The following is a 71,345-nucleotide window of genomic DNA, read 5'->3' as shown; positions in this document are numbered from 1 at the left end:
AGGATGTGCTTTTAATAAAAACAGCAAAACACGTTCAAGGGCGTCGGCTAAATGCTTTTAAAGTAATCATAATAAAAAAGGCAATTTAACCTTGACAGTATATTCTAAAATGGAGTAATCCAAATTGTAAGCGCACATTAGATTCGAAGTCGATCAAGTGGAGGTTCATATATATATATATATATATATATATATATATATAGTTTATACAACATTTTATTTGTTTCCAGCTTGACAAATAAGGCCTGTTGTTTGCAAGTTGTTAAATAACTAAGACAATCAAGATAATAATACGGTTTACTCATTTTATGCAATGAAATTGCTATAAAACAATCAATTTTTTTTCTTTAAAACCTGCTGGATTCGGCTGAAGACATCTGCAGTACTCTCATGTACAGAAGACTTGTTTCTTGAGTGCTAACAGTTTTCTATGGGGTTAAGGTGTGGAGATGTTTTTCACTAGTTTTAGAACTAGTTAGTGATATTTCCTGTCTGTTGTTTTTTTGCATTTGGAGAAGTAGAATACTATATATAAAATACTATATAATAATGACATATGTTGTCCATACACCGTACGTTTGGCCACCACTGTACAGGATTAATTCTTTTAAAAAAATGACTATTAAATTCCAGTTTATGTAGCAGTGTTATAATTTCAAAGTAAAAAAAAGAACGAATGAATAAACATACTATTCATCTTCGATTAGCTGAATAAATAAGTTGATGAGTTCCAATTTGCTTTGTGTTTGTGCTTCTGACATTCGGCTTCTTCTCCTTATCCCTTCTTAGTGAAAGCACAGTTCAACTGGCGTGATGCCCTCAACCTGGAGACTCTGCTGACGGAAGAGGAGATCATGATCCGAGACACATTCCGCACGTACTGTCAAGAAAAACTCATGCCACGTATCCTGATGGCCAACAGAAATGAAGGTGAAAGCATGAAGAATTATCTGCATAATTATCATATGAATATCTGCATTTAATCATCCAAAATGTCTTCTTTTTTTTAATCTAGTTTTCAATCGTGAGATTTTGAACGAGATGGGTGAGCTAGGAGTTCTGGGGCCAACCATTAAAGGTAGGGGAAAAAAGTCCAATATAAAATATACACTCCATAAAACAATAACATTTCATATAAAATCTCAGCAGCTTGTTGGAGGACGAAACTTTGTCCTCATAACCGCTCAAAAAAATGTCTCTCAGAAGTCTGTGTACCTCATATAAAATGTTATATTGTGTTTTAGCTCAACACTGTGTGCAACTTGCTTTAGTTTATCTCTAATTTCTGTGCTTTTTTTGTGGTCCAGGTTACGGATGTGCTGGAACGAGCTACGTGGCGTACGGACTGATTGCGCGTGAGGTTGAGAGAGTGGACAGCGGGTATCGCTCAGTGATGAGTGTGCAGTCTTCCCTGGTCATGCACCCAATCAATGCCTATGGCACAGAAGAGCAAAAGGAGAAATACCTCCCCAGACTGGGTAACACTGCAACGCCAAACACTGACTACAGCTGCACCAATCAAATTCAGATCACCTAGCACTGGACTGGTTTCAATTAGGGTTTGATCTCAATTGACGGTGCAGATCTTACACTGATTATAAGATGCTAATTACTATAAAGCCTCTGATGTTTCACATTATTTTACAACAGAAGCTTGTAGAAAGTAATTCAGAGTATCAATTTGCTTTATAATCAAACCTCTCAGCCAGGCTGTGGCATTTATATTGACTTTTTAGTTTATTTGTTTCTCAGAATAAAATTTAAGGTTTAAAAGCATACACTGTTAAAAAACATTTTAAAAAGTTGTATAAATAAATGCATGATGTTTGTGCATTTGTGGCTCAGGAGTAGGCTTCTTACTTTCTATGTGGAAGGCCCTGCTTCGATTTCTAGTCAGTGGCACAATCCCTACCACTGGATGTAGGGCATCCTTAGTTCCGGTCCCAAGCCTGGTTGCATCTCGTGAGGGCAAACCTGTGCCAAATTAAATGATTCAGGAAGGATGATCCACTGTGTCAACTGCTTAATTAGATCAGCCAAAATGACAACAACAATAAATGCATGATGTTTCCAAAATCAATAGTAATAGTGTTACATAATCAAATATTGCCAAAATGACCAAAATAATCATAAAGACCATCAAATATTAACGTAAAGCAAATAATTGTATTAAATAATGCAATATACTGTACTTTACAATATTAGCTTATTTTATTTTATTTCTATTTTTTTTGCCATAATAGAGTTTTCTTTGAAAAAGACTCAGGAGACTCAGGAACAGATATTACTATATTACTGTGTAGTTAAAAGTTTTTTATTTAGTTCCAACCCCCCATAACATATATACAAAAAATAAAAATAAAACACTCTATACAAAGAAAATTCAAACTCTTATTTACAGTATGTTTAACTTTATTGTCTCATGTGCAAAGCCAATTAAATGCATAATCCTTTTGGAATTGTATAAAAATTCGCAAGAGAGAGAGAGAGTGAGCTATATTTATTTGTTACAGTAATTCATAAACAACAAATTACAAAGACACAAATAAAATAATGATTAAGGTATATACACAGCAACAACCTGTGTAAATATTTATTAAAAACAAATGCTAAATGCTATGTAGGAAAATTAAGGTACAATACTGTGGAAAAAGTATTGAGACTTGAGCCACCTCTCATTTCTTCATATGAAATTAAATGCTATACATTAAATTAAAGAATTAGGAACAAATGTTTTACCGTGATAGGCTTTGAAGTACCTAAACATAGAATTTAAACAATTTAGACATTGGTTGTTTATGTAACAACTTCAGCAGCAACCTCATTTTTCCTCTCGTCTATTCCAACCATTCAGCATCACCAGTATATTAATCACCGCCCTGATCATCTGTCATCATTTGCACCTGTTTTTTATCGGTTCATGCCTTAAGTTAGATGTTTTTAATGCTTGAATGGTTCATAGATCACTGGGTGGCTTAGCAAACAAACATTCCTCTGAAACTGCTTAGTGTACAGGGACTGGACAGAAAATGAGAGCCAAAAACATGACAAAAAAGAGAGCCAAAAAGCTCCTTCAGGAAGCTTGTAAAACTATTTCTCAAGAACTACTTAAAAATACAAGGTCTGATTCTTTGTAAGCAAAATATGAAGAAATGAGGGCTGGCTCAAGTACACTACTGTACATTAAAACGACACCCATATTGTCTCATGTCATTAATTACCATACACATGAGTGACTGTGTGTTGACACGACAGCACGGGGAGAGATTTTGGGCTGCTTTGGTCTGACTGAGCCCAATCACGGCAGCGACCCTGGCAGCATGGAGACAAAAGCCAAGTATAATGCGTCCAGCCGAACCTTCACCCTCACAGGATCCAAAACATGGTGACTATAAAGTTTAACACTACCACTTGTACCATATTTAAACCCTGGTTTCATTGTTTGGTGCTATAAAAATTCAGTAGTGGGCAAAGTCTGCGGTGAGGCCTGTTAATAGGTTAAGTTTAACCGATATGTGATGAGTAACCCATCTGCAGTAAATTATCATTATACTGTGACTTTTTGTCAGATATAGGCAGAGGATCATATTACTGCCTAGCGCCCTACAGACACTAAGGACCAAAGCTTTTCGAGTGTAAGCTAGTTTTTCTAGCTGGCTTTCCAGAGTAATGTTTTTGGTAAAATGAAATCGGTGATTGATTAGTGAATGTAATTCTTTCCTAAGAAAAACACAATTTAAAACAGAGAGCTGTTTACTTGTGTCACAACATATAGGTCAGTGAACCACAAATATCCAGATAAACATGATGATGGTTATTCCATTTGTCCATGAGAGGGCAGTATTTTCTAACTGTTTTATGACTGATTTCCTTGTCTGAGCTCATGTGAGAACTGCGCTCCTGAAATGACCTTTATTGATGTGCTGAGGATTCAGTACAACACCGTAGTATATGTGTATAAATCTCTTTCTCTCTCTCTCCTCTCTCTCTCTCTTGCCAGGATCACAAACTCTCCTTTGGCTGATATTTGTGTGGTGTGGGCCAAGTGTGACGATGGTAAGATACGTGGTTTTATTCTGGAAAGAGGCATGAAAGGTCTCAGCACTCCCAAAATCGAGGGCAAGTTCTCGCTGCGTGCCTCCTCCACCGGCATGATCATCATGGACGACATAGAGGTGCCAGAGGAGAATCTGCTGCCCAACGTGTCTGGACTCGCGGTGAGCATACAACACTCTGGACGAGAGCTCTCTAGATGGTCTGTTCTACACATAAGATAAAATCTGCTTTACTGTGTATAGAAATTATTGAGTCTTGCTGCCGAACTTAAAAGAAATGCTTCTATATCTATTCATCAAATTTGTAGTCTAAGATTACAAGAATGTAGAGGAATTTCACATATTTATTTGTACTTAATAAATCATACTTCTAAGGGTTTTCTATGCTTCTATGAATAAATTGCTGTAAAGTCATTATATCTCATTTTTACCATTACAAAGGGTCCATTTGGCTGCTTGAACAACGCTCGCTACGGGATCGCCTGGGGAGCGCTAGGAGCAGCAGAGTTCTGCTTCCATGCAGCACGTCAGTACACAATGGACAGGTAGGACCATCACTGCAGTCTGGGTTTAACAAATTATGATCGTGTCGCTGTTCAGGTTTGATTTGTATAAACATCCTAAATTTCATGTGTTCATATTTACAAGGATCCAGTTTGGGGTTCCACTGGCCAGAAACCAGCTGATACAGAAGAAGATGGCGGACATGCTAACAGAGATAACGCTCGGCCTACACTCCTGTCTGCAGCTGGGCAGGCTCATCGACCAGAAAAAGTATGTCTATCTGTCAGATTTTTTTTAAAACAGTTTAACACTTTTTGAGGATGTGTAAATGAAAAGTACAACTTAAAGAGCATTAAACATAATTTCTCACTGAAATATTGAGATTCTGGTGCTAAAATATTGGTTGGCTCTTTGGATCTTTATTTCTATGAGAGTATTGTGGTTGTGGTTACATTAAGATCGCAGGAGAACATGCCGAACAACGAATGTTACGTAACTGTTAAGTAGGAGAATAATTTTACACAACCTGAAACATTTTTTTGTATTAGGTTTTGCACTTACAAGCAAAAAACTTGACCTGTTTTTTTTTTGCTCATTATTTTAGAGTAACATGCAGTGTTATTCTAATGAAAAATCCTGCATTATGACATTAGCTAGTTAGTAGAATAAACATTAGAAGCTGATCTGTTAGAGCAAAGTGTACACATGGGGAGATGAAAAAAGTGGACAGACTAAAGGAGTGTAATGCTGCATCGATCTCTTTACATCAAAGCAAGGGCCAAATCTCAGCGGCACTATTATCAGAAAGTAGTTAAACAGCATTGTGTGGAAAACAGTTAGTAAAAATAGATCACTATTTTAAAAGAAGTTTAAAGTCAACTCAAAATAAATCTTGCCATCATAGATAACATGTTAATTAAATAGATCATTAGATCTATATTCAACAATTTAAGTTTCTGTAGCTGGGTGTGTCTGATTTTTTTTTTTTTTTTTTTTACTGTGTCCTGTTTAATCCTCTAAAGAGCAAGTCCAGAGATGATCTCCATACTCAAAAGGAATAGCTGTGGTAAGGCCCTGGACATTGCCAGACAGGCACGAGACATGTTAGGTGGCAACGGCATCGCTGATGAGTACCACATCATCCGCCATGTCATGAACTTGGAGGCCGTCAACACGTATGAAGGTCAGTGGATATTTCTTGATTCCTTGATCACACCGTTAGGCATCTGCTAAGCTTCATGACAGTTCAATTCTTTGAAAAGCTCTTTAAATCCTATTCTACCATCACAGTAGGCTTGGATTATATTTAAAAAGTGGCTACTATATCTATGGATGCAGTGGATAAAAAGGTGGCATTGTTTACATGTTCACCTACACTGTGCAACAGTGAAAGCTTTCACTCATCTGTTTTAGTTATTACACACTAGTAAATTTTAAAACATAACGCTGTATCTGATATGCGAAACGAAAATGAACGTTGGGTTCTGGAATTAGCAAGAAATAGATTATGCATGTAAGCCTGTCCAGTTTCTACATTTAAACTAAAACTGTAAAGCAGTGGCTTTTTCTCCCAAACCCCAAGTGTTAAATGTAAACTGTTAAAAAAAAAAAAAAAAAAAGGAGTCAAAAAAAGTAACACATCTGTGTTGTTTTTTCTTATTTAACATTACATAAAACATACTACTTTGGTTTATATAATTGATGTGTTTGATTTTCCATTTCTGATTTTGCAGGTACTCATGATATCCATGCTCTGATCCTGGGCAGAGCCATCACAGGACTGCAGGCATTCTCTGTGGAGAAGTAAATCACTAATCCACTACCCAAAACAGTGCAGCATTAGTATTACGAGGGACGTTCAAGTCATACCGGGACTTTTGATTGCGCAGAACACAGTTACGAGAGTAAAAACTACGTTAATTTCTCTATATAATTCCGTGCTACATTAATGCACTTATCCCAGCATTTTACTAGTGCTTGGATACCATTAAGGTAGAAAGGTTTCTCAGTATGCCGAGCCACGATCAGATTACCTGATTCCTAAGGTGTGACGCCAGCTGATATGCTGGCGTCACACCTTAATTCACAAGAAATGTCATCACAAGTTCTGCATTGACTTAAACGCCCCTCGTACATTGAAGGTGTAGGAAAGAAGAAAATACTGTGTAGAATTGATGGTTAAAGTGAGAATAGGTGTTTTTCATTCTGTGTTAATTGTCTATTTAAGTAATTGGCTTTGTCAAACTGAACTTATTTTAAGTTTATCTTTATTTTAAATAGAAAAATATTTTTGTACTTGGAACATAAATCAATAACGACTTGATTCTGTATGTATAGTACACTGCCTGGACAAAAAAAAAGTTGCACACGCTAAAAGTTCATTAAGTCACCTTTAGCTTTAATTACAGCACAAAATGTGGTGGCTAGCTGATGTTTAAAAATGTTTCCTCATGCTTCCAGAACCACTCTTTCACAATATGAGTTATATGGCTTTCTTATGGCAACTTCACCAAGTGTTCAAGTGATCGCCTTTCATAATTTTTTCACATTTCCACAAAGTTGACGGTTCAGCACTATCCTTCCAGGTTGTGTTAAAGGATTCAAATCTCCTTCTTTGCTTGATGCAGCCCGATAATTTAACCTTTCTGAAATTGCAACTTTTTTCTTTGGCCAAGCAGTGTATAACACCAGTTTAAAAACAGTGAGGAAGACATGATCATTCTGAATACACAATAAATTCAGAAAGTTTTAAAATGTTATAATCTGTACGAATATTGAAAAACTGAATCCAGTGAACTTAAGCTAGAGTGTGCAGGTGTTTTGACACTAATTATGTTGTTGTTTTACAAAATAGATTATGCTGTTACAATGGTAGTTTATTAAATTAGCATATTTCAGTTAGTCAGGCACAGTTAAACTTATGTTAAAGTTATTTTTTTCAAATTCCTGTAAATTTTAGCCAATACTTGCAGTGCAGCTTACCATGGAATCCAGTAGTTTCTTAAGTTAAAGCTGATGTTGTATCACAATTGTTTGGTTTGTAAAGAAGAATTAAACATTGCTCTAAACAAAGTATTTTATTTTGGCTTTATTGAAAAAGCTATTTGTTTATTACACTAACTTTGGTAATCACTGACTCACTAAACTGGACAGTATGTCTGAATGAAATTCTAAACCTGTCCATTTCTAAATCATGTGTATATAAACACACAGAGGAGTGCTAAACTAAAAATTCCTAACCTTTCCTATTTTTCACAATTATTAAAATATTCAGAGAGCCTTCACCTTACTGGGTCATACACCGTCTATTTAGGATATAAATACTTAATCACGGTAGAGATGAGAACTTTATAGTTTATAATTTATATTAGAAGTTAGTTGAGCTGAGAGAAGAGGAAGTAGATGATTCGCTGTAGCGACTCCTGAAAGGGAACAGCCGAAAGACGAAGGAGATAAGATTAGAAGTTTATATTGAGCTTGAGGTACCCTTCATTCAAAGGGGACACGTGGACACAAAAAATGCAACAAAAGGACTAAATCTGGAACATATCACTGAGATATACTGAGATACCGAGAGGTTTCTCTCAAACTTTCGGCTATATAGTACATGTTAAATTCCCTCGTGATGAAACAGCCTTGTGTTTCTATGAAATTAGTTCATTTATACAGTACATACAATGTCTACTTGGTTAAGTGTCAGATAGGGCGAGATGAGAATTTCTGATTTCCTGGGATTTTCACACCACATTCACACAACTTAGCACTTAAGCTGAGTTGTTGCAAAAATAAAAACCAAGAGATTAAATTTTTTCATCACTGTGTTGTGAACTGATTCTGGCTAATTAGATGTTTTTTAGATCACCTCCCCATCATGGAGCGTTTACTTTTTCCTAAGCGTATTTGTACGCGTGTACTGCATGAACGATGGCTTGTAAACAAAGTGAAGTCCACTTGAATATTATGTATAAAAAAGGTTTAGGTGTATCTCTTAAGCCCATAAAATTTAAGAATTGCGTAAGGAATTATAATCTGATGCTAAAAAACAAATGGTAAAGCTTTTTTATATGTCTATCGGATTTATTTAAACTGACTGTAAATTATTGACTGTACTGTCAATTTGCTCTGCTAAATCATAATAAGAAAAGTAAAATGCTTAATTTTGCAGATTAAATTAATATGGTGTTGAGAGACCTTTATTTAATTTGGAATTGGATCACTGTTTTTCTATTAGTTTTTGAGATTACTTTTGTGATGACTGGGTGTACTGACAGAGAAAAATCTAATTTCCTGAAGGTGCATTGCTATGAGAGTTTGAGGATTTACATATTATCTTGTGCTCACTTTATGGATGTCTGACTGTCTATATTTGGAGAATAGCTTGTTGTGCTATAACAAAAAGTGATAAAAATCAAAAGGAAACAAACAGGTTATAGTCCATATAGATAGAACTTTAATAAAAACAAAGTTCAAAAGATATATACATTTTTACGAATAATACATTTTCCAAGTCTTCACTCACTCACCTGAAGAACATGTTTATTATAAATATAATATTTATGTTGCTCCACTGACGGAGTATTTGAATTTTTTTTTTTTAAGTATCACACTTTACACTCTTTGTAAGCTGGATGCTAAAAAATTACTCCAGTCATGCTACACCTCCTACCTTTGTAATAAGGTCTTTCTGTTATATTAACAAATTATACTATTATGTCCTGACTGTCATAGCACACGTCTGGTGCTGTGAAAGTATTATAGGAGCTATCTGGTGTGTGCGATGTGTATCTACTGGCCCGGGGTTTGCTGCAGACCCTTGTTAATGGCTGCCAGTGTCTGGCTGGCCCTCTGGAGCTCCATGCCGAGCTGACTGCTGCGCCCCAACACCTCTGTAAGCTCTGTGAGCTTCATTTCCATCTCTTGGCTGTGTTTCTCATAATACTCAAACATCTGCTCCTTCACCTGCTGGCACATCTCACTCACCTCCACCATCACACACAAACACAAACTTGAGGTGTCAAAATAAGCATATAGAAATCAGTCCTATTTGACTAGACACAGACTAACCCTCAACAAAAGGACTCTTGGTTAATTTGTAAGATGCTTTTACACAAAGCAATGTTACAAGCTAGAATGCATATTGGTAAATATACTTAAATTTTTAAATGGACTGGCATCCCGTATGGAATAATTCTCTCAATTCCCATCCAGATGTAGCCAGGACAGACAAGTGTTTACTGGAAAGTGTTGCCAGGAAAGGATCTGTCACTATTGCAGTCCTGACCAGAATAAAGTGCTTACTGAAGAGCAATGAATAAGCTTACACACTTGAGATTCTAAGGTTGCACAAGAACATTTATCTCAATAATTTAAAATCTCAAGTGGTTCTTGGCCTTCTTATGTGGCTTGTTTATTTATATGCTGCTTTTCTAAAAAAAGATTCTCCAAAGTCAGCTCAATCTTGAGCTCATTTTACTGTCTGTGTGGAATTATATTTCCCTGACAGCTTTGGTTTCCTACATAATCATTGTAGGTACACTGGGTACTCCAGTAGGTACACTGGGTACTCTAAATTGTTATCTATGTGTGAATAAATGTATGAGTGTGTGTGTACTTAGATTCCTACTTTGAATTGGCATCTCTGTGTCTGCTCTGGACATATTGCCACCCTATTCTGGATAAAGCAGCTACAGGAGATGAGTGAATAAATTGCTTTTGTTTGTTTTTTTGTCAACTCAAAGTATTCTCTTTCTAATCCAGCTTTGCATTCTTTCTGCCTCCAGTTCAAATTATGTCTTTGTCCTTTACTATAATATTTGACAAAGTATGACAAATGACGTTCCAGTAGCATAGTTATTGATTTGCATCTTCTATCTTAAGATCATTTGCTTTCTCCAGTACAATTAAATCTTTAAAGGCCAACTTGTCCTTCTAAATAAATGAGACTTTTTAAAAAAAAGTTATTGCAAATTAATGCACAAACCTCTTGACATATACATAATCCCTGAATATACTTCAGGGATCTTCAACTCATCGTAGAGGGCCAGGTTCCAGCACAGTTGTAATTCACCAACACCTTAACACATCTACTTAATCTGAATCAACTTTTTAAATTAACAGATTTGTTAAATCAGCTTTGTTTGCGCAGACGAATAACCAAATAATGTTGGACGCTGGCCCTCCAGGACTGAAGTATATAAAGAACCTTGATATACACCTTTGCCTTTCACTATGCCTGCCTGCCTTGAAGGACATGTATCTGAAACTAATAGACATGGTGGCCTAAAAATCTGGATCCATAGAGATGTCCTTTATATTTAATTTAAGATTTTTTTTATTATTATTATTATTTAGAGCTAAGATGTCTGATGATAAATGTGTGATGTGTGATGATAAAGATCTTTGTAGCATCCCATAATTGCTTGATGGTGGCAAAGATATTTCTTTCCTTAGCCTCAAACATGTAGATGTTATTTCATGGTGTTTTTTTACAGACTTTTGCAGACTCTACATAAAAGCCAATACCTTCTTCATTAACTTTTCCTCAAAGCTGTTCATAAGTTTCTGGTCCATTGCCCGACTCTGGTTGATCCTCTCTATAAGGTCTTGTGCTTTCTTCCCAATTGCATCTATTCTTGTGTTACTAGGGGTTGGGACGACAACCTCATCCACCTCACTTATTGGTGAACTTCTGTATGAGATATTTACGCCTGAATCCTCACTTTGAGCATTTTTTTTTTTTTAAAGAAAGAGACGAAGAAAAAGAAGGGAACATTTACCATGCAATGTTAAACATAAAAAATGAAAATATAATGGATAAAACACATCAGTAATTATAGAAAAATAATATATCATGCTTAAGATAAGATATAATATATGATATTTATTTGTTAAAAAACAACACATCATAATTTTCATATGAGTGGCATTCATGTCAACCCAGGACTGTATCATAAGTGAAGACGACAAAATGATTTACAGAAGACTTCAAGCACAGTATGGTGATGAGACTCAGCTGTAGTAAACATTTGAATGTTGCAAGTGTTTTAAAGAAGGCCATACATCCATGAACATCGATCCCAGCTAAGATGGCCCACTACAGTCGTTCACGTGAACAATCATTGAGTGATTCTTGAAAATTTGACAGATGAATAAACTCAAGTAAAGGAGTTCCTAACATAACTCCCAAATATAACAGCTTACTGAAAAAACTTGCTGAATGATGGTATTCAAAAAGGGATAAGTGCATTAGTATAGAAAGGGATTATATAGTTCTCTATTCATCCATCTAGGAAACTCTGTAGTCTAACTAGGGACTGTGGAGGTCAATGGTGATCATTGTATTTATTCCCATTTTTACAACCGTCGCAGGAATTCCAGTTAAGTAAAGAAATAAAGGTAGTTTTTACTCTCATAACTGTGTTTTGTGTGTATACCTGGTTTAACGTGAGTGTCTTTCATATTTATAGTTACAGTACATTCATTGCTGTGAAACATCCCCAGCACAAGTTATGTTACAGTAGATATAAAGAGAAATTAATCAGAAAAAAGGCAACTTTTACACATTTCTCTGTCATTACTGCTATGGAAATTTCTCAAAGTCAACATGGACTGAGAGTAAACACTGTCCCTGTGGTGCTCACAAGCACTAATCTACTCTGCACTTTTTCAGCATGATCACACTCACCTCTGCAGCTCATGGCCATCATCCAGGGTTGCAAATGACAGAGTTTCACCAGCTGAGTTACGATCTAAACTATGTCCATGACCCTCTTGTGAGACCTAGGACACAGTGAATATGAAAATCATTTGCCTTTCTCATGTTAACATACAGTGTGTTTTGGGGTTACATTTACACTGTCTGGCCAAAACTAAGTTGCCTCACAGAAGGATTAAATTATCTGCCTGAAGCAAGCAAAGAAAACAACTAAGGAAATTGCTGAAAATGTCAGAATTGGGTTAAAAACTTTCCAATGCATTATAAAACCTAGAAGAATAATGCTGAACTGTCAACTCTGCGAAAGAAATGTGGTCATAAACAATCTATTTGATTAGAGATCACTTGGTGACAATGCACCTAATTTTTAAAAATATTTTAACAGCATTTCCACATGCACAGTGTGACAAGAACTCAAAAGTTTAGGACTACACAGCCCTGTGTGTAGTCATTAAAAAAATCATTTGTTAGTGTGACTAAAAAGGAAAAAAAAAGCTTGAATTTGATAGGAAGCATAAAGATTGGACTTTGGAGCAATGGAAAAAGGTGATGTGGTCTAATGAGTTCAGACTGACTCTATTACAGATTGATGGTTGCATCAGGGTAGGAAGGGAAGGTCATGACGCGATGTATCCATCATGCATAGTGTCCACTGTACAAGCCTCTGGAGGCGGTGTTATGATCTGAGGTTTCTTCCACTGAGGCCAGGTCTAGGCCAGATTGTACTGAATGTACTGAATAACCAGGTTATCACATCAATGGAGTTTATCTTCCCTGATGGCACAGACATAATCCAATTAAAGTCTGTGACCTTTTTTTTTTGGCCAAGCAGTATGTTGCGTTTGTGTGTCTAATTTTTGGCAAATGTCTACCTTTGTTAAAACACGGTGATGAGCGACTTTAGGTGTTGACTGAGATGTCGCAGAACCAGGATGTCCAAAAAAGTGCTGAGCCATGCCTGTTAGACCCAGAGAAAAGGAAAGTAGCTCAATGAACACAATACACAGTTATACATAGTATAATTCACTAATACAGTTAAACTAGTAATATGCTTAGTCAGCTAAATTTAACTAGTTAACCTAGATATATATTATAAAAACAAAACGTGTGTGTGTGTATATATATATATATATATATATATATATGTGTGTGTGTGTGTGTGTGTGTTTTTATAATATATATCTAGGTTAACTAGTTAAATTATATATATATATATATATATATATATATATATATATATAGCTATTTTCATACCCCAAGGCACCAAACAGTAACTAAAGTTTCTAGCATTTTTAATAACCTGCAGACACACATGCTAACAATTAGCTATGGTTAACTAGCTGGATTAAAAACTCATGGAAAATCACTCCAGGTGACTTAAAATCTAAATTCGGTATCATAAGAATATTTTTAACACTTGGTATACCCAAATAATTAAATCTCCGCGGTGTTTATGGATTGAAATTGTAGTTTAACTGCGTTTGCAAACAGCTGCTGTTAAATAAAACATTTCTCAACAGCCTCGAAAAATCCGCACGCGCAGCATCCCGCTAAAGAATCGATTCTTTATTAATGAGTCATCTGCGACGAACCGACTCTTTTCCCCAAGTAATTTTTATCAGTACTGTACTAAATCACTAGCTAAACGATTCATTCGTTAAAGATTCATTCTTTATAGTGCTGCTGGTAGGCATGTAGGTCCCTTAGGTGAGTCGAATATGTAACATATTTCTTAAATTGGTCTAAATAAAAACAGTTTAATACAGTAATTATATACCATACGTGCATAATGAAGAAAAAGGTGCATTAAAAGGCCAAATATATATATATTTTTTTTACTCTATACATACTGTAGCTTGGTTGTTGGGGCCAGATGGGCTGGTCTGAGTATTTCAGAAACTCCTGACCTTATAGGATTTTCACACCCAACAGTCTCTAGTGTTTACACAGAACAGTGAAAAAGGAAGGAAGTCTATAGTAAATCAAACCATCACTCTTTACATCCAAGGTAAACAGAAAAGCAACTCAGATCATACAACACATCACCCCTTAAGGTGGATGTGCTACAACAACAGTATGTAAAAACTTTAGGTCATTACTCATAACTATTGAAAAGTATGAATACTTTTTCACGGCATTTAACTAGCTACTGTAGCTGCTTTCAAATGCTGTCTTTGGGCAGTGATGGTTGGAAGCATGCTGGGTTTATATAACTGCATTAAGATATTTTACTGCCCATTTTGAAAAACTTATCCACAGGAGAGTGCACATTTCTAGATGAAGAGCCAACCCCTTATTAAAAGCACTGCATGTGCTGATGGGCATTTTATACAGTGAGCAGTAATCCCTAAATGACACATCCCTGTGCAGCTGTGTTCATGTTAATGCACAGCACTAATAATCACAGAGTGAGAGAGATTGTGCAAAAGACAGATCATCCTCCCTGCTGTTCAAGCAAACTGCAATACCATGCAAGGGAAGAGGAATGAGGAAGAGACACGAGGAAAATTAAAATGGTATTATAAAGGTAAAAGAGGGATTTTAAAGTTCTATCCCCTGTAGTCTCATATTAATCTAATGAAGATGATCAGTCAGCTTTAGCCATACAGGCAAACATTTGTTTATTCAAGTAGAAATTTATATTGTGATGGTGGTTAATCAGGTTGCTACGAAAACAGACATTTGCTACAGGTTTCAAAATTATAAAAAGACTTTGTTGTAAGAATATGAGTGTTACAAAGTCATACCAGAGACCAAATTTCATCAGACTGCAAAAACTAAAATAGAAAGCAACAAGAGGTTCAGGAATAGAGGAGGACAGGACACAGTAGGGATAGGATGACACAGAATGGATGTCTGAATAGACAAAACCTGAGATTTACATAACAGTTTAAACATCGCTGCTGGCACACATCAGATCCATTCAAATAATTATAGTGTTCAAGTCAAACGGGGACTTTCAAATGCACAGAATGAAAAAACTTATTTATAAGAGTACCTTTATTTCTATACTGTAATTCCCTGTTACACTAATAAATACACTATTCAAAGTTTTTATTAGTGCTTGGATACCGTCAAGTTAGTAAATTTTTTCAGTCTGCCAAAACCATGACTGGCTGACTCATGTCTAAAATGCTGGCCTTCTGAACACCTTTAATGGCCCAAATATGTGAAAATCAGTTAACCAAATTGTGATAAATCATCCAACACATTTTAAAGGATCAGGTGTTTACAGAAATGACTGCAGTGGGCTTTGAGAGACCTCGATTGATATCATAATTTAGGGATCACCTGTGTTTTACCAATTCAAAGAAAAATGTGTTTTTAATATGTGTTATATTCTCATGTATTTTTTATCTGCTCAGATTTTTCTTGATGTTACACTCAATTTTACCATCTAGTTCCAGGAATAAAGAATAATTATGCAAAAATTTAAATTGAATCAAACAATTTAAAACAACATTAATGCAAGAGATTTAATATAACAAATAAACAAAAAACAGGATGATGAAGCAAGGAAACAAAGAATTAGCAACAAAAATATCTCTAATAAACACTTAGAGGAAGGTGTCTAGGAGGGCGATAGACATGCTCACAGAAATGAACAAGGCTTCACACTGAATGTGAGAGGTGTTTATATAAGTCATGGTTAACAAGTTCCTGTTGTTAGAACTCAGTGTATAAAAACTGATGATCCAGGTCAGTCGAAATGTCAGGCCCAGGACAGGTACAGTATTGCAAGTGATGTTGGTGCTTCACAGCTCCAGGTATCAGGGGTTTAGTTCTGAACACCAGGTGCCTGAGGTTGCCTCTGTCTTTGTTCATTCATTTATTTTAACAATTTAAATAACATAAGGACTGCAACTTGTGCCCATATTCCTGCAATACTGAGGGAAACACATTTGCTTTTTATTGGACTGTTTATTCATTTATACGTTCATCTTCCTGAATATCTGGATTATCCTAATCAGGATGTCTTGAGCGTTTCCTAGTAACACAGAGTATGATCTGAAGTAGTATCTGGTATGATTATATATTTTAAATATAACAATTAAAATTAAAATAAGACTTAAATATTTGTTGAATATCTATTTTGTCTTACTTTTTGTACAGATTTTAGCAGCTGTGGATACATAATTAAGTAAAAGTTTGTGATATGTGTAGAGATGAGTTTGTGTAGTACTTTACATTTACAGAATTTGTCAGACACCCTTATCCAGAGCAACTTATGTTTAATATCATTTCACATCTGAGCAGAAAAGGCTCAATAGTGGCAACTTGGCATTGGGGTTTTAACCTGGGACCCCCCAATCAACAGACCAATACACACACACACACACACACACACACACTCATTCATAAGTAAGATTAATTTGGAGTACATACGTCTACAACACCAGCTGTTTTGTGTGGAATACCCGCACAACCATGCTGAGGCTGAGACCAGGACACATGAGCTGTGAGTTGGGAATGCTTTTTGTTTATAATAAAGAGACCGTGGAGGATCATGTGCTCAGAGAACCACTCAAGAATACAGTGCAATTGCAAGAATACAACATCTAATTTACAAGCTTTAATTTAACATGATAATTGACTAGGTAATGCACAGCCAGAATTAGTATATTTAGAACAGGGGTACTCAATTCCAGTTATGTAGGGTAAAAGTCCAGCCCAGGCAGCAAACCTTTCTGCACTGAAGCTCTTTAAGGCTGGTAATTAATGGTGTTATTTTGGGCACTTCTGTCAATTTAGACTCTCACAAACGCTCCCCTTCAAAGTTCTCTCAATCCACAGGGCTTTGCTGAAATGTTTGAGTTCTGTTGCATGAAAAATAGATATTTATACATCTATGTATATAATAGATTATTGCTTGATTTAGCTGTTGTTGTCAAATAAAAATAAATGTTCTTAGTTGTTCCTAAAATGAACGACTGGCTTACCAACAATGAATTCTGGCTACACACAAATACAATCAGCAGGATTCAGTAATCACATCCAGCCTGTAGGCCTGTAACCCCAAGTAGATAATCTCTAGGGGATTTTAAAGTGGCCTGATGTACAGGAATACAGGAGAAATCCATCAGACCAGTAGTGTGGTCTGAGAGAGATCCTTTATCTTGTGAGTAAATCAATCATACTGTACAGTCTTTTACACAAGCCTTTGCAGTTCTGGAACAACCAAGAATGCTCTCTTATATAAGAGGCATACTGTGAACCCGGGTGTCACTTATTATTTTAGACTGGGAAAAAATGTTGTGGCTGCACTGTGGCTTAGGGGTTAGTACTGTCACCTCCAGGTTTGATTCCTGCCTTGGATCTGTGTGCATGGAGTTTGCATATTCTCCCTGTGATTAGTGGGTTTTCACTGGGTGCTTCAGTTTCCTTCCAGACTCCAAAGATATGCAGATTAGTCTAATGAGCGTGTGTGTGTGTGTGTGTGTGTGTGTGTGTGCACGCTCTGCGATGGATTGGCACCCCGTCCAGGGTGTACCCCACCTCATACCCTAAGTCTCCTGGGATAGGCTCCAGGCCCAACACAACCCTGTATACAGGATAAAGCAGATGATAAAATAAAATAAAGATGATAAAAATAAAAATCTGAATTATGAATGTGACATAACATTTCTTTAACAATAAATAACTAACTAAATAAATAAAGTTAGTGTAATCTAAATGAGTGGAACACTTTAAACAGGCTCAATTGCACTAAATGTTTTAATGAAACACCTAAACACGTTTTATCTATTTTATTTCTTCCTTTAAAAATAAATAAATAAATAAAAGTAGGAACGTTTAAGAATCGTGTTCACATAATATCTTCAAAAATGGTCAAATAATTAGCTTTAGCAAGTACAGTTTTTAATCGGATTATCTGAGTAAACAGATGCCTGGATGAGAAGAAGCGCCAGGTCAGAGAAACGCCTCTCACAGCCTAATTAGCGTTAGCTTATTACCGAGGGGCGCGCGTGCTTCCCCGCTGCACATGCGCAGTAGGAAGACGCTCTGTCTGCGCTCAAAAGTCGCACCAAAGGACAAACAGCGTCCGGCGGCAGCGACTGGGACTCCTGCACAGCTGTGTGATAAAAGATTCATTAGTTTATCTTCAAACCTGCCTTTATCGTCGTTTATTAAAAAAAAAAAAAAAGAGAGAGAGATGGACATCATGACCATTATATTACAGGTATGTTTGATTACTGATCTCATTAACCTATTGTATAAATTCATCAGGATAACTGAATGAAAGTGTTTTTCTACTTGGTGCACCAGAAGTCTCCATACACAGAGAAAATGACTGATATGTGAAAGGTTATGGGGAAACAGAATTGTTGGACCTGTTATCTTTTATATAAATTTGTAGTAAAGCTGACATTGATCTAAACATTCTGTCCTTTATAAACAATATCTATCCACAAAGTCAGCCAAAACATGTATACAAACTTCAGGAAAAGAAAAACTTAAATAAATATTTTAATAATTTATTGCTATACATTATACATTGATATATATTCCAATATTGTTTAAATTATATTAATATAATATGCATCATGCTATTTTTCTTTCCTGAGTGTGTATGCATTTTTTGGATGACTCTGTGAATAATAATAATAATAATTATTATTATTATTATTATAATAATTATTATTATTATAATTTCCTCTATGTATGGAAACTTTTGAAAACCTGTATATTATATTGAAGTGGAATTTTTGTCTAAATGTGAATTCTTGATTTAAAAAAAATCTGTATATATCTACAGAATTTTTAACTCATGTTGCAAGGAGGGAATTAGTAAAAGGAGACAGTAAAGAAGCTCTTGGAAATAATCAAACAACTTTTGTGGCATAAGAAGGGAAGAAAGAAAAAAGAAAAGACTGATGTCCATGAACATGACCAGTTCCAACATCACGGATGAGGGTGGACATGCCTATCAGTACTCCTTTCCTGCTGAGGAGGTTTTATATGAAGAGTACAAGGCAAAAGCCCGGGACTTGATTCCTCTCCCCAAAGCTGTGCTCTATTTGTTAATGGCTGCTCTGGTGGTGGTCGCAGTAGCTTATGCCATAGTGGGACATCTGATTAAAGATCTGGCCAGCGATGTAGTAGGTAAGCAAGCCACTGGAAGATATGTGGTGCTGTTAACGTGTCGAGGTTTGTAGACATGAAGTGGCCAGGGGATTTCTGGAGCACGGGGAGAATCTCTGTACATACAGTAACGGTTACTTTTGCAGTTCTCCAGGAATCTGATCAAAATACCCATGTTTTAAATAAAAAATAATGAAAGTTACTATGAATCGTTAATCTGCATAATTTCCGCAGGACTAATAGATCCCTGAGTGGTATTTTGAGGTCAGTTTGGGTGGCAAGCCGTATTACAAGGCTGGCACCTGCCACGCTGCTCCCATGCACCTAAAGTCATGGACTGATCTTCTGTAAATACATTTTAAAAAGTATCGATATATCTCACATGATTATATGAGTAATATATAATTAAATGCAGAAAAGATGCAAAAGTGCATTTCAACATTATGTCCTAAAACCACACATGGTGTGTCAAAATATGATAATGTTTCACATTTAATTAAACCATATGTCATCCAAGTGGATAAATAGCCTATACGTATTCCCATATGTATATAGGTATTTATATTATGGGCACATTGGGTCTCATGTGAAAATAAAAAAAATCTGTGTAAAAAATATGAAAAAATAAATCATGTTAAAATCACTTGTGGAAAATATATGAATCAAATGTAAAAAAAAAAAATTATAATCATGAAAATAACGTAATGATGTGTAAACAACATATAAAAAGAAACATTGTGTAAAACTCACTGTGTAAGTCATTACATGAAGTGTATGAAAGTCATTCAGAAAAAAAAATTATTAAAAAATTCAAATTCTAATTATTAACTACTGTTCACGATCTTAAAATAAATATATGGATATGCATACACTCCAAATATGATCAATTTATAGGAATAAGTGACTGCTAATGACAAAACTGATTTGTTAAGCGAAATTAGGTAATGCCAGCCTTGTTAACACTGACATTTGATTACATTCAATTATTACCAAGAGACTCTGAAAGACTCGGGTTGTATGTTTTAATACATAGTACTGAGTACTAATTAACTTAGCAACCACACACATCTTTTGTTTTCCCCTCTAGACTGTGCACTTGGCCCAAATGAGGATGACCTGGAGAAAGAGAATGATGTAAGAAGCACCAGCCCTAAGCCTGTGGCGCTGTCTCTTTCCCAAACCAACGCCTTCCACCTGTGGGACCAGGATGACGTAGTGATTCCACTGCCTTCAGAGGACAGCCCTCAGACAAGTCCCTTAGTGCTGGCTGCTATCCCTTACATCCCATCCTTCTTCCCTCATATAGGACACTCGCAGATCCCCTCCTCTTTCAGTACCACCAACAGTCATGAGCAGCCCTACAGCCCTGGGTGTACCTGCTCTATTCCACAAGATCTGTAAAAGTTCATGGAGTTAACATCAACAACTTAAAACTCTTAAAACTACTGTGTTTAAGGAATAGAGACGGCTATAATTTAAATAATGCACAAATTGGATTGGACATTAATGGCTAAATTGTGATGAGGTTGCCAAAAATACAATATTCCAATAGAAAGAAATACCTTTTTTAACTACCACCATAAAAAAAAGTTTAAATAAATTGATTTGTCATCATCTGTTTCATAAACATGTACCAATTCAAATGTTTTCACTGTTCAGCTATGGGACACGGTACTGTCACAAAAACAGTTGTGTTTTTTTTCTAATTGTGTAAATAATATGTAGAAAATACACATGCATAAGTTCCCAGTGAGAAAGGAGTAACAAACTAATCCAATTCAAGGCATCTTCTCCAAATGACTTTCTTGTACTGTTGATGATGTGTAGGACACGATCCCAAGTCTGAGCTTTCATTTCCAGCAGAAATTAAAACAGATGCAGCAGGTCTTAAACTGGTATCATTTGAAGATCTGAAACATGAACTCTTACATAACTTTGAAACTCTCAAGTGGGAATCTTTGCACAAGTATGCCAAGATGTGAAACCTTGTTTTACAATTGTACTTGTTTGATTTTACTAAGAGACATCAAGTGTGTGTCATGTATAATAAATAATAATTTTATTAAGTTCTGCAATTGGTTTTTAACTTGTCCAGTATTTTAATACTTTAACATTCCAAGTTATGTCATTGTTTTTGCTGAATAGAGTGCTTTTATTCAAATTAAATTTACAGCATTGACTTGTACAAGCTCATATCTACAGAGTAACCAGCACCTGTTGTACCACAGAAACCTGTACCATGTTAACACATGGATTTTGTATTATAATAGAAATTCATCCAAATTTGATCCAAAAATGTAAGCCAACCTACCACCTCTGATTTCATCATCCATCACTCGGCTCTCTTACCTACCAAAGGAAAAAGCCAATATATGCTTATTCCGAGACATATCAAGACAGTATATTTTTGTACTTCTCACATTGTATAACTCACTCAGGGGAAATGGCTATTTGCCATACATACAGTACCATCGCAGATGCTGGGAACTGTGTAGGGTCATGGTCAATGACAAGGCATTCATTGGCTCCTGGCCACAGATTAAATTTAAACTTGCTTTCTTACTTATGAGCGTTCGAAAGGTTTTTGTAATTGTCAGAAAATAGAGGAAAAAAATGTTGGTTTAAAGTTCATTTTAGATGTGACATCAAAGCTTGCAGCATTTCACTAGCAAGAAGTATTAACTTGGTAATAAACAATTTTCATATATATATATATATATACAGTATATATATATATCTCATCATGACTTGCAAGTCTGAGAAGACGTGTAAACATGCACATAAGCTTCGTTTGACGTTAAGACGCTGATGGACAGATTAAGAGATGGAGATTTAAGCTACTTAATTACACAAATAACCTTTAGGTAGAATCCCTCTCTCTCACACACACACACACACACACACACACACACACACACACACACACACACACACACACACACGACAATGGATTTAAAGCAAAGAGATAAAATTTTTGAACATGTTTAATTTATCTTTTTTTTTTTTTTACAATATGAATGCTTTTCTTTAAGCTGGTGTATTTGCATTGTGGGTTGTGAAGGTATCCGTGTAACAACATTATTTTTGCAAGACACTGGCCACAAGAAATTGTATTTCATTATATTTAAGCACTAAGTCAGTAATAAAAGACATACAGATCAACTGCTGACAGTCAGTAAGGCCGAGTCAGAATGCTAATTATCTAATCAGTACTAATATTGGCTCTGAGTGCATGCAGAATTGACTGGAGTAGTGCATCTGTATGGGGACAACATAAACATATTTTATAGCCGGCAGTTTTATCTAAAATGTGCCATAATTTATTTATTTTTCGCTCCATCAAAAATATTAGCCGAACATAGTCTCTTATTCCTTGGGATACTGACAGTGGACCCCAGCAGAGTGCATGTCAGAGTGTCGCCAGCATAATTTACACAGAGCAATGGGAACTGATCCAGGACAGTTGAATGAATTCATGAGAATTGTGTACGAGAGGCTTTTAAACACAGGCTTTTTCTTTCCTGTGATTGTTCCTGAGTGCAGTTTAAGAGTCCAGACGACACACCGGGCTGTCGTACACCATCTGTAGGTTTACTTTGTGGCCTACGAGCTCACGGATGTTGTTGATGCCGTACTTGATCATAGTCGGCCTGTGAAGGAAAGAATGCAATCTGTCAACTTAAATTGCACACACTCAATTTCTATACAGAAGATTAAAGATAACTGTAGGCTAATGATCCCAGTCTGAAGCGATTTAAAAACTAAGGCAAACAAGGTGTGCATGCTGTGCAATCAAACACAGCTGGGTCCTGCCAAGCTGCCAGGCACACGCTGGGGTAAATACACACTACGATACCAGGTCAGGGTTTGAAGGGTAACCTGATTATAAAGTGGTACAATGTTTGGGGTATGCAGCGATGGACAAAATATAAATTTAGAGTTCAGCCCACTTGTTACACTTGTCCTGGGAGTAGGCTTACTGATCACACCAATTCAAAACATTATTGGAGTTCCTAGAGCAAGGTGGAGAAATATATATAAAAAAATAAAAACACACACACATTCTTCTCCTGGGCTACTTATTTCCATACTCACAATGATGTTTATCCACGCTTATCCAACACATAATTGGCGTATCTGTTATTTTTAATGAAGGTAAAAAAAAAAAGTGTGTACACATTTTTGGGCTCCTCTGAACCTTAACAAAAGCCTCTTTTTCAACGTTCACTCCTAGTAATAACAGGTGTCTTTATTGTGCTTTATGCATTAACTAAGTGGCAAAGAGCTGCACAGTTCAAACTGATTGCCAGTCATAATGCTTTTTTGCGATGCACTGGACTCTGGCACATGCATATGACCTTGAGTAACATCCAATTCTTAATCCATAGGGTTTAATATGATGTTGGTCCACCCTTTGCAGCTATAACAGCTTCAACTCTTTTGGGAAGTCCTTCCACAGGGTTTTAGGAGTGTGTTTATGGGAAACGCTTCCAGAAGAGCAGAGGCCAGACACTTATGGCTTGCAGTCTCTGCTCCACTTCATACCAAAGGTGTTTCATCAAAGTAAGGCCAGTCAAGTTCTTTTACACCAAACTCGCTCTGATGGAACACCTTTAGAGCGGAGACATCGTCCAACATCAATGTCAGACCTTACAAATGCACATCTGGAAAATTCCCAGATGTTCTTAGAAGAGTTGAAGCTGTTATAGCTGCAAAGGGTGGGCCAACATCATATTAAACTCTATGGATTAAGAATTGGATGTTACTCAAGGTCATATGCATGTGAAGGCAGCTGAGCAAAAACTTTTGGCAATACAGCGTATGTACTTAACACGTGTGATCCGATCACCTGGAACACGTTATTGCCACTTAAAACAAAATGACAAAATTTTCCAAATTCAATGCTAATCTCTGCTGTTTACAACAAAATATGATAGCTAGATTTTTTTTGCTGGTTTCAGCCTGACACAGTTACTGGGTATTGGTACTGATTCTCAACTTAAAACTTGTGTGTGCGTGTGTATATGTGCAAGTTTAATTCATCAGAAGCTATGGGATACTGATAGGGAATTAGCTGAATTATTACAGCAGTGACAGGAATCTGGTTACATGTTGGGAGACTCACCGCTCTAAAGACAGGCCCCAGGCGATAACAGACACGCCCTCAGGTAAACCCATCGGCAGCAGCATCTCAGGTCTGAAGACCCCGGAGTTTCCAACCTCGACCCATTTCTTCAGTCCTATCGTGGGAGGGAAAGAGAGAGAGAGAGAGAGAGAGAGAGAGAGATGTGTGTTAGTTTTATACAAGCCTTGCTGAGATGGAACAAGCTTCACAGAATGACGTCTCTTACCCATCATTTAAAAAAAAACCCACATCTAACTAACAAGCAATTAGAAAAGCAAGTTTTTCCATCAGCATTACAGCACAACGGACGAATTTGCTTGTTTCTGTACGTCTTATTTTTACACGAGTGTCAAGAAAAATCTGTTGAGGGAGTGTTTTTTTTACATGCTTTTTAATGGCACCCTGCTCGCAGCAATCAGCAAAGGCTTGAAGCGTGAAATTGCTTGCGTTTCCCGCACCTGATTAAAATGTTTACATCGCTTTTTTTTTTACCAAGCAAAAAAGCAAATCTTAACTTCTTCCAGTTTGCCATATTATTTCTGCCTAACAATGAAATACATTAGAATCCTCTCACAGTTTGCTTCAGTAGACCCTGCAATGGGGCAGAAACACGATCCACAAATTTATTCCAACAACGTCTTCGTACAACGTCTAAAGACTGAGCTCTCTCTGGAGTACTTTAATTACTACATTAAATAGGTCATGCGGGCTTTCCTTAAAATGCTACGTCGCTAACTGATTTCACAGCATTTCTGCAAGTTGCCCTGAATAAAGCATCTATGAAATGCATCTATGAAATGCGTGTTTTATTGGTTCGTATCTAAAGAAAAGAACGTCAACCCCAACCCAAAAATACCTAGCACATCTGGTTCGCTTCCTCCAAGTCAGGTTAAACTGCATTTCCACCATCAGTCAAATGTGATTGAGTATACTTAGAAACTGTTTTGTTTAACCTTTGCATTCTCAGATCAGTTGTCTTGGTCAGAACCAATATTAGATTAGGACAGATTAAAACACTGCATGTGTGAAAGCAGAAAAAAAAGAGGGTTCCTGTCTTGCTTACCTTCATGATAACTGAACACCTCCATGCTGGGCTCGGTGTATGGGTTATAAGCTGGCTTGAAACGTAATTTAGTGATTCCTGTAAAAAAAATTAAAAAAAATAAAAATTCATACACATTTCTAGGAATCTCTTCTAACTTTTTACATTTTTGGACAAGGGACTGACAGTTGTACTAACCCAGTTTGGTGAAGAACTGATGTAGAACCCCCATCAGATCACCGAGCGTCAGGCCGTAATCAGCCACCACACCCTCGATCTGATGGAACTCAGCCAGGTGAGTGGCGTCCAGCGTCTCGTTACGAAACACGCGGTCTATGGAGAAGTACTTCACTGGTGTGAACTTCTCCTGAAAGACAGGGAGAGACACAATAACAATAACATGAGTGAGAAGTGTAACATTGTACTGAAATTGGTATAACACTTCTGTCATTTTTTTTTTACCAGTATAGATAATGTCATAAAACTTAAAAAAAGCAGAAATCACTGTAAACTTGAGAGAAAAAAAAATTTCAAACTGTTTTCCAAACCCGGTATTTTAAAATTAATATTGCAGTCAAAAAATACAGCATTTCAAAATGGATATCATAATTTAACAAAAATTTAGGGAACAGCACATGATCTGGGACATATTGTTCTGTATTTAATATTTCGCAGTTAAAGATAAATTTTTTTTGTTAAGAACACATCGACAATACATCATACTTTCAAATGGCCTAAGGTTAAAATAGTATCTGATACTACTTAATTTTAGTATTTATTGCACCAGTGTCAGAGCTGTACAAATAAATCAACAACATCTGACCAATCAGAACTAAGAATTCAGCCATGCTGTTTTTAATGTAGTGGACAAGAGCAAGTAAAAAATGATCCGCACTCTGCCTATTTGAGTTAAATGTTTTTTTCATGAAATGTTTTAGGCTGAGCTGCGAGTGCACAAATACACCTGTGTTCACATCTTCATCAGTGAATCTTCGTCCTCGCAGGGCTGCTTTCAGGGGAACAAACAGATGAAAGTCTGATGGAACAACGTACTGATTATAGGAAGGATGCGACATTGTCATCAGCCATAGAAGTAGATGGGTGTTCAGGTTCTTCGTGATGGCCAACACTTGTGTCTGGCACCAGGTACACCCGCAGACCATAAAAAACTAAATCGCTGCACTTCGCTATTTTTCTTTCATGCACATTACAAGTGGGGTATTTACATTTGCTTGCACTGCAGGTAAAAATGCATTAATGCTACACGTTCACAACCAAAAACAGCAGTGACTTGGAAGACTGCTTTTTTTGAACGAAAAGCGCTAATAAGACAGTACGGCCAACAGGCGTTTTAATATAAAGAGTGCAGATCATTTTTGACCAGTGTTGGGGGAAGTTACTTTTTAAAGTAACTAATTACATTACAAAATCACTGTCTTTAAAAAGTAATCAGTTAAATTACAGCGTTACTTTCTGATAAAAGTAACTAGTTCGAGTACTGTTTCATTGCAGAAAATGAAAACTCCTTTGTGATTCCTCATGCGTGTTGTTTTAGTCAAAACCTTTATAATTATTCTACCATCATTACTCAGCATAATGGTAATAATCTGTTAACTACTAATACTCTATCTCACCTATGCGGTTTGGCGCGGTGGCTGTAAATATGGTTCCTCATGATTCACCCGCGAGTTTTGGCGCTGTGATTAGGTTTCCATCTTTCTGCGCGTCCGTCTTGACATAGTCAAACCGCATAGGTGAGATAGGGGTGTAATGGCAGAAATAACAGGGGGGTTTTGGGGGGAACGCATGTAGGACAGCTTTCACACTCACACTAAGGGATTGGGAACGACTGCTGTCTGGCTCACGGATTACATAAATTGTCTAAATATGCAGTCCCCCCCTTCCCTGTTATTCCTGCTGCTACACCCCTATCCCACCTATGCGGTTTGACTATGAGAGGACCGACACGCAGAAAGATGGAAACCTAAAGTGATGGAAACCCCTATCTCACCACCGCGCCAAACCGTGTAGGTGAGATAGGGGTATTAGTTAATAACAGATTATGGGCCAAAAAAGAACTAAATAACTGAGTACTTAAATGGCGGACCTAACGCGTTAGATTACTTGTTACATCAAAAAAGTCATCCAAGTCTTCTAACGGTTACTTTGTAACGCGTTACACCCAACACTGTTTTTGACTCATCCTTACTCACTCAACATCCATACCGCTTTATCCAGCAAACAGGGCCGACGGGACAGCTGTAGCCTATCCCAGGAGACTTGGTGCAGGAGGCTCTTTTTTTTTTTTTTTCAAACACTCACTACTGTGTATCAACCCTTACCTTAATCATGGAAGTTTATTAGAGAACTGACATAAATGCTGAAGTCATGTGGTGAGAATAAGACTCTGATAATTTACCTGCTGTGCTAATTTGTAGAGCATGCGTGCGCTCACAGCTGTCGTGTGTGTACGCAGAATGTTCTTCTGAGCTTCCTCAATCTTCCAGTCATACTTGTACCTAGCACAGGTAATACAAAAAGAACAATAAAGCATTATTCTGTATTGAGTAAAAGGATGTAAAACATAAATCGGAATAATTCTTTACATGTCATGTTATTCTGAGCAAAACAAAAACGATCTGGTTTGGTTCATGTGCAAAGGTTAGGTTAGGGGATTTCTTTGTAAAGAACAGACATCTCACCCCTGTGAGCCATATCCTCCTTCAGAATGGACCTTTTTCACCCTCTCTAGGTAGTCTTGGGGAAATTTATGCGCTACTGCTGGGTCTAAAAAAAAAAAAAAAAAAAAAAAACAGAACGTTATTTAATTAATAATCATCTTTATCAACCTTCATCTACACTGGAAAAGAACTGAATGAAAATCGTACCAGACAGGAAGAAGGTGTCATGCTGATCTCTTGCTGGGTGCTGCTGGGGCTGGAACAGAGAGTCAAAGTTCCAGAAAGAGCTCTCAATAAAGTTATTGGTGGGCATCTCCGTGAACCTAAACACAGTGAACAGCAGTTTATTATCTAAAATACTTGAAAATATTAAGTCAATCATAGTCCATGTAACCTTGTTTGGATAAAAGTATAAAAGTTAGAGATGGAGGAATAGATTCAGTTGTTAATCGTAATTATTTTGTGTTCCAATTTACCCACCGCCTCAAATGATTTAAAACATTTATAAAAGAGATGCAGCAGTCGATCAGCCAGTGACTGGAATTGGCTGTTTTTCAGTTTGATCAGCCATGACCGATCACTTTAGCCATAACCAATTCTGTGCCAAGTGAACAAGCTCCCTCTCCAAGCTCTGAGAGTGAATTAGTCTTCAAACCCACTTATTACACGTGCTTACACCGGTCTCAAAGCACCATGTGCGCTAATTTGCCTCATTAGAAGCTGCTCATGTGCGTCTTAGAAGCTGCCCACTTGCTCACAAAAGCTCAACACGCCCTCAAGAAATCTGAGGCATTTGAGGCCGAAAAAAGACAGCTGTTTCTTTACATTTCTACAGATGGTGCACTCTAAACTATTCACACATGAACATCCCATGTGGTATGAGTGAATTATTTCCCAGGGCAGCAGAAATAAAGATACGTTATCCTCTGTAAAAAAAAATATTGTTTTGTTAAGCAAAATGTTAAACTCTTGTATATTAGGTTTTTAGGTGAGAAAACTAATGCTATAAACAACAGGTAAGATTGAATTACTCATGTACAATTCAGTTGTTAAGCTGTTAAGTAAAGCTAAGGTATACATTTTTAAGGTACAACATTTTTTTTGTTTTTAAAAGGTTTCAAGTCTTACAATTGTAACAAAATCAGAAAGAAGGTAATATTAAATTAAAATAATTAGAAAATTGTGAGAGTCACAATAATTACTGAACCGACACCGTGATAATCAGTCACTGGTGATTCCCATTCCTAGAAATCAATATCACATGCTGTAAGTGTTAGAGTTAAATCCTGTGTGGAACTGACCCCATTTCCAGGAAGATCTGCCTGAACTGCGTCCGCACCTTCATCAGAGGGTGCAAATGGCCACAGTCTGGAGCAGCACCCATGGCCTCAAAGTTATAAGGCTTGAACTTCTTCTCCTTCCAACTTCCACTGAAATCAGAACAAAATATTTTATTTTTTGATAATAAAAAATAATTATGACATGTTTATAATTCAGTCCAACCAGTGTGTGCGAAAAGAGGAGGACCTGGACATGCTAATGGCCAGCTAGGTACAGTGCACATGTACATGTAAGTACGCATCTTGGATATAAAAACAGAGTCGTGAACTGTCAAAATTCAGTTCATTTAAAAATTTTTTTAGTTCATTTAAATCTCTACATGTTTATAAGTGAACAGTGTGTCATTTGTGCCATATTTGTAGGAAAATCAAATGTGAATGCGGCAAAGGAAGTAATAAAAATGTGTGTATTTGAAACACTAATATTTTTTACCCACTTTCCTCCAAAAGTATTGGGAATTGCTGGAACAAGTCTTTCTACATGCAAGACTTTAAGGTTTGATATCAAAATACAAGACAGAAACAAGACAGCAGTTGAGATATTACGCCTTCATTACCTGATATTTATCTCTAGATGTTTTAAGACTACTTATAAAATAACACCTTTGACAAATGTATACATGCAGATACAGTAATTGCTGATTAAATTAAAGTAAATAAAAATTATTAGAGGTTCAATAACTGCATGACCTAAGCCATGACACTACCCCCATGTGCTTGACTCATGAGCTTGTATGTTATAAGCAGGTGCTTCCCTTTTCCACACTTTGGTCTTTTCATCATTTTGCCAGAGAATATTTTTGGTTCCAGAACTTTTGTCTTCACTAAGAATTATAGTCTAACTTAATGTTTATTTAAAGTCTTCTTCAACAGGTGAATTGAGATACTTTCACTGCTGCCCCTTTTAAAGTTTTTGGTGATGTCACTGACTCTTGTTTTAGTCATTAGCCCCATTCACACAGCCAATTCAAGATAAGAGAATTGGACAGTCGTTGTGCCTTGGCAGTCTGTGTAAAACGAACAGAGCAGAATGGGGATTCGAGGTTGACTCGCCTTTAACCTGGGAGTGGCGGTAGTGACGGGCGAGACAAGATCTGGGTAAAAAGTATACATTGTCACATCCCTTGCTGGTTATAGGAAAGAAGGTCAAATATGAAAAAGCCTAGAGTAAATGAAACTTTCCTTGCCATTGCAATACTTTTAGAGAAGACTATAAATCCATGGATATTTATAAGACATTAATTATAGGTAATTTATTGAACATTAGAAAACTTTTTAAGGGGAAAAAATTAAGGCTACATATATAATGGATGAAATGTGAATTCATGTCCTTTTTTTTAAAAAAAATAACTGTACAAAAAAATTCAAGTGTACTAAACACTAATGTGGTAGAGAAACTGGACTCTGATGGTAAACAGCTCACCTAGCAATCATCTCTGGAGTGAGTTCAGTCTCCTGTTTGGTGATGGTGGTGCTAAAGTTGCTTCCTTTGGTGATCCAATAGGACTTAACTGTCCTGAAAAAACAAAAACACAGAATTAAAACATAAATATGCAAACCAGGTCAGTAGAAACCAATGTATTTACTGTGCTTAACACGGATATTCATGCTGGACAAGGTATCTGAATAAGGAAATCTTCAATGCACTAGGTACACTAGGCAGATGTTAGTAAAGTAGTTAAAGATTTTTATTCTGAAAGACACTGATCAGGTATGCACACAAACGCATGAAGAACATTTTCCTCGGAAGCAAATGTTCCCCATCTACATCAAAAAATGTCCTAAATCTTCTAATCCAATTACGATGCATCAAAGCATGTACATAAAGCTCAGTCCTCATTACTATGAGAGGACTTTAGCTAAAAGACCAGACAAGACACACTGAGCAGTAATGCCACAGACAAACTGAATCAAAAGAGCAATCTGCACTCTGCGGTACATCCATTTGTTATATTAAATTCACCAGGGCCAGGCAAAGCCGTGCATCTGGACCATAGCCAGTTAGGCCACACACACAGACACACACGCACAGACACACACACACACAGACACACAAAAATACAGTCTTTCCCCAAGGATTTGGACAGGTACCCATTTTTCATATTTTTTATCTCTGTACACCACCATAATGGGTTTGAAATAAAGCAATCAAGATGAAAAGATGTATTTTCAGCTTCAACACAAAGTTTAACCAAAATATTGCATTAACTGTTTAGAAATTACAGCATTCTTTACAAAGTCCCCCCATTTGTACATGCTTAAAAGTAACTGTAGCGACAAACAAGAAGATAATACAAAAACAATGCAGTAAATGACTGCCTGAAACACAACCTGCTTTACTGCAACTACGCTCAGCTCCCGCTTGTTTGTAAGTTTTCCTGCCCTTAGTTTCTCTTTAGTAAGTAAGAAGCATGCTTAGTTGGGTTAAGGTCAGGTGACTGGCTCAGTCAGTAAAGAACATTTTATTTATTTGCCTTAAGAAGCTCTAAGGTAGCTTTCACTGTATGTCTTGGTTTTGTTACCCCTATCAGTTTTTTAGTTTTGTCTGAATCTGACTAGAAAGTATAGCTTTATACACTTCAGAATTCACCCTGCTACTTCCATCAGCAGTCAAATCACTAATAATCACTAGTTCCACTGGCAGCCACACAAGCCTTAACCATGTTAGACAGATGATGTGGCATAGTTTGGGACATGAGCCCTTCCTTTCCATCTCCATATTCTTCGCTTCCAATAATTCTGGTACGAGTTCATCTTAGGTCAGAAATGGGCAGGCCTTTATCTGGCCTTCCTGTTCTTTAAGTGTTACTGATGGTTTGCATCTTGAGGTAAATCCTCTGTATTTAAAATCAAGGTGTCTTTTGATAGAAGACATTGACAATGATCTGCTAGTCTTCATAACTAGTCAAGGTTTTTAGGGAAAGAATAAAGGAAAGAATACCTTGATGTCCCACTTTGGTTGTCTTCCGTAACCCTTTAGACCTTTTGGTGTTGCTAAGCTGACCAGCACATTCCTTTTAATTTTTATAAATGTTCAAAAAATAAGGGGAAAACTCGGTTTGACTTAAACCATACAAAGACATACGAGGGGTGTTCAAGTCAATCCCCGACATACCCATGTGCACATACTTATACCCATATGTTAGGACACATCAGTGGATTTAAAATTACATATGCCAATGACAGTTCAAATTTTAAAGCTTAACATAAGATTTGATTTTTGGGGGCTTTTTTGTGTTACAGTGCTACAATTAATTAATATAAACACCCTTTTTAGCTGACTAGCTGCTTCAGAGAAGTAGCACCATCTGCTGGCTCAAAAACTGGCATCCGGCAGATGCGCTTATTCAGAGCGACTTACAAAAGTGCTTTGAAGTTTCCTTTATTAGATACTGTTGTACCAATTCAACTCTTCCAATATTGTTGTAATTAAAACTTGAATCTAAAAATCCAACCTTTTATAATGCACAAGCCTAAAGAGTCGTTTATTAGGTATAGCAGGTATGCACATTAAATTGAACTAGTCTGACCTTTAACCCTCCCCAAGGGTTCTGGGGACATGTTTTCAACTACAATCACATACTGTAGCGGTCTCCTGAGACGACTGTTCTAAAAACTATGGTTCTTTCCACACTTACACTTCTGTCAGCAATTTCCGTTTCTTCAGCTCGTTCTTCTCTTTCTCCTCCAGGTGAGATGACTGTCCTTTCTGCACAAGCTGCAGCTTCTCTCTCACAGTGTCTGCGATGCTCTCAACCTGTAACATGAACAATTACAATTACAACAGAGCCTATAAATCAACTTCCTTGCTCTACTCATCCAGAATTTTAAGTAATTGCGGTCATGTAAACAGAAGTTTATCTTAACTTTAAAACAAACCCACCGTCCTGAACACTCTGGGGCCTCCTTCATGACCTTTATCCACACGGATCCATTTGTTGGACATGGCCTTGCTGAAGCCCACCTTCCCACTGGCCAGTTTCTGTAGCAAAGACAATACACTTGAATAGCGGAAGATGAAACAAATATAAAAAACAACCATTTGGTGGCATGATGTGGACTAGCAGATTATGTTTCTATAACAGTATAATGTTTTATTCATCGATACCGATGCCAAATCGATACTTTTAAAACGGTACTGGTGCCAAAACAGTGCCTGAACCGATACTTTACAAAAGCCACAAAATGAGGGTGGACTCAAAAAAAAAATTTTTATACAAAAAAGTTTTTTAATTCTCCTTAGTCAAATTAGCCTTCTTTGCAATGGTAAATAGGGTCACTGTTGTAGTACTAGAAAGTACTAGAAAGCCATAATTATAAACAGAATCCATGTTACATTAGTATTTTACAAATCGTTTGACCATTTGTTAGCATGAACGCAAGATTTGCATTTTGCAATTAACATTACGTTAGCCTAACCTGCGGAAAGGTCATTATAATCTGTGGACTCCTTTTTGCTACGGTTGGTATGACTGAGGCTGGGGTCATCCACACCGATGGTGCGAGCTGTTGTCCGAAAGCTAGCTATGGGCCAGGGGTAGCTCAGTGGTTAAGGCACTGGACTACGGGTCGAAAGATCCCAGGTTTAAACCCCACAACCACCAAGTTGCCACTGTTGGGTCCTTGAGCAAGGCCCTTAACCCTCAACTGCTCAGATGTATAATGAGATAAAAATTTAAGTCGCTCTGGATAAGAGCGTCTGCTAAATGTAAATGTAAGCTGTCAAACACGGTGCATCTCTCTGTTTTTAAGTTTATTCCGTGTGCCCTCAAATGTTTCATTAGATTTGACATGTTTCCCCCTTTACGCGCAACTGTTGTAAAACATTGCTGCACGTCGCAGTGTCGTAATCCTTTCTTGTAAATTATAGCCACACTTTCGACCGTTTAGTTTTAGGCATTTTGATGAAAGTTGTTTAATTTAGCAAGCTAAGATAGCGGTAGACCACCTGCTGCTGTCAGAGCGAGTGTAACGTTAGTTGCTGCATTCACGTGCATCTCGGATGGTCTCTCATTTCCTGATGATTTATGATTTTAAATTTTTTATTTTATCTAATAATCTTTTAATCTACAAAAATTAAAAATAGACAGTAACATTACTGCAACAATGTTTTGGATTTGTATTATCAAAGCTTTCCGAAGTTCTCAAGATTTTTCTAATTAAGGAAATAATTTATTTTTCCAATCTTTTCTGACACCCCATGAATGCAGTATTTAAATTTTACTAGCAATCATGTGTGTTGATGAATCTGATGCTTATTACAACTGCGTCGTTTAATCGACAGTTCAGGTATTTAAGTGGCACCAAAATTCACATTCTGTTTCGGTCCGGTACATACCGGTTATATAGCTACCGGTGCCGTATTGGTACCCAACCCTATGCATGACATGTCCTACTTTTAAACATTAACATTTATAATTAATGTTAAAACCATGACAAGCTTTACACTGCATATGGGATCTTTGTTACAGCAGCTATAGACAGTCATTCTTTCGCCGGACTTTTAACCTCGTGTTCTTAAGGATTAATAAGATAAAAATTAAACTAACGCAAAACTGGATAGTTTTTAGACATCCCTGCACTGGAAACTTACTGACAGTTACAAGGGACCCAAAACTTCTACTCCAAATAACATATAGCTAAAATTCTTCATAAATGATTGTTGTATAATTGTTATATTTGCTATTAAGCCTTTTGATAAATGAAGCATCTGTCATCAAAGCCTCTGTGCATGAGCTGTTACTTTAGATACAACACTATTAATACACACATTGATATGAGCTCAGTATAATATCGTGTTGCATCCAATCTGTAGTAACAGCTTAATGTTTACCTTACTTTCGCATTCAATATATGGTATATGCCCAAAAGTATCTGGACACCCGACCACCACACCCATACGTCGGTCCTCCCTCAAATGCCTTTGAGGGCTGCATTCTGTAGCCTTAAAATTCCCTTTTACTGGAGATAAACCTGTTCCAGCATTACAATGTCCTTGTGTACGAAGACATTATTTACCAAGATTGGAATGGACTGCACCTCAGAACCCCGTGTCCAAAAATAAAAACCAAAGCCTGACCTCATTAATGTCACATTTTAAATCTAATCTTTTCAGAAGAGTGAAGGATATTATAACAGCAAACTGGGACTAAATCTGGAATGGGATGACCCAAGCATGGGTGGGTGTGATGAAGTGTTTACAAACTTTTGACCGCACACTATATATAAAGTTTTAGTGTTTCTTCATGCTCAAGACTTCTACATGATCAATAAATGTACAGTACATCCCACTTTGCTCACCATGAGCTGGTTCTGAGGCATTCCCTCTTCAGGGATGGCGTTAAACACCCGGGCTTCATGACTTCCATGCTCAGCTATCTCAGATCCCTCTCCGGTCAGCTCCCAGTGCTTCGAGGAGCGCTGCTCTGCATCAATCACCTGTAAACACATTTCCACAGAATACACCAGGCATGAGGAGAATGACACTAAGACAACCATCATACACTACAGCAGGCTGGCTGGCATATTAGATAAAAATCAATCGATGTGTTAGTGTATTTATTCTCAAGCTGGAGAAGGCAAACTAATCACTGCCTGAGACACAGTGTAAACCTGACCAGACCACAATCTCATCAGTTACTAAGCAGCTCCATACTGGACACGACAGCAGATGCTGCACATCCTAAACATTAGACAGGTCGAGCTGATAAACAGCTTACCATCACTGTTGGATCCAGTGTGTTAAGTTCACAGTTATAGCCACTGTTTGTTTTTAATGACGCGCGTGCAGTTCTTCCCAGATAAACACAATACATGAATCCAGATATTTGCGCAGCTATTGCGTCAGTCTGTGTAGAGTGAATGAGAGCATGCTAAGTTAGCTTAGCTTCCTCTGAGAGCTGCTTTTTAAACTCACCTCTCCGAGAGCCTGGAGACTCTTTACGGCCCCAACAACAACCTGGTGGTCCACAGAAAGACTGCCCGCCACATCCTGGCTGTCAATACCACCGTCAGCCTTTTCCAGTAGCCGCAAGAGCGATTCTAATACACCGGTGTCCGCCATGCTTAAAGCCTCTGCTGCTGTATGAGAGGGAGGGACCGGATGTGACGTCACACTTCCCCAACGCGTTTCCTTTTTCTTTTTAAATTAATAATAATAATAATATTATTATTATTATTATTAATAATAATAATAATAATAAAATAATATATATATTATTATTTCTTCTTTAAAAAAGTATTATTATTATTATTATTATTATTATTATTGTTGTTGTTGCTATTGTTAGGGCCCAAGCACTATAGGACCCTCTTGTTTTCCTAAGGATTATTTTTCCACCCACACTTTTGGACATTTTTAGGTCTCTTAACATGCTCAAAAACTTGTGAAAATTGGCAGACAGGTTGGAAACTGCTGCCTTTAGGATGCCTGAGAGTCGCGTGGTCGAGGGCCCCCAGGGGCCCCCACACAAGATTTTGCTGGATAGCTCATACACGTTTTCGCATAGGCACACAAAACTCGGTACACATTTAAAGCTCATTGAGCTGAACAACTTTTGCATGTCATGGGCTCAACCCAACAGGAGGCCGGTTATTTTGGGTCGTTTGCAAAAATGCACACGATAAATTCTGATAAACTCCTCTTAGGGAATTCATACGATTGTCACCAAACTGGGCCGGAGGGATTTTTGATATTTCTAAATAATACTATTTCTAAAAAATATTTTTATGTCAATGACTATTACTATTACAATACTGGTATATAATGACATATTTATCCTCCTTCTCCCACTTGTAGTCAAAGAAGCAAAATAATTTTTTTTTTTTTTTTTTAAAGTCCGGCCAAAAAACATTTTTTGGATTAAGGATGATCCAAAACAACAATGATTAAGGAATAATGATTTTTCTGAATAATCACATCTCCAAAAAAAATGTGCAATGCAAGGTCAGTGTAATTAAGAGCTTACTTGGCAGTGGTATGTATTTCTGCATTTTTTTTCTTTTCTGGTTATGTGTGTGTGTATTTGTGTTTTTGTACCCACACATTTGAGGGTAAAACTTTTAGGGAATGGGACACTTAGTCCAGGGGAATACACCAAACAAAAACCAATTTATCAGACCAATAACACATGTCAGCAATTTGGAATTTTATTGGAATAATAATATATTGGAATTTAACTTAAATGTACATTCTGAACACATTAAGGGTGTGAATTGTGTGACAATATAACATAAAAACAGGTGGAATAGATTGAAATATATTTTAAAAAGCATAATAGAAGTGAATTAGGCTTTGTTAATGATTGGATTAGTGTTACACTGCATTATAGGGCCTGAGTACACATACGAGTAAGTAAATAATAGCGTTACATGTTTTGTCAGTAGATGAGTTTGTGGGGATGCGTTTATTGTTCTATTTTGCCCCCTAGTGGAATAATAAAAAAATATGCTGATCTGCACAACCTCCATTTGTATCTCGGTAAAGAGAACGCTAATAATTGGCTAAACCGCGATCACGTGACTCGTTTCGGCTAATCGCGTTCTCTGCTTTGGAGCGTCTGGTCTCTGGGAGAGAGGTGCAGGCCAGTGAGTCCGCTAAGCCGAGCAGAAAAATACACACACACACCCTGGTGTACCGGTAAGATGGTTTTCTGTTAATTGTTTAATAGTAAATATAAACAGGTACATTTTAGGAATAACTCAGTTTTAGCCTTGCGTTTCTCTTTCGTCGTCCCCTCCTCCCGGAAAGCATTAATGCTAACGAAACCGCTAGGCGCTAACGCTAGTTAGTTAGCACGCGCTGCACAGCTACCTCTCGGCCTGCCTTTGTTTAAGCTTGTGTATGCTGTTAGCATTGTAGCCTAGCTAGCTTCTGATTATTTATTTAGAATAATTATATTATAACTGGCTTAGGGTTCGGGTAGTATTTATTAAATTAGAAAATTAATTTAACGTAAAACCGGTGTATGTTTGGGATTCCGGTTTCCGGCGATTAAGCAGCTCAGCCGGAAACGTTTGCTTAGCAACGCTCTTCTGTTAAATAAACTAATCACAGCGTACGCGGTTAACGCGTGTAATATTCATCATCACCCGAGATTGTAACGGCGTGATGAGATTATTAGGATACCTGTGGGGTTCCGGTGCTCTTCAGTTTTGTCCCGCGGTGCAGATTAACGGTGTGAAAATGGCCGCTCGTGTCACGGTTCAGCCTGGTCAGGTGTGGAGTGTGTATTGTGCAGGACATTAAAGCGGTTCAACACACATGACCCAGCTTTGCTGTTTCCTAGGATGTATAGATCATTTTCTGTGCTTAACAGTAGCGGGGATGTAGGTATATTTCTTCTGTAACCGAAAGGAAAATCTACAGACTTATATATCTTGTATATTTTATGGCCGCGATTTAAAACGTGCAGATTGTCTATGTGGGCTTTTTTGATGCCATAACATAGGAATTATATAATCGGTCCTGGCACCAATAGCAGTAAGCCAGTACTGTATTTGATTCTCTTCTCCGTCTCCACGTTGCCCCGCCCTCTCTCCCGCTGTGTTTCTGCCCCGGCCCCTATTCATCTGTTTCTGAATAGCCCCGCCCCCTCCCTCTGTGTCTCCGCATAGCCCCCACTCTCCCTGTTTTGCTGCCTTGTTGAAGATGCTAAAGTTACCAGATTGTGTCAAAGTCAGTGTGTGAGACATGTGATTTGTTTGTGTGTGTGCGCGCATCTGTGTGTGTGTTAACATTTGTAATGCGTGTATGTTAAGTTAAGCCTTTATTTGTCACATATACATTACAGCACAGTGAAATTCCTTTTTTGCATATCCCAGCGTATCAGAGCGCAGGGTCAGCCATGAGCAGCCCCTGGAGCTCAAGGGCCCAACAGTGGCAACCTGGTGGAGCTGGGGATCAGTAACTCGGTGCTTTATCTCTCTGAGCCACCACTGCCCATGTACAGTGTGTGTGTTAACATTTGTGATGTGTAGGCCGCAGATGCTGGAAGAAAAGCATCACACTACGATGTTACTTAATGTGATGTCACGTCACTAAATATTGTCACTCAATATGCCGTACAAAAAGTTATCCACCATTTTTCAGCATAAGTTTAAGACATTATCACAGCTGACCTGTTAAAAAAAAAATTTTTGCATTCTCAATATCTTTAGATCACATCGGCCCAGTTTGGTGACAATCATATGAATTCCCTAGGAGGAGTATATCAAAATCCATCGGGTGCATTTTTTTTAAACGACCCAAAATAACCGGCGTCCTGTTGGGTTGAGCACATGACATGCAAAAGTTGTTCAGCTCAATGAGCTTTAAATGTGTACCGAGTTTCGTGTCCCTATGTGAAAACGTGTATGAGCTATCCAGCAAAATCTTGTGTGGCGGCCCCGGGCCACACAACTTTCGGGCATCCTAATGGCAACAGATTCCAAGCTGTCTGCCAATTTTTATGCGTTTTTGAGCATGTTAAGATGCCCAAAAAGTTCAGAAGGCTGGGGGAAAAATATCCTAAAGAAAACAAGAGGGTTCTGCGCACCCTATAATGGGCTTGGGCCCTAAAAAAAACTAGCTATCCATTTACCAGGTTTACTGCATGTTCAGTGTTAACAATGTTTAATCACATAAAATTTTAAGGGTTTAAAGTTAGTGTTGAGATTTTTTTTAAATCGTCAGGTTAGTTCCCGATACAGTTTTCTCTTTTTTGAATTGTCCTTTGCAATTTTGGTGGTCTTTTTAATCAAGTGGTAAACAAAGATACAGGCACGTTCTTCACCAGCCTATTAAACGAACTGTTTGCTATTTTTACCTTGTATTGCTGGGCTGCCTCTGTGTAAGAGGTGACGAAAGCAGTGGTGTTGCTAGAGAGATGTGCTGCAGAGTGCCATGTAGGCTGAGTCACTCAGTGATCCAGTTGTTCTCCTGAGTCTTCATGCTTTCCTAAAACTGCTTGTGTCTGTGAGGAGGCAATAAAGTATTTTGGGGGGATCATACTAACAGATGATTCAAGGCAGAAAAAAAGAGATTTTTTTTTGTGTAGTTCTCTAGCTCATACAAGCTTTTGGTTAAGTGTATTAGTATATATTCCATTATGTTTTAGCTCTCATTATGGAGGAGAATTACATGGTAAAGTACATTTAATCTTTTTTTTTTTTTCCCACAGACAAGAGCAACATTTCCATCTGCCTGGACTGAGATTAACACTGCCATTTTAAATATGGTAAAAACCTATTCTGCTTTGATTCTTTTTTGCTGGCTGGTAGATTGGAATTGTCTACATTTATACAGTTGTTTTTACATTGCTCCAAGTTCTCTTAATTTTTTTTCTTCTGCTCGTGTTTCTTTTCCATCCAGCCTCCTCCTATCCGTCTTCGCTCCATGCGTGTCTTTATGAACGATGACCGCCATGTAATGGCCAAGCACTCCGCTATCTACCCCACTCAAGAGGAGCTGGAGGCTGTGCAGAATATGGTCTCTCACACAGAGCGTGCCCTTAAGGCTGTCTCTGATTGGCTGGACGAGCAGGAAAGGGGATGTGTGAAATCAAATCCCACAGAGTCTGAAAAAGATGAAGATAAAGAAAGGTGAGAAAAGGAGATGCTTCTGGAAGGTTGTAGGGCTTTATTCTGAATTTATATCTAATGTAGCTCCAAACATAAAAAAAGGTAATGTAGACTTTACATATTAGCTGTCTGTAGCATGCTTGTCAGTTTTTACGTGTGTGCATACATAATGTATATTAATATATACATGCATTAAATAAATTTTCTAAAGCTTTTATCCAGCTATTTATCATATATCTTGGTTATAATAGTGTTTTTCATTTCCTTCCCATTATATAGTAAACTTTTCTCTTTTTCTCCTTCCCCTGTTGGCTGTTTATTGTAAGTTTTACTGCTTTTTGTTGCAGTGAGCCCAAATCATCAGAGCAGACCACGCGCTCCCTGCGTGGTGTGATGAGGGTGGGTCTGGTGGCCAAAGGCCTGCTGCTTAAGGGTGATCTGGATCTGGAGCTTGTGCTGCTCTGTAAGGACAAACCTACAGCCACACTCCTGAAGAGAGTAGCTGACAATCTTAGCGTGCAACTCAAGGTAGGGCATGTCATAAATTAGTCATGTATATGAATAAATGTGCATTGTGCATAATGCAAATTGTCCACTTATCTCCTTTCAGTTTATAACAGAGGATAAGTATGAGGTGATGCAGTTTATCCGTGACGCCTGCATCATGATCAAAAACACCAAGCAGCCCCCTCTTAATCTTACCATTCACCTGACGTCACCTGTTGTCAGAGAGGAGGCTGAGAAGCAGGCTGCCGGAGGTAGGTTCTGCCCTTTCAGAGACAAGAAATCTAAATGAAATACAGTCCCTACCAAGCCAAAAAATACAAGTAGTTTTATACTGAGAGAGCGGGAGATCCAGAGAGATTAATTAGATATTGTTTATTGGGCCTTCAATGGAGCTAGGGGATGTTGTGTGGCACAGACATTTTATGAATTCTTGTTTATATCTACGTAGAGCCTCGTAGTTCCAGGCAATGTACATTTTTTGATGGCCCAATACACAGTAAATAAATTTAAGTAGAACAAACAGTAAAAGACAGAAGGAGGCAAAAAAACTAAGAAGAAAAAAACTGCTCCACTCCCTTTTAAGTGAGACAAGGGTTCAATGAAGGCTTACTGAGAATTAAGAAAAAAAAAATCACAAACCTTGTTGTTTGCATGTGTATATATACTGAGAAAGATATGGAACAGTTGGCATTGCAGCAAAAATGAGCAGCGAGGATTACTGAAGCCTCTGGTTGTTAGAACCAGTAGTGATCTGTTGATGGTGTCATTCTTTCAATAAAGAAGGGAAAAAGGGGTTATAGATAACGCTAGGGCCATCCATCTCCAAACTATAGGCTTTAGTTTAGCAGAGAAATTTTAGAATATACTCTGGAAGTCAGTAATAAAAGTGCTTTGCTAGAGCTGACCTGCTGGTGATGCATTGGAGAGAATATCGAGTTTGCATAGAAATGTTTTAGTTCACATGGTGACCTGTGAGAACTGGGATTAAAATCCCTGTGGTAGTAAGAAAAAGGGTCTAACTTAAGTCCAACTTAAAACCTAGCCCTATCTATGATCCCACTTTTAGCCAAGCCTGCTTTAAGGCCCGAGAAGCCATCAGTTTTGCTGCAGTGTGGACTCGTTTTTTGTGCATCTCACTATTTCTCACTGTGGTTCAAAATCTGATTCTCTCTGTCAAGCCTTCTAGTTTGTCAATTTTAGGGACGCTGGACCTTTGACCAACTGGACGCTCTCTGTCTCGGAAGGGGCAAGGCAGCTACCTCAGAAAAAAAAAAATAGAAGGGGATAAAGGGGAGGGGTTCTACCCCCCATGGTACATAAATCACTCGGCCATTTTTAACTCCATTCAGGCATTACATTATGCTTTCAACTAAACACCACAAAACCCTCTAACCACACACATACTCCCATGTACACCCTGCATTACTCTTTTACTCACTGGGAGTCATGTGGAGGAAGTAACACCCTGGATTGGGGAAATACAACAAGTTCATAGTCTCTTCATATAGTACGTGCCTGTTGTATCGTTTTAGTTGTTTCCACTGGGGGAGGTTCCCCTCCCCTTCTCCCCTCGCTGCCTCCTCCCCTTGGCCGTGAGACAGAAAAAAAACCCCTTGGTCAAACTGTACCTTGTCTTCTTATCCCACCCGCCAATAGAAACGCTATCAGTCAACGATCCCCCGGATGTACTGGACAGGCAGAAATGCCTGGCTGCCTTGGCGTCTCTTCGCCACGCCAAGTGGTTTCAGGTTTGCATCTTGTCTTTATTTGTATTCTATCTTTTAGTCGAGTTATTTTTTGTTTGTTCTCTCATGCTGTGAACATTGTTTTTGGTGTGGATATGTGTCAGGCTTTTCCCCTCACATTCTTTGCCGTTTAATACATTTTGCTAAACGGATTTTAAAAGGATCTTTGACGCTTTCATGTCAACACCTAATCAATTTAACTGATTGATGTGTCAGTGTCCAGATAATTGGTGTACGATGCTGCATCCTAACTGTCATGTTTGAGCGTTCTCAGAATTGCAGCTCATTTAGTTTTACATCAAATGGTTTGTATTTTTTTTTTTTTTACAGAAGTCTAATTATTGTTGCCAAATTTTTTAGACTTTTAAAGTAGTGGGTGCAATATTTCTTTTAACATATTAATTTTTTATCTAGCTTCTTTTTGTTTTAATACAAATAAAATAAATAAATAAATTAAGTTGCCAGTTTTAAGTGTCACATTATTGCTAGCATAAGTTGTTTGTTTAGATGTTGGGTACATCTTTAGCTAATCCCTCTTTGTAGTCATCTATTTGCCCCATCACTAACTTGTGCTGTGTCCCTTTCTGTACCTGAAAAGGAAATATTGCACCTCAGGCTTAATTGGACATGGCTAATACTTTTGTGACGGAATACTGAAATAAGATTTTTTTTTTCCTGTTGTACTTGTTTAAATTAAATTCCAATTCCCAAACTAATTTTTAAAACGGCAGGGATACTTGTCTACTGCCGTTTGAGCTCTATGGCATAATGTGCTATTTTAATATCATTTTCCCATATATGTGGCTTGTTTGTTTAGTCACCTAATAATTTTGTATTTAACAAATATTACTTCACACAATAATGCCATCTATATATCATGTCTCTTTGAGGTCTTGTGTGTTGTGGTGTAGTTTTGAATAATAAGAGTGTGTAATCTCCATTCCCCTGCTTGTGTGTCTAGGCCAGGGCCAATGGGTTGCGCTCATGTGTGATTGTCATCCGGATCCTGAGGGATCTCTGCACCCGTGTTCCCACTTGGGCCCCTCTTAAAGGATGGGTGAGTCATTATGGCAGCCTGCTCCTCATGAACAAGAAACATCTAATGGATGGATAATAGATAAATCTTCCATGAATTTAAATGACTAAAATTATTTGAAGCATGAGGATAGGATGATAGATAGAATCCAAGATGGCGCCGAGTATGGCTGCCTCGTCGCGAGCTCCCTCAAGCAATAGTGGTTTTTTGTATCTAATTCTATTTTAATTTTTTTTTATTACTAGTAACACGTTATGTCTTTTTGTTTACGACCGCCAAACATTACTGGATATAAGAGCAGGACTTTCTTACCGTTTTCCGGAGTTTAAGTTTTGGAACACAGATCCTCCATTCACAAATCCCCCATTCATCTCGTCCGAGACGCCTTTGTCCTGGATCCCTGAAACCTGCAAACGCCGGCGTAGAGGTAGAAGATCCGGCGTTTTGGTTCGACTGGAGAACAAACTTTGTGAACTTCGGGCACGAATCTCCTTCCAGCGGGAGACGCAGGACTGCTGCGTGATCTGCCTTACAGAAACCTGGTTGTCGGACAAGATACCGGACTCCGCGATTCAGCTACCAGGATTCTCCGTGCACCGCGCAGACAGGTCGCGGGAGCTAACTGGGAAAAGCAAAGGCGGCGGCGTGTGCTTCATGATCAACAACTCCTGGTGTGATTATGCAAACGTGCACCCGATAAAGTCTTTTTGCTCACCGGACCTGGAGTTTCTGATGCTTATGTGCCGTCCATTCTGGCTACCGAGGGAATTTTCAGCAGTCATTATTACGGCTGTTTATATTCCCCCACAAGCCGACACTGACCGAGCACACGGGGAACTGTACAGCGCGATCAGCAGTCAGGAAACCGCGCACCCAGAGGCAGTGTTTATTACGACTGGAGACTTTAACAAAGCCAACTTAAGGAAAGTTTTACCAAAACTCCATCAACACATTCAGTTCAACACACGAGGAGAGCGGCTGCTCGACCACTGTTGCACTTCCTTCCGGAATGCGTACAAAGCCCTCCCCCGCGCCCCTTTCGGCCAATCAGATCATCGCTCTATTCTGCTTCTGCCTGCCTATAGGCAGAAGCTGAAACAGGAAGCTCCAACCCTAAGGGCGGTGCACTGTTGGTCGGACCAATCAGATTCGATGTTACAGGACTGTTTTGATCACGTGGACTGGGAAATGTTTCGAAGGGCTGCAGACAGCATTGATGAATACGCAGACTCAGTCTGTGGATTTATCAGGAAATGTGTAGATGACGTTGTTCCATCCAAAACAGTAAAAATTTATCCAAACCAGAAACCATGGATAAACAGTGATGTTCGCATGGCACTGGCAGCACGGAACTCTGCCTTTGCCTCTGCTAACACATTGGAATATAAACATGCCACCTATCAACTTCGGAAGACTATTAGGTCTGCGAAACGTGAGTACAGGGACAAAGTGGAACAACAATTTGATGATCCTAGAAGAATGTGGTAGGGACTGAATACAATTATGGACTTCAGAGAGAAAACCAGCACACCGCAGACCACAGCCTCTATGTGTGAGGATCTAAACGTATTTTACGCTAGATTCGACACAGGAAACAATACGAGACTGCCCAGCGAACGCATCATGGATGACGTAAGTGCGCACACGGTGTCTGAAGAGGATGTAAGGAAGTGCTTCAGACAGATAAACGCACGCAAAGCCGCTGGTCCTGACGGAATCCCCGGCTGTGTCCTCAAATCATGCGCAGCTCAGCTGGCTGGAGTGTTCATGAACATCTTCAACCTCTCCCTCTCTCTGTCTGTAGTCCCAGCCTGCTTCAAGATGGCCACCATCGTCCCTGTACCCAAATCCTCCACCATCACATCCCTGAACGACTGGCGACCAGTAGCCCTGACCCCCATCGTGAGCAAATGCTTCGAAAGGCTGGTCAGGAACTTCATCTGCTCTGCGCTGCCAGACTCACTGGACCCTCTACAATTTGCATACCGCCACAACAGGTCCACTGATGACGCCATAGCCCTGACTCTACATACTGCCCTCACCCACCTGGAGAAGAAAGATACGTATGTGAGAATGCTGCTAGTAGATTATAGCTCTGCATTCAACACCATCGTTCCCTCAAAGCTGGACAGGAAACTACAAGATCTAGGATTGAGCAGCTCTCTCTGCAGCTGGGTTCTCAACTTCCTGTCCGACAGACGCCAGATGGTCAGACTGGGCAGTATCACCTCATCCCCCGTCACAATGAACACGGGTGCTCCACAAGGGTGTGTACTGAGTCCTCTACTGTACTCACTCTACACATACGACTGCACGGCCACTAGCAGCTCCAACATCGTTGTGAAGTTTGCGGACGACACAACAGTGGTGGGTCTTATCACCAACGGTGATGAGACGGCATACAGGGATGAGGTCAGTGCCCTGACACATTGGTGCCAGGAGAATCATCTCTCCCTCAATGTCGGAAAGACCAAAGAGTTGATGGTGGACTTCCGGAGGTGTAGGGGTGCACATTCCCCCATCATCATCAATGGCGCTGCTGTGGAGAGAGTGAGCAGCTTCCGCTTCCTGGGTGTCCAAATAGCAGAGGATCTCACATGGTCAGTTCATACTGACAAAACGGTAAAGAAGGCGCAGCAGCGACTCTTCTTTCTCAGGAGACTAAAAAGATTTGGCATGAGCCCCCGCATACTTAGGTCCTTCTACCGCTGTGCCATCGAGAGCATCCTCACTGGATCCATCACGACCTGGTACGGCAACAGCACCGCCTACAACCGCAAAGCTCTGCAGAGAGTGGTGCGGTGTTCCGAAAGGATAATTGGAGGTGAGCTTCCCTCCCTCCAGGACATCTACAGGAAGCGGTGCCTGAGGAAAGCGAGGAGGATCATCAAAGACTCCAGTCACCCCAGTAACCACCTATTTAAACTGCTCCCGTCAGGCAGGAGGTATGGAAGCATCCGGTCCCGAACCAGCAGGCTGAGGGACAGCTTCTATTATCAGGCCATCAGACTACTGAACACTGACCAATAGGTCTCCACTTGTCACTTTCACAATGTCACTTTACAGTCACTAAGCCACTTTATGGATTCCACATTGCACATAATTGCCTTTTTGCACAACAATCATTGCGGTCATTCCTTATACATTATACACAAGTAAACACTCCCACAATTGTGTGTGTATGGGTATATACATGTATGCATATGTGTGTATGTGCATATGTAGATATATGTATATATATGTGTGTATATATATATATATATATATATACATAGACGTGTATATGTGTGTATATTCTGTATGTGTAGATGTGTATACTTATGCTCACTTTTTTTTTTTTTATAAATTTTATATATATATATATTTTTTTTTAATAACACTTGCACAATATTTTACTTCTGTACTATCCATATGTATATTTTTTTCTTATAATTGTACACCACTATTGCTTGTGTAGCTCGCACATAAGAATTTCACTCACGTGTACGGTACCAGTGTACCAGTAACGTGATGTGACAATAAAAGCGACTTGACTTGACTTAGTTACAGTGGTGTGAAAAACTATTTAACCTACATGGCCCTGTGTGAAAAAGTGATTGCCCCCCTTGTTAAAAAAATAACTTAACTGTGGTTTATCACACCTGAGTTCAATTTCTGTAGTCACCCCCAGGCCTGATTACTGCCACACCTGTTTCAATCAAGAAATCACTTAAATAGGAGCTACCTGACACAGAGAAGTAGACCAAAAGCACCTCAAAAAGCTAGACATCATGCCAAGATCCAAAGAAATTCAGGAACAAATGAGAAGTAATTGAGATCTATCAGTCTGGTAAAGATTATAAAGCCATTTCTAAAGCTTTGGGACTCCAGCGAACCACAGGGAGAGCCATTATCCACAAATGGCAAAAACATGGAACAGTGGTGAACCTTCCCAGGAGTGGCCGGCCGACCAAAATTACCCCAAGAGCGCAGAGACAACTCATCCGAGAGGCCACAAAAGACCCCAGGACAACATCTAAAGAACTGCTGGCCTCACTTGCCTCAATTAAGGTCAGTGTTCACGACTCCACCATAAGAAAGAGACTGGGCAAAAACGGCCTGCATGGCAGATTTCCAAGGCGCAAACTACTTTTAAGTAGGGATGCACCGAAATTTCGGCCGCCGAAAATTTTCGGCCGAAATAGCATTATCGGTTTCGGCCGAAACGTAAGAAAGCGCCGAAAATAAAAGTCGAAATTGTCGCCACGCCTCTCCCATCCTCCCGTCTCGTTCGCGCTGTCATTACGCATCAAACACGGAGTATGTCGGCGGTTTGGAAGCACTTCAAAGTTTCAGATGAGGACAGCAAAGTTGCAATATGCAACATTTTTTTAATACAAACAAAAAGAAAATATTTTAAACATGTTTTTTAATGAAGCCATTTTCGGTTTCGGTATCGGTTTTCGGCCAAGTGCATCCAAAAATTTCGTTTTCGGCCCAGAATTTTCATTTCGGTGCATCCCTACTTTTAAGCAAAAAGAACATTAAGGCTCGTCTCAATTTTGCTAAAAAACATCTCAATGATTGCCAAGACTTTTGGGAAAATACCTTGTGGACCGACGAGACAAAAGTTGAACTTTTGGAAGGTGCGTGTCCCGTTACATCTGGCGTAAAAGTAACACAGCATTTCAGACAAAGAACATCATACCAACAGTAAAATATGGTGGTGGTAGTGTGATGGTCTGGGGTTGTTTTGCTGCTTCAGGACCTGGAAGGCTTGCTGTGATAGATGGAACCATGAATTCTACTGTCTACCAAAAAATCCTGAAGGAGAATGTCCGGCCATCTGTTCGTCAACTCAAGCTGAAGCGATCTTGTGTGCTGCAGCAGGACAATGACCCAAAACACACCAGCAAATCCACCTCTGAAAGGCTGAAGAAAAACAAAATAAAGACTTTGGAGTGGCCTAGTCAAAGTCCTGACCTGAATCCTATTGAGATGTTGTGGCATGACCTTAAAAAGGCGGTTCATGCTAGAAAACCCTTAAACAAAGCTGAATTACAACAATTCTGCAAAGATGAGTGGGCCAAAATTCCTCCAGAGCGCTGTAAAAGACTCGTTGCAAGTTATCACAAATGCTTGATTGCAGTTATTGCTGCTAAGGGTGGCCCAACCAGTTATTAGGTTCAGGGGCAATTACTTTTTCACACAGGGCCATGTAGGTTTGGATTTTTTTTCTCCCTAAATAATAAAAACCATCATTTAAAAACTGCATTTTATGTTTACTTGTGTTATCTTTGACTAATAGTTAAATGTGTTTGATAATCAGAAACATTTTGTGTGACAAACATGCAAAAGAACAAGAAATCAGGAAGGGGGAAAATACTTTTTCACACCACTGTATATCTGAGGCTGGTAGCAGATAGGAACCTTGATTTATGTTGATTGAACATTTTATAAATTTTTATTTTTTTAATGCCGCACTACTCCTTGTTTTTAATCTCTTCTTTCAAAGCCCCTTGAACTTTTGTGCGAGAAAGCAATTGGCACAGGGAATCGGCCAATGGGAGCAGGGGAAGCCCTACGAAGAGTTTTGGAGTGTTTGGCTTCTGGAATCCTGATGGCAGGTGACTGACTGAATGCTTTCTTCTCTTGCAGAATAAAAAGACCATATTTCTTATACATTTTAAACTATATGTTGGTTACCTTAATAGATGGTTCTGGCATCTCTGATCCTTGTGAGAAAGAGCCGACTGACGCCATTGGTCACATGGACACCCAGCAACGGGAGGACATCTCCCAGAGTGCTCAGGTAATTTATCAATATTCGTTGTATCTTTGCAGAATGTGCTTTTGCATTATTTATTTTTATTATTTATTATTTAATAAATAAAGTGATTTTGAGTTTTGCATGTTTTGGATTTACAGCATGCCCTGAGACTTTCTGCTTTTGGCCAACTTCACAAAGTACTTGGCATGGACCCGCTTCCTTCTAAAATGCCCAGAAAACCCAAGACTGAAACCCCCATTGACTACACAGGTTTGCTTAGTGGTCCTCAGAAATTAGTACTTTATAATTAAATAAATTGTTTAATTGTTGTTTCATTTGGCCAGCCTTTTTTTTTTCTTCTTTTAAACAGTCCAGATACCTCCGAGCACAACCTATGCTCCTCCTTTGAAACGGCCAATTGAGGAAGAGGAGGGGGGTGAAGATAAGAGTCCTAACAAGAAGAAAAAGAAACTTCAAAAGAAATGTAATTTTGTTTTAATTGTCCTACAGTAGTAACACTTGTTTTAAAGCTAAAGTTGCCACTGCTTTGCTGTACATGAATCAAGTGCAAATTTGTCACCAATTTGCAGCTCCAGATGAAAAGGCAGAGCCTCCTCAAGCCATGAATGCTTTGATGCGGTTGAACCAGCTAAAGCCAGGGCTCCAGTATAAGCTCATTTCTCAGACTGGACCTGTTCATGTGCCGGTTTTCACCATGGCTGTGGAGGTTGATGGCAAGACTTTTGAGGCTTCTGGTCCCTCTAAACGCACTGCTAAACTTCATGTAGCAGTTAAGGTAAGGGTTTTCCTCTTTGTGGCTAAAAATATTGTATTTGTGAGGATTAGTTAAAGCTTGTTAACTAAAAATCAGAATAAATGATAATGTAAAACATAATGCAGCATGACAGGATTGTAAAGTCAAATATTTAAGTTTGTTTTATTTATATAGTCCTTTTAGCAATGGTAATTGTCGCAAAGCAGTTGTACAGAATCCAAACATTTATGGAGTTAAACATTTTTAAGAAAATATGCATCAATTATAATTAGCAGTTTTCTAATTACAAATGACAATTTTTGTATTTTTACTTTTTTAGGAACATATAACAGGTTTTCAAATTTCAAACATTTTTACTTTTAACCGATGGTTAAACACATTAACAATCTATAATTAAACAAACATTTAGATTTTTTTAGTCTTAGTTTTATGTAACTGGTTCTAGTGACACAATCCCAAAAAGTTTATATGTGAAGTGAATGAATGAAGCTCATATAGTTTCGACAAAATAATAAACGGCAAAAAAATGGTAACAACTAAATATGTCTGTGGCTTTATATTATTATATTATATGGTATTAAGATAGTACATTTACTTTGCATTTAAAATTGTCATTTACAAATTAACACCTTCTGACTATTTAAAATTGAGAATTCAGTAATAAAACAGCAAAATTATATTTTAATTCCACCATGTATATATGAACATACATGGCATTGGTAATATATATATATATATATATATATATATATATATATATATATATAATTTTTTTTTTTTTTTTTTTTTGCATGTTTATCAGGAGCATTGAAAGTGATGTCCACTAGGTGGCACAGCTGACATGAAAGCATCCCTGTTTGTCTTGTCTCCAAGTCAATTCATAACATTGTGTTAAACAGACTGAAATGGTCTGTTTCACATGGAAAAAAATTGGCAGTCCTTCCTATTGCTCACTATAATAGTATAAAATCTAGTGTTAAGTAACTGTTCAGTATAGTACACGCGTATACATTTAGAGATATAAAATACGTTTGTTTACATTACATGTCATGCACTGCTACTCTGCTGCCTCCACTATTTATAGTATTAATTATTTTACCACATTTTTCTGAAGACGTGCACAAGCAATGTGCCAAATAACCACAAGATGTGCGCTTTAGCCATCTTGCATAATATAGATGTGGTTAGCATAAATGAGTTTGGCAGTTGAGAATGTGTGTTAATAATGCTGTGGAAAAAAAATGCTTGTTCAAACTGGCATATGGTGGAAATAAATGGGCTGTGGCTATGCACAAACATTATTAACACAGAAAATTTTGTGGTAGGTTTTGCAAGACATGGGCCTTCCCACGGGGGTGGAGCAAAAAGTTGCTGAACCAGTAAAAGCAGAGGTGGTGACGCCTACTGTCGAGATAGAAGTGAAGACATCAGTCCCACCAGCTGAAACAGAGGCTTCACCTAACGTGCCCACAAACACAGAGGCTACTGAGAGCACTGAGGTAATGATCACTGACCGGGTCTAAAATGTAGGGAAATATTGAGCTAAATAAGAGTGCTTAATAAACTTTAATAAAAATTAGTGTTTCTGACACAACTGTATATCCATTACACACACACTGTGGCTTTTTGTTTCGCTGTTGTAACTGAGAGTACATTTAGTTTTTTTCATCTTTCAGAGTGCACGGCATCAGGGGCCCATTTTGACAAAACATGGCAAGAACCCAGTGATGGAGCTCAATGAGAAACGTAGAGGCCTCAAATATGAGCTCATTTCTGAGACAGGTGGCAGCCATGATAAACGTTTTATCATGGAGGTGAGTTTGTATTTCTTTGGAACATAAGCAAATATTTCTTTTTCCTTAGGACAGGACACATTGGTAATTTGGGAGAGCACTGTGTAATCTAGCTATAATATATAAATCTGCAGACCTTTGTCCGTCCTTTCTATTGTTAAAGCTGTTCTTTTATGCAGATATGTATTAATTTTTTGTAGTTAAGTGGTTGTGTATAAAATCCTCTCGTGTTTATTCTGCAGGTAGAGATAGATGGACAGAAATTCCAGGGAACAGGCTCCAATAAGAAGGTGGCAAAGGCATATGCAGCTCTGTATGCTTTGGAAAAACTCTTCCCAGATGGCTCCAATGCTGAGGCAGCCAAGAAGAAGAAATCACTGGTAATGTAATTTTGTCTTTTTTTTTTTTCCCCCCATTTCATTCCCGGTGCAACTAGTGAACTCTTACAAGGCTATAATGAGGGCAGAGAGGGGCTTTTCTACATTTGCTTTGGCTGGAGTTTGTTATTGCAAAAGAGAACCAATTGGGGTTTTCACAGTTACGAGTTAAATTGCAAATGGAATTACTTGGGTCACTCAGTATCAGCTATTAAATTTGTTTAGACATTTTAATGGTTAATTCAGCCAAATACATTGTTTTACTCTGTCTAAACATCTATAGTGGTAGTGATATTTTTGCTTCAGTCCTCATGATTATCTTTTCTTTTTTCTAAACTTCACTTCTTTTAGCACACTCCTGGGTTTGGAATGATGAGTGGACCCCCTGCTGACCCAACAGCCAATCCCAGAGGCCGGGGACGAGGTCGTGGTAGAGGCCGGGGCAGGGGGTTTAATAATGGTGGAGGATATAATCAAGGTACAGAAATTCACTGGCGGTTTTAATAGGATGTAGTTAGAAGTATAATACCCCTATCTTACCTATGTGGTTTACATTTACATTTAGGTATTTGGCAGATGCTCTTATCCAGAGCGACTTACATTTTTATCACATTATACATCTGAGCTTGCTCAAGGGCCCAACAGTGGCAACTTGGTGGTTGTGGGGTTTGAACCTGGGATCTTCCGAACCGTAGTCCAATAAGTACGCCATAAGTACGCTTTATCTCCATCTCGAAATTTGCCTCCCCCCCAAAAAATTACGAGATACATTAAGTTAGAAGGTACCAGACAAGGGTTTGGACACGAGTTTGGTTTTATTGTCTACATTCTACACCAATCCTGGAGATCAGAATAACGATATAACACATCTGGAATTAGGTAACAATAGCAGTCAGTTGTTATATTAAGACACGAAGGTCAGCTGTCAAGTGCATTTGCAAAACCCATCAAGCACCATGATGAAACTGGCTCTTATGAAGACCTTCCCAGGAAGGCAAAACGAAAACTCTGCTGCAGAGAAGTTCATTTAGACTTACCAGCCTCAAAAATCACCAATTAACAGCACTGCAGATTAGAGCTGTTATAAAGACTTTACAGATCATCAATACAATAATAAAAAATATTAATAAAAATAGAAAGGAATAAAGACCATGAAATTAGATGATGTGCCCAAACCTTTGACTGATATTGTATGTTTATTTGCAACTGTATAACTGTTTTCTGTGGCCATTTCCAAGGGTTTGGGGTTAAATCAATATTGGGCAGTGTTTGTATAATGGTCAATGTTCTGATTGTGATTGTATGAAACATGCTTCTTACACAGATTACATAAAATCGTGCAAGAGGTCTTAATCATGTTTTTAAATTCACCTCTTACAGGTGGCTATGGAAGTTATGGATATGGGAACAATGCTAACTCTGGCTACAGTGAGTACTTCTCCGTTTCCCCCTGGATTTATTGACCTTCCATTTTCCCCCTTGTCCCTTTGTTACTTTAATTAAATGTGTTTGAGAACCACATGGCCCACAGTGCAATCTTGGGTTTGTCATCTTTTTTTTTTATCAATATATTATGTTTACTAGTATTATTAATCTTCTTTGTATTTTTTTTATATTTATATATGTCTTTTATTTTTACATTTATGGTGTTTAGGCAGATAATTCCAGCAGTGTTTGTAAGTGTTTTATAGTTTAGGTTACTGTATATCAAGCTTGTCTAGTGTCAGCACTAAAAATGGGAATGTAAAGTGTATGTTTACTTCATGGTTGAAAGTTGAGTTTGCTGCAAAAGTATTTTTCTTCTTTCGTGTGTTGAATAACATAGTGGCATTTTTTTTTTCTTGTTTAACAAAAGACCTGAGATGATGGGCAAGAAAATCTGAAAAATGATGGATTAAAACTGTTGGCATTGTCTTTTTTTTATATCAGCACCTGTGCTTCTCTGCTCTTTCTCACCTCAAACTCCTATGTCTAACATGTCATTTTTATCATAACCAGAAGCCACTAAAAGGTTGGGGGTGGTGGTGGGGGTTTGTATGAAGAAAATCATTGTGCAAGGCAACTTCAGTGTCATTTTATTGCATGAACTTCTTGTACACCTTAAAAATCTGTAAGCAACACTGGATTCCACTGGGACTGAGCTGCTGCCACTTGTATTTTACAATTCCAAGATGAATGATGTGAACAGGTTTCTCTCTCGCTTAAGATCACTGATTTTGTAACGATGTGTAAACTTTCAGATGTGAATTTTAATTGCAATTTAAAGATGTATTATAAAGACTTTTAATGTGCCATCCTGTAAAATCATACTAAGCAAGCTGTTAACTGTATGTTTTTTCCTAATCATTTTAAAATAAAAATGACACCATGTGCTTATATATTTAATAATTGAGATGTTGCAATTCTTTATCATTTGGTTGTACTTATTGTGATTTTGAAAACATGCTGTTATACTGTTTTATGTTTAAATTTTATTTAAACACCAGTGTTTTTCATTTTCAAATGGAATTTTATCCAACATTTTTTTTACCCCACATGTAGTTCACTTAATTTGCATTGACAAAATCAAGCCTATTGTCCACAACAGAACAGAAATTATTTATATATAATTAGTTATAATTTTTTTTTACAAACTTTGGGAATGTCCTGACTCACCTCCTGCTAGCTTCTTGTTGGAAATAAATATAAATGGTCACAATTTGAATTGAAGCAACCTGCATTGCCTAATATATGGTTACCTTCTGTATTGTGGTTGCATTTCTGTTTTTTAAATTAAAAGCCCTGTACCTGTTTTGGCCTATTTTACAGGGTGGATTTTTGTTTCTAACTTGAATCTGTTTACATATTACTAAAAGTCTGCAGATTATTTTTTAGGAGTGGTTCTAGAAGCAAGTATCTGAAGTAGATAGTATGATGACTACTTTTAATATCCACTACTCATTCCTGTTCAGATTACTACAATAATGGTGGCGCTAATGGAGGATCTACAGGAATGGTCCCTGGAACAGGCCCAGCAGCCAGCACCTCAGCAGGAGGTCCTCCGGGATCAGGAGGCTTTACTTCATATTACCAGAATGATGGCGGTTACTCCACCCCAGGTGCAGCGGGCAAGACTCCTGGAAAGAAGACACCAATGCACCAGGGAACTAAACCTCCTGGTACAGGAGGAGCTCCTGGAACCTATCAGAATCCCACAGGCCCGGGACAAAGTTCTTATGGCCAGTATGGACAAGGCTATGGCCAGGGCAAGAAGAACTTTGGCCAAACTCAAGGTGGAGCCACAGGTGGAGGTTACGGCAACTACAGCACAGCTTACCCATCCCAGGTCACGGGAGGTCCAGGATCACAGGACTACGGCTATGAAGGTATGTTATTTTTGGTTGTTGATGTCAAGTTACTAGTGGAATCAGGTTTTAGTTGTGGTTTGCATTTATTTATTCTCTATGGTGAAAACTGCATTCACCAGCAGCAGTCTTTTATTTATTTATTTATTTATTTTTCTGAAAGAAAGTTACTTTATTTTATACCCCTGCATTCATACCCACCTCCAGGACCCCCAAGTTTGTTCCTAGTTCCATAATTATCACAAACTTATGATGCTGCTATCTGAAAACTGACCTTTTCTGTTCCCCAGAGCTAATTAAAATCTATGTCGTTTTCAGGTTATAGCAACTCATCAAACTACAGTGCACAAGGACCCAATCAGAGTTATGGCGGGAACCCTGGACAATACCATAATCCCGGAGCGGGCTATGGCCGAGGCGAGGGCAACATGAACTACCAGTACAGATAGACTGAACCTGACACTCACCTGCACACTAACATTGCAGTTTTTTTTTCTCGTACACCTTTTCTGAAGTAGCAGCAACAAATTTATATTTGTTCAACTGTTCTTACTGACACCTTAATAGATCTTTATGCTTAGGAAAAGAAGTACTTGTGTTGTCAAGTTTCGTTGTGATATGTTCTGTTTACGGTCTTTAATTTTTTTTTGTCCCCCCCATCCCCCTCCCCAATTAATTCTCAGAGTATTTTCTGAGGTGAAAGAGCAACCACAATCTCATCCATGATTAAGAGGTGGTGTTTTGAATTTTATTCAGCATTTGCATTTTTCCATTACATTTCTTACCTGGTTGGTTGAGCATTGAAAACTAGCACACATCCTCATTTTCTTATTATTATTTTTCCCTCCTCATGTTTTAAAAAATATTTAAAAGTTTTTACTTTTACATCTACAGCTAAAATGCCTTTCAGTATACATGTTTATTTCCCTGTCATTGTAGGCATTTATTATAATGTACTTTTATTACAGTTGTGAAAATGTGAAGTGTGAATTCCGCTCGCAGAAGCTGTTTATGTGCTGGGGAAATTCTATTTTTAGTAACAATTTGTCAATGTATGTTGTAAGTACTCCTCGTTTTGGAAGGAAAGAACTTGTGATGTCACTGGATTGTCTGACTTTTGTGTCCTTAATATAATCTTTAACTCTTTTCCTGTCCCAACTATTATTGCTTTGATTTCTTTTCTATTGCTTAGCAATAGCTAACATATGCTACCCTATGAGGAAATGACTATGGTATGAAAAGGAAGAAAAAGGGGGAGAGAAACCTTTAAAAGGGAATATAGTACATCATCAATAAAAAGCAGGTGTGAGTTTGGGCTAAGATCTAATTTATGTAAGTCAGTACCTGTTCGTTTCTGCAATAGCCAGATGTCCACATGCTTTTTTGTTTAGTTTTTAATAAACTAACTTCCCTTTGTAGTTGTGATGTGTTAGGATCCCCCCCAAACTTGGCAAAATGGTCTCTGCAAGTGTTGTTCTCATAAATTTAAGCGGGTCATTTGTAGTTCACCTTCAGTCTCTTTTGCACTAAAATACTGCTAAGTGTGGTTAAAAAACCAGCCCACATACAGCAGTACTAGAAACGTCTTCAGCCTTTGTGCAGTGGGTGGGTTTCTTTCTGGGCAGCTGTGCTGAGGTCCCCTAAAAAAAAAAAAGGTTTACAAGATTGCTATTTAAATACACATTTTTGCTTAACAGTTGTGAAGCAAAATGTAAACACGTCATAAAAAAACAAAAAATAAATTTGCTAAGAGGATAAAAAAATGGCCAGCGAGGACCGAATCTCCAGTCACTCGTTCTTGATAATTGGTGCTTGCTAAGGGATGGAATCATCTATGATTCCTGTTAGTTTGGAAGACCAGAATACTGTATTTTCTTTGGTGACTTAAAAGATCAATCCCTGAAATGCATATTCTCCAACAGAAGCTACTTGGAAGTTGCCTAGTGATGGATGCTAATTTATTTTTAAAGTACATATATTAAAGGAAAATCATTCTGGAGCTGTTCCATAGTGCAGACCTGACCTGAGATGACAAAGGATTTAAAAGGTGTTGCATTGAAGCTGCTGAATTTCCTGCCTGTCAGAAATCCCTTTTGCCTCTGCTGCTCTCTTTCCTGTTGTACTTTTCTTATTGTGCAGCAGGTTGCAGGACTAAGATAAATGGGATTATTGATACCTGGTGCTTCCTGAATAAAAATATCCACCTCCATGGTATTGTGTAAATTTCTTATTTTATTTATTTACTTTTTTCCTTTCATCTCATATGTCATGACTTTGAAGCTGGCTCGTAATGAGCTGTAATCCTGGTGTACCAGAAGAATGCAGAATCAGTAAATTTGCTCTGCCTTAAACCTGCCTGATTGAAAATGGAAGGATTTTTATGCTGGTGCATGATGTCAGTAGGTAAAAAACTTGGAAAGGGGCGGGTCAACGTAGTTACAGCTCAAAATCTAATACAAATCTGTAACTTTTAATTTAATAATCCCATAAATGTAAAAAATTCAAAGAATATGCGGACTTGAAGGATCAATTTTAGCTCGTGTTAAGACAAGAAGTTTACACCTGTTAAAACTAATGTTCGACTGAGTACACTTCCCTAATAGTTAAACCATTACATCCATGGATACGTACATGTTTAACACTGCTCAAAACATTAAGGGAACACTTCGTCGTGGTTAGACATGAATGCATTTTCTGTGCGACTGCATGTCATTAGTTTTAAACGCTAGTTTCTTTCATAGACTTACATGTGCTCTGTAAACATTAACCACAGTGGCAATCACCATACATGATTCATAAGTTTGAATTCTTATTGATAGATGTCAGGGCTGATTTGGTGGCACATGTGGGGTTTGACAGGTGGTTTTGTGTTGGGGCTGATTGGTGTATGACAGTTTGGATTAATACCACATTAACTGCAGTTGTGCTTCTGTGATGGTTAAAGTGAGTGCGTATACGAACGAAGAGGTGTATGATCATCTGTAACTTGTTTTATTTATTTGGTTTAGCGGAATTTGTCATTCAAACTTTTCTGTGTGTATGTGTGTAAACATGTACTTATTAGCTCCGTAAACACTACACAGCGCCAGTACTCAAAGCGGTGACCTTTCAGTTAGTAACTGAGCACTATAGTAGTAATGTTGCTTTACTCAACACTTATAGTTGTGGTCAGATCATTACATAGACTCATCATGAACACTGTCAATATTGGGGTTTCCCAAAAAATTTTTTTAGATATCCACACAAGGTCTAAGTATATACACATACTTAGATTATTAATACAAATGTGCTGAAATTCTCACAAATTTCTTTGTTAATGCTCATTGAATTGGACTTGCAATACAATGATAATGTCCAAGGAGCTCAGGGCAGATCCAAGATAAGAGGATTGTACTATAGATTCACACAAGTCAAGAATGTCTCTTGGGGTCTGAACAGTTGCAGTATCCAATATCAGTAAAAATATTTGTGAATACAAAACTATCAGGTTATTATTACTCGGCCAAGATCTGGAAGAAAATTTAAACTGTCCACAGTCAAGTGACTTCAAGGCTGCCATCCAGGAAAGCCAGAATCCCAGAGGAATGTTTCTAACACCTTGTTGAATCTATGTCCTAAAGAATTAAGGCAGTTTTGAAGACAAAAAGGCCTCCAACCCAATACTAGCAAGGTGTCCTTGATAAACAGGAGTTTTACCTGTTCAACACACAGCCACAACAATAAAAAAGCCCACCCATCTATCTTACTGAGTCAGATAGAAGAGAGATGCACCAGCCAGACACATACACACCCAATCTTATACTACGAGCCTACTACATTGGTTAGTGTCATTATTTTTCAAGTAATAGTGAGTTGAAAATAAAATATTGGGATCTGCTGTGTAGATCAGACACATCCATGTGGCATAATGATCTTAAACAAATATAAAAAAGCAGCCTTATATTCTTCATAATTCATGAAATGCAGAACACAGGTTCAATTCCCAGTTCTCCTACATCGTACTGGATGCAGAGTATCCTTAGTGCACGTCCCATAAGAATGGTTGCATAAGGAAGAGCATCCGGTGTAAAACTTGTGCCAAGTCGAAGGTACAAATAGAAGGGGTTTGTTGTGACGACCCTTTAACAAGAGCCGTTCAAAGAACACCTCCTCCATGTGTCTGCTAGTCATCTACCAGAGACATTTTATACATTTTATGTTTATATCTAATTACTGATTTTAGTCTAATCAAATAAAAATTACTCTTATGATCTGTAGCTTCATTTATGTTCATAAGCTTGCATGAGTGTTTTTGTAGTTAGTTAACATAGGATATGATTATCCCAAATACTAAATGATTGAAAATTTGGAACATTCTTAGCTTTGTGCCCTTTTGGAGGTTTTTGATAAGAGATAATATTTAACATCTATTTTAGTATTTTTGTTTGTCCCATTGTTTGTTGTTTTTGGATCCAAGAGATATCCTTATAGTACAAAAAGACAGTAGGGGGCAGTGCAGAATGAAGCATCTCCATGAATTCTTCATAACAAGAATAACAATTATAAAAAAACATTACACATGTCTAAATCTGGATGAAACACAAATGGAATATTTTTTTTTAAACTGTACTTAAAATGCTTAAGATTTGTAAACATGGTTAGCTTGATTTTATTTCAGAAAGTAAGCCTCACATTGTTTGTTCACAGGTATTCCAGTCAGGGCTAAAAAGGATTCAGAGCCAATACCAGACAAAAATGGGCACAAGGTGGAAAAATTTTCCATAGATGGGATTCCAGTCTATCTCCTGGCCCTGTGCACATGCATTTACTCTTATGGGAAGGTAAGCACACCTAATGCACTTAAGCTTATTTGGTATGTGTGTGTACGTGTGTGTATTAGAAGGTTGGGAGTATAGCAAAACCAGAGAAACAAAAGAAAACCAAAAAGGACAAATCAGCTGATAGTAACCTGAGCTATAAAAGATGAAAGTATGTTTCATGAGATCTAAGATAAACCAAAACCAGACTATCAGTTTTATCTACTGTCGAACCCTACCAGACCTGGAATTCTTGTGATCAACTTTTTAAAAAACATATATTTAGGGGGTAAAGGAATGTAGAAAATGTACATACATGGTTAAAGGTACAAAATGTCATTGTGATGTATGATTTTATAATACACTTGTTTGCAAGGTATGATATAATTATTCAAGAGATGTACAGGCAGTGAGAAAACAAAATTCACAGTACAGACTACCTTAGATAACTCCAGAACTATGTCAATGTCATCAAAGTATTTTCCATTAATGTTACTGGCTGGAAAGATTATCTTATGTTTGTGTGTGTGTATATATATATATATATATATAATATATATATATATATATATACCCAAAAAACTAAACAAAACAGATATGTGACAATTTATTATTACATTCAACAGATTTATACAATTTAGATTAGTTTTCAGGTCACATAATTAGGGAAACAGGACAGGCAATAAATACAGATATAAGAACATCTCACTATGAATACAATTCAAGTAAAAGCTCTGCTACTACTTTGAGTCACTAATAAAATATTTACAATATTAAGACCTTCGTTAGACAAAAGCAACTTTCAACATAGCATCAACCAATCATACCAATATCCACATGAATGGAAAGGTTTTGGTAAAAAAATGTAGAGATCTGTGGATTTTTTTTAAGGAGTTTGGATTGTTTTATCCTTGATGTGCCCCAGATCCAGTCAAGTTTCATTCATTCTGTCATTTCATCAAACATGTTTGATCTTATCTTTACATTAAGTTATTAAGATATTATTTAAGTAGCTTTAAGGCAGGCATTCTGCAAACCTCCATTGTTGTTATGTTAGTAGTTAATTAGTATCCGTTGGCATGTTCTCGTCCACACAAGAACATGTAGGAAAGCATATCCAAGTCCTTAAAATCAAAATTCTTCACATTTGTTAAGGCAACCTTTGGCCTCTATAGTAAAGGCATTTAAAAGTCATTATGGTGAAGATGACCAATATGTTGGCTTACTTAATTTGGATTACCATTCGTGTTTAATCCAAAGTGATTTAATGAATCAGTTGCAGTTCCTGTCTTTCTTGGATAACTCTTTAATCAGTTCAGTTCTTTAATACTTCCTGGTGACCGATGCCCTCAGCTTCTGTATATTTTTCCTTCATTTGTTGTAGTTAATAGTATACAGCACATAGTCTCCAATGCCCTATTATGCACAGGGCAATTATCTAGATGCTGTCCACCACATCCATCGATTTGTTTCATTCTCTCTGTTAGAGCCGCTTGATGGTGTTTTTCTCAGAACTCTGTAAGGAGTTGATCTCCCAGCGGCGGAAAGTGCTGCCTCTCATGTCGGTGCGGCCAGTGGTAAGCCGATAAATCTTTCTGAGGACTGCTCGCCGCAGCAAGATGTAAACCCATGGGTCCAGAATTTGGTTACATGAGGCCATACGTACCCCCATTACCATCAGTTTTTCATAATACATGTCACCCCGCTCTGAGCCATAGTGGCGATTTGTGATTGACATCAAGCCAAAGACCTGCAAGTAGACATAAGACACAGAACATAATAGTGCTTAAAAGGCTGTAATGGAAATCCAGAAATACTCAAATCACAGACAGTTTGCTTGTTTGCTTTGACATTAAAGTAGCAATTAATATATATTACTGACACTCTCTTTTTAAAAACAATTAAAAAAATTAATTAAGTATACCCAATACTGCTAAATTATAAGAGTAACTGTACTGTAGAAACTGTCACAAATCACGCACTCTTACTTAGGGATCCTAATTTGGCTATACATTGTTGGATTCTGGTTTAAACGAATAAGAGAAGGCAGTAGCAGCTACACACACACACACACACACACACACAAACAAACTTTTGTTTTATATTTACGAGACAATTTTAAATTCATTAATTTTAAAACTGTATGAACATAAACTCAGTGACTGTGGCATGGTTCTTGATGCCAGACTGACTGGTTTAAATAGTTTAGAAACTGCTGATCTTCTGGGATTTTTGCACATAACACTCTCCAAAGTTTATACAGGATGGTGTAAATACAGAAAATATCCAGTTCTGTGGGCAGAAATGCCGTGATGAGAAGGGAAAGAGGAGAATGGTCTGACTGGTTTGAGCTGACAGGAAAGGTACAGTAACTCAAATAATCACTTTTTATGTTCAGAGAAACTGAACATTTGAGGACTGGAAAATGGCATCTGGTGTTTTTCTGATCTTTAATTGTACAGTTTTGTTGAGCCTAGGCCATCTGTAGCTTTGAGTTTCCTGTTCAAGGTTGACAAAAGTGAAACCTAATGCTGTCTTCTGTTGTTGTGGCCCATTTGCCTTAAGGCCTGATTAGATGAGTGTGTTCTGAGATGTTTTTCTGCTCAGTATGGTATTTTCCTTCCATGACAAAGTGGATGAATGTACAAGTTTTCGTAATAGAGTGGATAATAAGTGTATATGGCATTAATTCCTGAAAATATGGTGTGCCAACTGGAATTAAACAAAAAGGAAGAAAGTACACTATACAGACAAACATTTGTAGACACTTGCCAATCACACCCATATGTGCTTAAGATTCAATTACTTGCCACATGCTACATAGTGAAGCATAGCGAAATTGTCCTTTTGCGTTTCCCAGTTAGAAACCTGGGGTCACAGTACTGGGTAAGCCAGCAAACAGTAATTGAGAGGGTTAAGGGCCTTTCTCAAGGGCTCAACATTAGCAACCTTGTGGTTTCCACGGCTTGAACCCCTGACCTTCCAACCAGTAACCTAGAGCCTTAACCATCTGAGCCACCACCGCCCCAATGTGCTTGTTGAACATTCCAATCCAGATTTAGTTCCGTCCATGGTATTAAAATAATCTCCACACTCCTATAAAAAGACCTTCCTTTAGACATTGGTGTCTGCATTGCAGTTCATCTTAAAGGTGTTCAGTGGGATTGGAGTCATGGTTCCGTGCAGGCCACTTATGTTCTTCCACTCTGACCTTGACAAACCAGGTCTTCATAGATCTCACTTGGTGCACAGGGTCATGGTCATGGTAGAACATGTTTGGTCCTCTTAGTTCAAGTAAGGAAAAATTGTAACCCTACAGCATACAAGGAAATTCTATATAATGACATGCTTTTATCTTTGTGGCATCAGTTTGAGGAAAGCTCACATATATGGGTGTGATGGTCAGGTCTCCATACACCTTAGGGCATGTAGTGTAAGAGTGTCTCCTTTCGTCCCTTTAAACAATTAATTTCAGCCTAAAACAATAAACTGTTGTGTACTATGTGATTCAATATCCAATTACTATAAATTCATACTAAATGTGTTCACAGAAATGACCAGAGCAATAAATTAAGTGAAATGCTACCAAGGTCTTAAAGACAAACACATTTTGGGAGGGGGAAAAAAACCTTATGAGTCAGTATTTCCTGAACCTAGTCCTGCACTCCTGGTCTCTCAGTCCACATTCTAGTGTTTTCACTGCTCTAGCACAGGACATTTAAATGAATGAAAGTCTTGTTACTTTGGAGGTGTTTTGGCAGCAGAACAAACAACAAAATGTACAGTGTAGTGGAGCACTAGGAGACATAAACATTCTCCCAAGGGAAATTGCAACTTTCAAATCTAAAGCGACTTGGCAACAACAGCCTGCGGATAATTTAATATTAGTCATAGTCACAAATTTAGCCTCTGATTTTGGAAGATTATAAATAGTGCATTCCGCTCAGCACATCTATTGCAACAGAACCAAACACTTACAAGCGTATAAAAATCCAACCAGGTGTCTTGTTATTGCTCTGACAAATCCTACAAATCCTATGCACACTCTCTGTGATGAGTCATATGAATTCCAACAGAGTGTGTTGTAGTCAGTAACAGGAATTAGGCCGTCAGTCATTCTTCACCTTACCCTAGTGCTGGTCATGGGGGCCAGAAGCCTACTGCATTAAAACTGGGCACAAGGCAGAAGAACTCCTCTTGGTCAAGACATACAAGCATTTATTTACACCTCTGGGCATTTTAGCATCATAGCCAATCCATCTATCTGCACTGTGCCATATTTCTGGCAGTTACTAGATAATTATTACAATGTTATTAGCTTTATGTGCACTTGTTTTCATCTCTTTATTTCACTTCCAAGTTTTACACTCCAGGCCCCTTTAAACTAAATGATCACATTTCCAGATCAAGATTCATGTAAACCAAAGAGGCTGTTTATATTTATGCCAAGTACACCTCCTGTTATTTAACACCATCTGTTTACCAGAACATATTTTTATAGTGTGGAACACCAAGTGATCGTCAAGACATTACCTTTTGATATAGCTCTCTATTTAAGCATTTAATGCTGCAAAAGTCTTATGGCAAACCATTTCTTTCAGTGAATTTTGACAAGAATTAATATTGTTTTATGAGTGAGTTTCTAAATGTGGAATACATCAGATATATGGTATTTTTTTTAAATAGAAATTGTCTAGTTAGTCTTTTAGGGACATTCCCTAAAAAAATCCTGTTGAGTTTGTACAGAAAGCAGGCTTTTTATGAAGAAATTTCTTTGGCCATGGCAGAGCAAGAATACAGTTTCTTTCCTGCCTCTAATGGCAGCATAAAGGTATCTTATAAAAAAAAAAAAATACAGGCTAAAGGTAATGATTGCAGTGCAACAACAGAATAATGTGTCCTTTTCACAAAGATGTAAGGATGGGGAAAGACTTACCAGCAGGGGGCTCCAGCAAATACAGGAAGTGATCATGATTCCCAGGAGCTGAGCCACCATTTCTATGTCATGTGAATTTGCTGTCCTGCGGTGGCATTTCCTTCTGCGCAGCCGTGCACGCACCAGGGTGATGCCGCTAACTGTGTTGCACACCAAGGACATGGCTAGTGAGCCCAATCCAAGTGCTGAGAATAAAAGAATGAAGGCAACATCTGTGTCCGTAATATCCCCTAATACCCTCATAAAACACCAGGTCCATGGGTGCTGATAGGTATATTCTCCCAGTCTGACAACAGGCAGCAAGGCCACAGCAAGTGCTGCAAGCCAGATTAGCACCAAGGCCATTTTGGTGCGAGTCCCAGAGACAAGACGAGCATGCAGAAGTGGCTGTGTGACGCCCAGGCATCGCTCAGCTGCCATGGCGCTGCCCAGGAAAAGTGGACACAGGCCAAAAAAGACCATGCTGCCACCTAGGAACTGGCAGGTAGCATCAGCATGGGAGGGAGGACATGATCCCACACCGTTTGAGTAAAAGTGTAGCACCACAGCACCAGGAATGATATGACCAGCTAAGTCTGTGGCTACCAGTGAACTGGCGAAGAGAAGGAAGGTGGCTTTTGAGCGTCTGCGCAGTCGTGCATATGACTTGGCCAAGATGAAAAGTGCTATGATGTTGGACAGGACACCCAAGGTCATGGAAAGGCCAGCGACCACAGGGTTGTTGGGCGATCTGGTTGTCAGGTTTTTTCTAAGACCCACAGCTGCCACTTCCACCAGAGCCTGGGTCTGATTGGAGATGGATGATTTGGCACTGGGCCCGGAGAAGTTGCAATGATGCAGTGATAACATCTCCACAATGAGAGAGTATAGATGAACTTTAAGGAAAAACACAGCTAGAAAGCAAAAGGAAAGGTACAAAATCAATACATAATTTCAGCACTAGTGTTTAATATTATGTTTAAAAATAATAGTGTTTAAGTCATTCGAAAATCACATTTAAATCTAAAATTAGTTGATTAGATTTAATCATTTTTCAAAACATTATATATATAGTAATACATTATATAGTAATAAATTTTTGGGTTAGTTATTGGTAAACACCTGAAGTAGTTTAAAAATTTATGGGCATGATTAAATAAAATTTGTCAATCAAAGTAGTTTAGTTTAGTTCATGTTCCATGTACACCGAACATTGCATTTTCATCAACTAAGGCTACACACCAAGTTATTTTCCTAAAGAATTATATTTCTCCTTATCCAAGTACACTGAATGAGTTGAATGATTAATAACTAATTAAACTTAGATGTTATCTTCAAAGATGTTTATCTGTTTTTTTTTTCTAAAAATTACTAATATAAAGGGTTACAGTTCTGCGTGTAAGTGAGTCTATTCAGAGGGTCTAATGAGCTTCTGTGCAAAACATTTCTTTGTTTTCACTGAAACACAGCCATTTAAGGCGACTTTAAGATTTATTTCCTAAATCTTTTCCTAAAAGTTTTATAAGTTTTAAGCGCCTACGTTTTAAGAGATGTTGGGTGAGCAGTAAGGGGTCAGACTTTAATAACTTTCACTAAAGCACACTCATTCATTTTAATGCCACTTCTTGAAAGTAAAACTTCTCAGTTTTGTCCCATATAAATCAAGATTCTCTTGTGACTTCCAGTGGAGACCATTGGGCCGTCAGTCAAAAATGCTGAACAAGTTTCAACACCTCAGTGTGTTGCAGAGGAGTACACCCAGGGATCTCTGAAATTACATTTACAATAACAGATCTAAATGCTCGCTGTGTCTTTGCAAACAGATGTCAGCTTTGTTAAAACGGTTTTTACCAGCAGCTATATGCACACACTGAGCGGTTAACCAACATGAACCCTTTACAGCCTGAGTGCACGCAGAATGTTATGATTAATAGTCTAATAAACTGTTTTAATTAGAGAAATCGTGTTTTTTTTCGTCCCGCAGAGACGTTTCTCGAGAATTTATAAGTCTTTAAACTGTTTTGATTTTCTCATTTAACATAAAACAACTGGATGAAAACAAGTTTTATACCATGGTCAGAACATTTTGATAATTTAACGTTAATCTTACTTAACTTACCATCAGGTCATATAGAGCTTCATCCCACCCGAAAGCACTTAGCAAAGAAAAACACCCCAAAACAACACCGGCGTCTTCCTTCTAATAATTACAAATAAATATGTAAAATAAATAGGAAATACTTAATGTCCAATTTTCTTTAGTCCGTTATATAAAATCCAGTTTCTCGAGAAAACGGCATTCGGGAACAAACGAAGCGCTCTCCTCGGTAAAGTGATCCACATGTTTGGAGAAGAGATTCTTCAGCTCGAACCGAACGAACCTGCGGGAGGATCTCCGTCGCGCTCGTGCTGCAGCTGCGCGCGCTGTCTAATGAGCTACAGCTTCAGGAGCTCGAGCGCTTTTATACGCAGCGGATCAGTAGCTCAGTGCTGTTTTATACACACTCGCCGCACTTTATTTCGGCCATCTTACATAAAGACTAATGTTACGCGCTTCACATTAGTTTCACATTTCACATTAGTTTTTTCCTTCAGTTTATTATTTATTAGAATAATTGTGGAAATTCATCAACGTTTTCAGACCGGAAACACTTTAAGTAGTGAATAGGGTACTAAGAAGCACTTACCACTATGTACTGTAGTGTGTGTGTGTGTGTGTGTATAGGATCTGGTTTCAGTTCCTGCCTCTGTGTGGATGAATTTTGCATGTCCTCCCCTATCTTGGTGGGTTTCCTCTGGGTGCTCCGGTTTCCTCCCACAGTTTAAAAACATGCAGATTAGGCTTTTCAGGTGTTTCAGTCATGCCCCTTATCCCCAGTGAAGGGCAATCCTAATGCTTTAGCATACCAAGACAATTCTGTGCTTCCAACTTTGTGACAACAGTTTGGGGAAGGACTTTTTATATTCAAACATGACTGTGCCCCAGTGCACAAAGCAAGGAATAAAAAGACATGGTTTGAGTTCACTGAGAAAGAACTGGACTCTCCCGCACAGAGCCCTGACCTCAACCCCATCACACACCTTTGGAATGAACTGGAACAGAGATTTCGAGCCAGGCCTTTACATCCAACATGAGTGCTTGACCTTATAAATGCTTTACCAGCATGAATAGGCATGAATTCCAGAATTACTGTCCAGTTTACATGGTCACTTCGAATCAATCACACTTACACACTTATCCACACACTATGGGCAATTTGGGAATCTCATTTAGCCTACTCTGCATGTCTTTGGACTGTGGGGGGAAACAGGAGCACACGGAGAAACCCCCCAACCATACAGACCCAAGGCAGGAATCGAAAACCGGACCCTGGAAATGCAATGTCACAGTGATGACCACTACGCCATCGTGTCGCCAATATACACATCAAACATAAATATGGAGAAAAATGTTGTCCAAACATGCTAAATATGCTTTAAAAATCTAAAATATCCCTGATGTCACCATATCTACACCAAAGAGAGATGCTTGTTTATATTCAAAGGCTAAAATGGGCAACTGAAGAGTAAAAAACAAACTTCAACTGTTCAGTTTTCTTGATCCTGTTGCAGTACACATTCCAAAGCGCACCGCTTGTTTGCTTGCCGTGCTTGTTAATAGCACATTATTATTATGCCAGAAATAGAATCAAAAAAGCACTTTGACCAGAATATGATTGGATGGAAAATTGGAAAATTTAAGTGCATTATGAGTTTATGTGTACAATGTCTGTAGATTTGACAGATAGTCACACAGCAACATCCCTTTTACAGTATTTGGGTGGCATAGTGGTATAGCAGGTATAGCTCCGGTTACTGTCTGTGTGAACTTGTTTCCTGTGTTATTTTAACATAGATTTGTATGTGTGTCAACACAGGAAAATGACTCCACTTCTTTTGAAGTACAAGAATAAAAAAAATTATATCGCTGACATGGTGTAATTTCTACTTCTTGGCCCAAAATGGCAAAGGAAGAATGCAGGCGACTTCATGTGGACAGACAAACAGGAAATGTAATGGGCAGCACTGGAAAGAAGTATCCATGTACTTGTACAGACCGAACAGGTCTTTGACCCTACCAGCAGACTGGGGTCTGAGTGAAACCTGGAGGAGAGCTAAAATCAACAAGTTCCAAATGAGCTGTGGTCACAAAAAGAGGCAAAAAGAAGAACAAGAAAGAATTGGGGCATTGTGAGATCCAGTCCTGACTCCTGAACAGGATTGCAGAAAAAAATGTTTCAACATCATGTGTGCTTGGTAAGTGTGAAGATTTCTGTTTACACAGCTAGAGAAACATTTTCATGCATATCTGTATATTCATAAAAAAGTAATACCACATCTTCTTAGTTTTAAATGCTCTGAGAAAACATAAATTCACCAATCCCCTGGAACCCTCTACTCATGCAAACACGTGGAGTCATTTGGGTAATATTTTTGTGTGAAATCCCCTTAAGCCAAAACATCCAGGGAAGAAAGCACTGCTACCTTAACTTACCATGGTGGATTGTTCCTATATGTGTTCCGGACGAAAAAGAGTAAAAAAGTATATATTTTTAACCTTTTGCTTTTTTTCAGATACTAACTTCTGCAGCCTCTGTGTCTAGATACCCTGCTCTTAAAGAACATGGAGAAAAGAAATGGCAGGCTTCCTCTAAAAATATTTAATTTTATTACTTCTGAGGATGTCGAACGTCAATTTATATCTCATATAATATAACTTTCCTATTGCGAAAAAACCTCAACCATCTGGAACCCTAAACCCAAAGTTACTCCAGCCCAGTGTTTGTCTGAAACTTTCTTTTTCTGAAACAGATTCTTCTGCTGTAATTGCTTCCCTGAGACACATTTTGCTGTTCACACCCCAGAGTAGCTCCCTGAGTATTACCAAATCCTGTTTTGACAATGCAAGGAAGAAAAGCATGAAATAAACACAAGCAAGTTGCGCATGAAACTGGCCTCTATAGTGCACTCTGTTTGAACAGCTGAAACCAGCATGTTTAAAAAAATACAAAACACATTCTTTGAAAGATTTTTTTTTACATGTTGAACAGACAAAAACTAGGCATATGACTGTTAAATTTTAGTTTTTTTTATTTGACATTTAAAAAGTATTTGGAGTACCACAGCCTGCTTAGGGAATCTATTCAGAAAGTGTTTGGATGCTAA

At 38.1% G+C, this 71,345-nt stretch overlaps 5 protein-coding genes across 7 annotated transcripts in view; 2 read left to right on the top strand and 3 right to left on the bottom strand.

Annotated features, from left to right (window-relative positions):
* Positions 1–7,632, top strand: part of gcdhb (glutaryl-CoA dehydrogenase b) — a 9,925-nt gene extending 2,293 nt beyond the window's left edge. For both annotated transcript variants that reach the window (XM_053515467.1, XM_053515469.1), the window contains exons 4-12: positions 790–930; positions 1,016–1,078; positions 1,308–1,478; positions 3,256–3,385; positions 4,001–4,217; positions 4,497–4,600; positions 4,704–4,829; positions 5,582–5,742; positions 6,293–7,632. In XM_053515467.1, the coding sequence (XP_053371442.1) occupies positions 790–930; positions 1,016–1,078; positions 1,308–1,478; positions 3,256–3,385; positions 4,001–4,217; positions 4,497–4,600; positions 4,704–4,829; positions 5,582–5,742; positions 6,293–6,366 (1,187 nt within the window). In that variant the 3' untranslated portion in view covers positions 6,367–7,632. The remainder of the gene's footprint in view (positions 1–789; positions 931–1,015; positions 1,079–1,307; positions 1,479–3,255; positions 3,386–4,000; positions 4,218–4,496; positions 4,601–4,703; positions 4,830–5,581; positions 5,743–6,292) is intronic.
* Positions 7,633–8,986: 1,354 nt separating this feature from the next.
* Positions 8,987–13,789, bottom strand: syce2 (synaptonemal complex central element protein 2). 2 transcript variants are annotated; one of them, XM_053515414.1, is made up of 5 exons: positions 13,700–13,789; positions 13,146–13,231; positions 12,244–12,338; positions 11,082–11,277; positions 8,987–9,539 (listed from the first exon to the last, which is right to left on the bottom strand). In XM_053515414.1, the coding sequence occupies exons 2-5, from the start codon at positions 13,227–13,229 to the stop codon at positions 9,345–9,347; spliced, it is 570 nt and encodes a 189-aa protein (XP_053371389.1). In that variant the 5' UTR covers positions 13,230–13,231; positions 13,700–13,789; the 3' UTR covers positions 8,987–9,344. The 2 variants fall into 2 exon arrangements, with proteins under 2 accessions (XP_053371389.1, XP_053371390.1); XM_053515415.1 differs by lacking the exons at positions 13,146–13,231; positions 13,700–13,789 and adding an exon at positions 12,849–12,909.
* An 8,554-nt stretch (positions 13,790–22,343) lies between these two features.
* On the bottom strand, positions 22,344–36,633 carry farsa (phenylalanyl-tRNA synthetase subunit alpha). The gene is made up of 13 exons (XM_053514063.1): positions 36,461–36,633; positions 35,845–35,982; positions 33,428–33,526; positions 33,183–33,301; positions 30,968–31,060; positions 29,506–29,634; positions 28,412–28,527; positions 28,226–28,310; positions 27,943–28,042; positions 25,722–25,890; positions 25,545–25,622; positions 24,482–24,596; positions 22,344–23,006 (listed from the first exon to the last, which is right to left on the bottom strand). Exons 1-13 carry the CDS (start codon positions 36,605–36,607, stop codon positions 22,901–22,903), a joined length of 1,494 nt encoding a protein of 497 aa, XP_053370038.1. The 5' UTR covers positions 36,608–36,633; the 3' UTR covers positions 22,344–22,900.
* A 1,415-nt stretch (positions 36,634–38,048) lies between these two features.
* ilf3b (interleukin enhancer binding factor 3b) lies at positions 38,049–57,575 on the top strand. Its single transcript, XM_053514330.1, has 19 exons — positions 38,049–38,182; positions 40,704–40,760; positions 40,895–41,124; positions 41,451–41,631; positions 41,714–41,861; positions 43,267–43,358; positions 44,317–44,412; positions 49,886–49,997; positions 50,085–50,182; positions 50,299–50,410; positions 50,511–50,624; positions 50,731–50,936; positions 52,241–52,414; positions 52,592–52,729; positions 52,951–53,088; positions 53,437–53,563; positions 54,466–54,513; positions 56,037–56,450; positions 56,748–57,575. Exons 2-19 carry the CDS (start codon positions 40,758–40,760, stop codon positions 56,876–56,878), a joined length of 2,562 nt encoding a protein of 853 aa, XP_053370305.1. The 5' UTR covers positions 38,049–38,182; positions 40,704–40,757; the 3' UTR covers positions 56,879–57,575.
* A 4,550-nt stretch (positions 57,576–62,125) lies between these two features.
* On the bottom strand, positions 62,126–68,765 carry ptger1b (prostaglandin E receptor 1b (subtype EP1)). Its single transcript, XM_053514067.1, has 3 exons — positions 68,260–68,765; positions 66,162–67,054; positions 62,126–62,975 (listed from the first exon to the last, which is right to left on the bottom strand). The coding sequence occupies exons 2-3, from the start codon at positions 67,008–67,010 to the stop codon at positions 62,709–62,711; spliced, it is 1,116 nt and encodes a 371-aa protein (XP_053370042.1). The 5' UTR covers positions 67,011–67,054; positions 68,260–68,765; the 3' UTR covers positions 62,126–62,708.
* Positions 68,766–71,345: the final 2,580 nt, after the last annotated feature.

The sequence above is a fragment of the Clarias gariepinus genome, chromosome 16 (assembly GCF_024256425.1).
Source record: "Clarias gariepinus isolate MV-2021 ecotype Netherlands chromosome 16, CGAR_prim_01v2, whole genome shotgun sequence".
NCBI lineage: Eukaryota > Metazoa > Chordata > Actinopteri > Siluriformes > Clariidae > Clarias > Clarias gariepinus.
This window is presented reverse-complemented; position numbering and strand designations above follow the sequence as displayed.

What these genes read in the sequence shown, in the direction of transcription:
- syce2 (XM_053515414.1), bottom strand. Translation starts at nt 13,229, where the DNA reads ATGGCTCAGCACTTTTTTGGACATCCTGGTTCTGCGACATCTCAGTCA. An exon ending in ATCACCGTGTTTTAACAAAG is followed by an intron (nt 12,339 to 13,145) that starts GTAGACATTTGC and finishes ACTGTGTCCTAG; the next exon opens with GTCTCACAAGAGGGTCATGG. An exon ending in AGGAAAAGTTAATGAAGAAG is followed by an intron (nt 9,540 to 11,081) that starts GTATTGGCTTTT and finishes GTGATGGTGGAG; the next exon opens with GTGAGTGAGATGTGCCAGCA.
- farsa (XM_053514063.1), bottom strand. Translation starts at nt 36,607, where the DNA reads ATGGCGGACACCGGTGTATTAGAATCGCTCTTGCGGCTACTGGAAAAG. An exon ending in CGGAAATTGCTGACAGAAGT is followed by an intron (nt 31,061 to 33,182) that starts GTAAGTGTGGAA and finishes TTGTTTTTTCAG; the next exon opens with GACAGTTAAGTCCTATTGGA. An exon ending in TCAGTTCTTCACCAAACTGG is followed by an intron (nt 25,623 to 25,721) that starts GTTAGTACAACT and finishes TTTTTTTTACAG; the next exon opens with GAATCACTAAATTACGTTTC.
- ilf3b (XM_053514330.1), top strand. An exon ending in GCCACGCCAAGTGGTTTCAG is followed by an intron (nt 43,359 to 44,316) that starts GTTTGCATCTTG and finishes TTGTGTGTCTAG; the next exon opens with GCCAGGGCCAATGGGTTGCG. An exon ending in TGGTGGAGGATATAATCAAG is followed by an intron (nt 53,564 to 54,465) that starts GTACAGAAATTC and finishes CACCTCTTACAG; the next exon opens with GTGGCTATGGAAGTTATGGA.
- ptger1b (XM_053514067.1), bottom strand. Translation starts at nt 67,010, where the DNA reads ATGTTATCACTGCATCATTGCAACTTCTCCGGGCCCAGTGCCAAATCA. An exon ending in TTTGCTGGAGCCCCCTGCTG is followed by an intron (nt 62,976 to 66,161) that starts GTAAGTCTTTCC and finishes GTCTACTTGCAG; the next exon opens with GTCTTTGGCTTGATGTCAAT.